The sequence below is a fragment of the Schistocerca piceifrons genome, chromosome 1 (genome assembly GCF_021461385.2).
Source record: "Schistocerca piceifrons isolate TAMUIC-IGC-003096 chromosome 1, iqSchPice1.1, whole genome shotgun sequence".
Taxonomy (NCBI): domain Eukaryota; kingdom Metazoa; phylum Arthropoda; class Insecta; order Orthoptera; family Acrididae; genus Schistocerca; species Schistocerca piceifrons.
Window position 1 is genome coordinate 1,215,820,298 of NC_060138.1, and position 72,089 is coordinate 1,215,892,386.

Here is a 72,089-nt window from a genome sequence, read left to right on the forward strand (position 1 = left end):
ACTCTGCCGGGCACTTTATTGTGAGTAGCACAGTAATCACGTAGATGAAGATGTAGATATCGTATTTCCCTTTGTCACAGTCACTGGATCTCAACATTATTGAACTTTTGTGATCTACTATCGAGAGAAGGTTGCGTGATCACTATCCAATTTCATCCTCGCATCTGAACGTACTACTATTTTGCAGGAAGAATGTTACAAGATTTCCTTGACAACCGTACAGACCCTGTATTTATCCATTCCGAGACGACTGAACACTGTTTAGATTACCATCTGGTTTCCTACACCTTATAAGTGATGGTAATGTACTGCGCTTTTGGTGTTTCCGCCCCCTGTTAATAACTTTAAGTTTTATGTAAAAGCACTCCGTCTTCAGGCCACGAGTGGTCTACCGGGACCATCCGACCGCCGTGTCATCCTCCGAGGAGGATGCGGATAGGAGGGGCGTGGGGTCAGCACACCGCTCTCCCGGTCGTTATGATGGTATTTTTGACCGAAGCCGCTACTATTCGGTCGAGTAGCTCCTCAATTGGCATCACGAGGCTGAGTGCACCCCGAAAAATGGCAACAGCGCATGGCGGCTGGATGGTCACCATCCAAATGCCGGCCACGACCAACAGCTCTTAACTTCGGTGATTTAAAAAAAGGTGAGGAAATTTGTAATTTTTAATTCGCATTTCCCTTAAAACTATGATTACGGTATAGTGAGGACCATGCGTGTATTAACTGGTGAGTCTTTTCCGGGACCCACAAACGGATGGATGGAAGCTGAAGAGAAAGACATTCCCACAGAATGATGAGCAGTCCTTGTGTCCTGATATCGTGCCGCTTATTTATTTTTATGTGCGGTCGTCATGGACAATGAAGTGTCAGCTCGGCTGTAAAAGAAAACTTCCGCTAACGGCACATTTTGCAGACGTCATAAAATGTATAAAAAATACAATGTACACGAAACGGGTTGTCCTCGACAGCAGCTGTTGAACAGCGTCCAACTTTCACTAGGCAGGAGACTGTCTCGCACTTGAAGTTGTGCGTCTGACTAAATACAGCAATTACAAAATAAGAAGGATTTTCAAACTTCAAATATAAGGGTTAAAAAAAGGTTTTAGATTCACTACAAAAATTTTTTTGTTGCTTCTAGTCCAAAAAAAATTATTATTGCACAAGTTCGAAGACTGGCTTTATGCAGTTCTCCACGCTAGTCTACTCTCTGAAATCCTCCTCTTCTCTAGTTACACTACTGGAACGTACATCCATTTGAACCCGCTTAATGTATTCAAGCCTCCCACTACAAATTCTACACCTCAATTTGCCATCCGTCACCAAACAAATTTTTCCCCGATGTCAATCCAGTCTTTTACTCAAGCTGTGTCCTTAAGTCGCCCTTTTTCTCAATTCGATTCCGCACCTTTTCGTTAGTTACTTGATCCACTCATCTGATCATCAGCATACTTCCGTATCTCCGCAGTTAGAAATCTGTTCTTTTCGAACCTTTGTTGTTTATCTTCCACGTATCACTTCCGTGTAGCTAATACTAGGCTCCAAACACGTACCTTCAGGAAAAACATCCCAACACTCAATATAACATTCAGTTTTCAGATATTTCTTTTACTCGTTTTCAGAAAAGCTTGTCCTGCTATTACTATTCTACACGTTTCACTGATGGCAGAAAACATTCTGACAGTTGTTTAACAGCGTGTAGGTCCATCTTTGGAAAGTGTTGCAGCGGCGATTCCGCGTGGCTCGGATTCGATAATTCCTTAGTTGGTTTCATTGAGTATGTGGCACCAGATGTCTACAGACAGGTTATGCGATCCTCGTGAATTACGGGCCGCTGGTTTGTGTGCGCGGAGATGACGCCAGTAGCTTCACAAGATGTATTCCACTTGATTCAAGTCGGGCGAATTCGGTGGTCGTCAACGTGAGTTCATTGTAATGCTCCTTAAACCACTCTAGCATGATTCTGGCCTTGTGACACGGACGTTATTCTCCCGGAAGATCCCACCGCCGTCGTGGAAAACATCAAACATGAAGGGATGCAGTGATCCACAATGTTCATATAGTCCAGAGCTGTCATGCTACCTTCTGTATTACTGCCACAGATTCTACGGAATGTGAGATGAATGTCCTCCCCCCCTCCCCCCCTTAGCATACTACATCCCCCACTGGCCTGGGTACGCGGCGCTTATCGATATGTAGTTTTGCTGCCCTATCTTTGGGGCGACCTCTTTCCTTTTCCAATCTCCACAAAATCACAGACCGTATTAGTCCCAATTCATTACAATCCCCTCTCTCTTAATATGAACGTGTAACACCCTTTTCACAACACATCGCGCGAAGGTGACGTCATTTTGATGTCACGCACAACATTGACGACTGCAACAACTGCTATCGACTTTATGATAAGGAAGAATGTGAATGTTAAATTCACTCGCAGCAATTTAAGCTGCCCTTTTACGTTTCTGCATAACCATACACTCTGAAATCGCCTCATATTCGGAAATAAAGAACGAAATAGTTATGAATACGAACAATATGGATTTTATTGCCGCTCGCTTCAGTCGCAGAAATTTAAGCCGTTCTCCTAGGTTCATGTATAACGACACATTCGGAAGTCGGTAAATATTTATTTCTTCCTTCTTGCTCTAATACGACAGAAACGTAAATAACATCGAATATTGCTGAACGCATTTGTATTACATTCATAACAAAGTCCCAGAATGTGTTGATAACACTAACACGAAAAAAAAAAAATTGCCTCTGGCGAGATGCGAACCTACAACTTCCAACTACAGACACTACGACGTTATCCATTACGCTAGCACCTCGTCATACGAAATTTGCTTCCTGTCTTGCTTACTGTAATATCTTTTGAAGGCTTATATGGTTGATGCATTATTAACTGACGTTTATTTATAATGGCGAGGCGTTTGTAATAAATTTTCAATCTCCTTTACCTTGGAATGAAATCCTACAAATTATAATAGAAGGGTTTCTCATGCTTAATATGTAAAGCATTGACTATAACAATTCACTCCTGAGAAAGCACTCTTATATGAAGCATTAACCATCGATAAGATATTATGTGACGTCTAGTAATGACAATAATTATAATAATAATTCCACGAATGACGTGCTTTTATAAATATCCGATAGGCGTGCGTTAAGTCCTGTGAGGCTCCCGTACCGAACGCTAACAAAAGTCGATCAGCATCCGCTGCTGGCGTCAGTATTGCGCGTGACATGAAAATGACGTCATGTACGAGGGGAGTGTTACCCAATATATGAAAAAATTACACAAAGTAAGCCTTCTCCATTTCCCACAGAGCACAGCGCTCTGTGATGTAGAATGAGGTATGTTATCTCTGGTGGCTCGCTGTCAGGCAGCGTATCGTTACGTAAAGCTAAGTATGTTCTCGTTTTGAACAGAATTCGTAGTTTCTTTGTACACAGAATAAACGTGAAATTGAAAACAGGTTACAGAAAATGTGATAGCATTTGGTAAACTTCGTGGTGCCAGGGCCCAAGAAAAACTGGATGCTCATTACATGTCCCTTGCCACGTCGTTGTTCTTATCCACGTTAAAGTGCCTCAATTTGGAAGCTTAATCTTCTGAAACTGGTGGTATGTAGCAGAGGACATTGTAACAAGGGTGGAGTATTACTTACTGTAATATCTGCCTCCGGAAATTCACGAATTGGTAAGCTTTCACACTGACGGTAGCTCCCCTCCCGCTTTCCTGTCGGTGCCTGGGAGTCACACACGGTTCGCCCAGTAGCGCAGACGTGGAGGCAGTTGGCGAGCGCCCGGTATGCGCGCCCGCCTGTATACAAAGTACTGCGCGCGGCCGCCTGCAACAACGGGGCAGCAGTAAAAGTGCAGGCATAAAGCGCCGGGCGGGGCCCTTTATGGCAGTTGGCAGTACGCTTAACGGCGCAGACGTGGTCCCCGCCAGAGCACGCCGACGGCATCCAGAGAGCTGAGCGGGCTTAGGCGGTTCTGCGTCTGCTGCTTACAATACACTATCTGACAGCTCTGTCTACTAACCAAACTGTGCACGCCCGACAGGTAACGCAGCTGGCGTCACACATCGACAAATGTAGCGCGACGTCTCTGTTTCGAATGGAACTGACCACCTCTGTGTTGCCTAAACTACTGGACAAGGATTGCTCAGCGACATCACTGATCAATGATGACGATGGTGAGGTCCCATACTCCGAGGAGCGTAGGGGACGATGCGGGAGACCCGCATCGCTGTACTAGGCAAGGTCCTAGTGCAGTTGGTTTGCCATTGCCTTCCTCCCACCGTCATCGGGATGAATAATGATGATGAAGACGACAGAACAACACCCAGTCATCTCGAGGCAGGAAAAATCCCTGATCCCGCTGGGAATCTATCCCGGGACCCCGTGCGCAGGAAGCGAGAACGCTACCGCAAGAACACGAGCTGATCAAAAGGAACGAAAAATGTTAGTTACAAAACGGACGAAAGATCTGAGTTTAGCACATTCGAGACGGGCCTGTCACCGCGACTGAAGCAACTTGACGGCTGCCGTTCACACATTTTCCGACGATCATCTACATCTACATCTACATGATTACTCTGAAATTCACATTTAAGTGCTTGGCAGAGGGATCATCGAACCACTGTCATACTATCTCTCTACCATTCCACTCCCGAACAGCGCGAGGGAAAAACGAACACCTAAACCTTTCTGTTCGAGCTCTGATTTCTCTTATTTTATTTTGATGATCCTTCCTACCTATGTAGGTTGGGCTCAACTAAATATTTTCGCATTCGGAAGAGAAAGTTGGTGACTGAAATTTCGTAAATAGATCTCGCCGCGACGAAAAACGTTTTTGCTTTAATGACTTCCATCCCAACTTGCGTATCATATCTGCCACACTCTCTCCCCTATTACGTGATAATACAAAACGAGCTGCCTTTCTTTGCACCCTATCGATATCCTCCGTCAATCCCACCTGGTAAGGATCCCACACCGCGCAGCAACATTCTTACAGAGGACGAACGAGTGTAGTGTAAGCTGTCTCTTTAGTGGCTTTGTTGCATCTTCTAAGTGTCCTGCCAATGAAACGCAACCTTTGGCTCGCCTTCCCCACAATATTATCTATGTGGTCTTTCTATTTGAAGTTGTTCGTAATTTTAACACCCAGGTACTTAGTTGAATTGACAGCCTTGAGAACTGTACTATTTATCGAGTAATCGAATTACAACGGATTTCTTTTGTAACTCATTGGATGACTTCACACTTTTCGTTATTTAGCGTCAACTGCCACCTGCCACACCATACAGCAATCTTTTCTAATTCGCTTTGCAACTGATACTGGTCTTCGGATTACCTTACTAGACGGTAAATTACAGCATCATCTGCGAACAACCTAAGAGAACTCCTCCGATTGTCACCCAGGTCATTTATATAGATGAGGAACAGCAGAGGTCCAAGGACGCTTCCATGGGGAACATCTGATATCACTTCAGTTTTACTCGATGATTTGCCGTCTATTACTACGAACTGCGACTTTCCTGACAGGAAATCACGAATCCAGTCGCACAACTGAGACGATACCCCTTAGACCCGCAGCTTGATTAGAAGTCGATTGTGAGGAACGGTGTCAAATGCTTTCCGGAAATCTAGAAATACGGAATCAACTTGAGATCCCCTGTCGATAGCGGCCATTACTTCGTGCGAATAAAGAGCTAGCTGCGTTGCACAAGAACGATGTTTTCTGAAACCATGCTGATTACGTATCAATAGATCGTTCCCTTCGAGGTGATTCATAATGTTTCAGCTACAAATGCAGTAATATTAAAACAGAAAACCACTTCCTAATGTTCAGAAAATATATATTTATTTGTTGATAAACTGTAGTGGAGGGTGCAGAAAAGAAAGGAAAGTGATTACTGATGTCAGCTGCATCGGGCCATTACGCGGAATCAGTGGCAACGAGTCAAAACGTGTGCCGGACTGGGATTCAAACCCGGGATCTTCTGCTTACTAGGCAAGTGCATTAACCAGTGCGCCATTTCTTTTTTTTTCTTTTGTTTCATTTGTTGGTGGCAGGCGTCCCATGACACCCGTTCAAGTTCACCGTTGCCTCAGTCAGTCAATTTTTTTTTTTTTTTGTTGCAGACCGAACATGCTGAGGTATCGTGCCGGCTACATCCAGACACAGTGGCCATTGAAACTGCCTCACGGCTGACCCACAGTGCCACCGAGCGCCACTTATCCCCCGTCCTTCTCCATTTCCTCCACGCTCGCTAGTGTGCATCTGCACTGAATAAGGCGGATCCGCCGGCCGAAGTGGCTGTGCGGTTAAAGGCGCTGCAGTCTGGAACCGCAAGACCGCTACGGTCGCAGGTTCGAATCCTGCCTCGGGCATGGATGTTTGTGATGTCCTTAGGTTAGTTAGGTTTAATTAGTTCTAAGTTCTAGGGGACTAATGACCTCAGCAGTTGAGTCCCATAGTGCTCAGAGCCATTTTAAGGTGGATCCATTGCCCATCTAGGAGGATCAGTTATATGAACACGTGGTGTCTGTTTTTGAGACATGTGCGGAAGGAACAGACACCACTTTTTCATATACCGGGTGATCAAAAAGTGAGTATAAATTTGAAAACTGAATAAATCACGAAATAATGTAGATAGAGAGGTACAAATTGACACACGTGCTTGGAGTGACATGGGGTTTTATTAGAAGAAAACAAAAATACAAAAGTTCCAAAAATTTCCGACAGATGGCGCTTCATCTGATCAGAATAGCAACAATTAGCATAACAAAGTAAGACAAAGCAAAGATGATGTTGTTTACAGGAAATGCTCAATATGTCCACCATCATTCCTCAACAATAGCTGTAGTCGAGGAATAATGTTGTGAACAGCACTGTAAAGCATGTCCGGAGTTATGGAGAGGCATTGGCGTCGGATGTTGTCTTTCAGCATCCCTAGAGATGTCGGTCGATCACGATACACTTGCCACTTCTGGTAACCCCAAAGCCAATAATCGCACGGACTGATTGTGGGGACCTGGGAGACCAAGCATGACGAAAGTGGCGGCTGAGCACACGATCATTACCAAACGACGCGCGCAAGAGGTCTTTCACGCGTCTAGCAGTATGGGGTGGTTCTAATAAAACCCCATGTCATTCCAAGCATGTGTGTCAATTTTTACCTCTCTATCTACATTATTCCGTGGTTTATTAAGTTTCCAAATTTATACTGACGTTTTGATCACCCGGTATTTATTTGGTCACGAATTGGATTTCGGCTTCTCAGGCCATCTTCAGGTGACAAATGAATATCGGAAACACAGCTACAAAAAATGACAAAGTGTTTACATAGGAAATCATTACAATATTTACATAAACTAAAAAACGGGACTAAATAAAGTTTTTATGTCTAGATGCATTTAACAGATGGTGAGAAATAAGATCGTTTTACAATTTGAATCCAGTATTTGTAACAAAAACTTAATTTAACAAAAGGTACAATGGAAACGGAGTCTGATCATTTAATACTACGCTTTCATTCTGTGTCATGTGTTACTTGAATTACAGTATTTCCAATCCCTGTCTTATTTTCTTGACAGAATATGAAACTTCACATTGCACATCACGTGAATGGCTTTCTGCTAAAAGATGATTAGGAAAGGTCGAATCTTTCTTCGTTAATCGTCAGCTTCTCTCATGTTAAAAAAGAAAAATACTGTGAAAGCGAAACAATAACCACATTAAAGACAGCCTTTTCAAAGTGCACCTCTTCGCAAATCTGTGTAATCAAAATCTGCTGCTATGCAACATTCAGTACCGTGTTGCTCCACCCCATACACACTAACACGCTTGCATTCTCATGTCATCCAAGAAATTGGCGAGACGTCGTTGCCCGAACTTGTGGCACTCTTGATCATCCCCCCTCCTCCCCCAAACCGTCGCCCACCGCCCCCTCCCACGTCCCTGAGGCCATCCAGTGCGACGATACACTACACGTTTCAATGGATTCCTAGCAAGCTCAACGGGATCAGTGTCAGAAGATACCGCAGGTTGTTCCATCCAAATTATTATTCTTACCTCGTGGAGGAAGAGATTCAGAAAGTGAGAGCGATATGCTCGTGCATTATCCTCTTGAAAGATGAATCTGTCCCTAAATGTTGCCTGCAGCATCGGGAAGGGTTGGAGATCATGTCGCGATACTGTACAGTGGTGTTTTCTTTTTTGAACTGCAATTTCCTTAACCTTTAATATAAAAGTAGTGGAAGGACTTGACCCATACAGTGGCCACTTCATTTCAACATATTTATTTGCACCATAGATAAATCATGAATAGAATTACAGTCGTAAGTCAGATAATTTCCATTGCCATTCAGGCAAACTTTACAAACTGCTTGTTATATAAATCCACAAATGAATTATTCCCTTTGTAAACATTTTAAAAAAAACCGCCACGCGGGCCAAGTAAATCTTTTAATATAAACTTTACATGAAATAACCAGGATATCAATTATTATTTCCACATAGATTGAAAACGCCTCTCCCGGGCGAGATATTACCAAACAACTTTGCAAGGTTATAGACAGTTTGATCAATAATAACCCAGTTACTTCCCCATCAAAATTTACATACGCCACTAAGGCTGAATTGCACCACAATTGCTGGCCGCGGTGGCCGTGCGGTTCTGGCGCTGCAGTCCGGAACCGCGGGACTGCTACGGTCGCAGGTTCGAATCCTGCCTCGGGCATGGATGTGTGTGATGTCCTTAGGTTAGTTAGGTGTAAGTAGTTCTGAGTTCTAGGGGACTTATGACCTAAGATGTTGAGTCCCATAGTGCTCAGAGTCATTTGAACCATTTTTGCACCACAATTTTAGAAAACGGTTTCAATTAAGACACATTCTTCTAGAAATCCTCAAAATTCTTAAGACAAATATTTAAAACATTAACCCGGGCTACCTTGCAGAGCCACCACAAGTTTTAGAAAACTGCAGCTTGTACAATAACTGAGGCCCGCGATTGTGAGGCCGCGACTTGGCCACGAACGGTGCAGGCGACTGAGTACTTATCTTGTGTGGACTCCGTTTGTACCTCCACCCCGTTCAGAACACCGAAATGGGAACCAAACAGCACACGCGAGCTCAGGCGAAGTCCACCGCCCGTACGCCCGCTAGTAATTTGATAGGGGAGGTTATGCACTTCGGTGGCCCACTGCTTCCGATCTCTGAATCATCAATCAGAAGCGACAACAGGGAACCAAACAACGCTTCCTTCACCTTAATACTCAAACTTATACAGAAAACTACTTCGATTAAATTGACAATAATAAAACTGATTTCATTCCTTTAAGCAGAACCACGCAAACGAATGATGCAAACGGAACTGGCTCATTAAAACCCAAGCACCACATGGAGCACCTTACGTGGGCCTGTAAGGTACCACACGGCAATCTTTAGACACGGAATATAGATCGTTCGGTAAGGCTGCGTACACATATCAATATTTTAGACACTTGCCAGCTGAAGTAAGAACAATACTATTAAGGAGCGAAGCACACACTTAATAAGAGGCATGAAATATCACATCACAGTTTTTGCAACACTTTTCTGCCTCAAGAGCAATCATCATTGTATTTCACTAATCGTTGGTAGGACTTGAATTACTTAACTTGATGCCAGCTGCTGGATCGATGTGGCGAAGACGCCAGACGTTGCTTAGTCCGATAGTAACAGCGTGCTCCTTCACGGAAGCGAGCACATGCATAGCTTCACGAGGTTACCGAGAAGCCACAGCGCCGGCCCGCCGTTACTGACCCCAGTACGATCAAGCGCCAACTGCCGCCCGCACTCAGCCACACCGTGCTCGCTGCCGTCTCTCCGACGTCTCGCTAATACGCGCACTTCCGCGTGCCGTGCCCAACGTCGTTGTCCCCTTTCCACTAGGTACTGCCCGCTGTATACTGAGCCGGCCCAGGCTCCAAAGACAGACTTTTGCCAGAGGGAATCGGTAGTGCCTAAGCCAAAGATATCCTTGGCGTCAGTCCCTCCTCGTCTCATACGGCCTTCAAATTAAGTTCAGTAGTGACGAGTGTAAGGATGTGGAAGGAGTATATAGAGGGTCTATACAAGGGCGATGTACTTGAGGACAATATTATGGAAATGGAAGAGGATGTAGATGAAGATGAAATTGGAGATTCGATACTGCGTGAAGAGTATGACAGAGCACTGAAAGACCTGAGTCGAAACAAGGCCCCCGGAGTAGACAACATTCCATTAGCACTACTCACGGCCTTGGGAGAGCCAGTCCCGACAAAACTATACCATCTGGTGAGCAAGCTGTATGAAACAGGCGAAATTCCCTCAGATATAATAATTCCAATCCCAAAGAAAGCAGGTGTTGACAGATGTGAAAATTACCGAACTATCAGTTTAATAAGTCACAGCTGCAAAATACTAACGCGAATTCTTTACAGACGAATGGAAAAACTAGTAGAAGCCGACCTCGGGGAAGATCAGTTTGGACTCCGTAGAAATGTTGGAACACGTGAGGCAATACTGACCCTACGACTTATCTTAGAAGCTAGATTAAGGAAGGGCAAACCTACGTTTCTAGCATTTGTAGACTTAGAGAAAGCTTTTGAAAATGTTGACTGGAATACTCTCTTTCAAATTCTGAAGGTGGCAGGGGTAAAATACAGGGAGCGAAAGGCTATTTACAATTTGTACAGAAACCAGATGGCAGTTATAAGAGTCGAGGAACATGAAAGGGAAGCAGTGGTTGGGAAGGGAGTGAGATAGGTTTGTAGTCTCTCCCCGATGTTATTCAATCTGTATATTGAGCAATCAGTGAAGGAAACAAAAGAAAAATTCGGTGTAGGTAATAAAATCAATGTCGAAGAAATAAAAACTTTGAGGTTCGCCGATGACATTGTAATTGTGTCAGAGACAGCAAAGGTCTTGGAAGAGCAGTTGAACGGAATGGATAGTGTCTTGAAAGGAGGATATAAGATGAGCATCAACAAAAGCAAAACGAGGATGATGGAATGTAGTCAAATTAAGTCGGGTGATGCTGAGGGAATTAGATTAGGAAATGAGACACTTAAAGTAGTAAAGGAGTTTTGCTATTTGGGGAGCAAAATAACTGATGATGGTCGAAGTAGAGTGGATATAAAATGTAGACTGGCAATGGCAAGGAAATCGTTTCTGAAGAAGAGAAATTTGTTAACATCGAGTATAGATTTAAGTGTCAGGAAGTCATTTCTGAAAGTATTTGTATGGAGTGTAGTCATGAATGGAATGAAACATGGACGATAAATAGTTTGGACAAGAAGAGATTAGAATCTTTTGAAGTGTGGTGCTACAGACGAATGTTGAAGATTAGATGGGTAGATCACATTACTAATGAGGATGTCTTGAATAGGATTGGGGAGAAGAGAAGTTTGTGGCACAACTTGACTAGAAGAAGGGATCGGTTGGTAGGACATATTCTAAGGCATCAAGGGATCACCAATTTAGTATTGGAGGGCAGCGTGGAGGGTAAAAATCGTAGAGGGAGACCAAGAGATGAATACGCTAAGCAGATTCAGAAGGATGTAGGTTGCGGTAGGTACTGGGAGATGAAGAAGCTTGCACGGGATAGAGTAGCATGGAGAGCTGCATCAAACCAGTCTCAGGACTGAAGACCACAACAACAACAACAGTGACGAGTGGATGCCAACGTGATTCTGCGGCAAAACATGATGTACCCTGTTGTGACTGCAGTGCAAGGCGGTAAATACGACGTAGATACTTGTACTACAAAAACAAAGACATGCAGTTGCATGAATAAAATTCACACTTTGTTATTATTATAACCCTGAAAAAGACAAATACACTGAGATGATGAGAGTCGTGGGATAGTGATACGCAGATCGCTGTAGTACCACGTACACAAGATATAAAAGGGCAGTGCATTGGCGGAGACGTCATCTGTACTCAGGGGATTCGTGTGAAACAATTTCCGACGTCATTATGGCCGCAGGACGGGAATCAACAGACTTTGGACGCGGAATGGTAGTTTGAGCTAGACGCATGGGACATTACATTTCGGAAATCGTCAGGGGATTCAGTATTCCGAGACCCATAGCGCCAAGAGTGGGTCGACAATACCACTACGGACAAAACTTTATCCGACGGCCTTTACTTAACTATCGCGAGCAGCGGCGCTTCGGTAGAGTTGTCAGTGTTAAGAGACTAGCAACGCTGCATGAAATAATCGCAGAAATCAGCGTGGGACGAACATATCCATTACGACACTGTGGCGGAATTTGGTGTTAATAGCCGGCCGGAGTGGCCGTGCGGTTCTAGGCGCTACAGTCTGGAGCCGAGCGACCGCTACGGTCGCAGGTTCGAATCCTGCCTCGGGCATGGATGTGTGTTGTCCTTAGGTTAGTTAGGTTTTATTAGTTCTAAGTTCTAGGCGACTGATGACTTCAGAAGTTAAGTCGCATAGTGCTCAGAGCCATTTGAACCATTTGGTGTTAATAGGCTACGGCAGCAGACGACGGACGCGAGAGCCTTTGCTAACAGACCGATCCCTTCTTCTAGTCAAGTTGTGCCACAAACTTCTCTTCTCCCCAATCCTATTCAATTCATCCTTATTAGTTATGTGATCTATCCATCTAATCTTCAGCATTCTTCTGTAGCACCACATTTCAAATGATTCTATTCTCTTCTTGTCCAAACTATTTATCGTCCATGTTTCACTTCCATTCATGACCACACTCCATACAAATACTTTCAGAAATGACTTCCTGACACTTAAATCTATACTCGATGTCAACAAATTTCTCTTCTTCAGAAACGCTTTCCTTGCCATTGCCAGTCTACATTTTATATCCGCTCTACTTCGACCATCATCAGTTATTTTGCTGCAGCGCCTGTCCTGGGCTCGTCATCGTATCGGTTGGATCCTAGACGATTGGTAAACAGTGACCTGGCCGACCTCGGTTGGTAATAGCTGACGGTAGGGTTCGAAAAGGATAGTTCAGATGTACATGCCGAAGTCGCAAGCTGAAGAAGAAGAGATAGAGAAAGTATATGAGGATATTGAAAGGGTAATACAGTACGTAAAGAGAGCCGGAAATCTAATAGTCATGTGAGAGTTGAATGCAGTCGTAAGGGAAGGAGTAAAAGGAAAGATTACAGGAGAATATGGGCTTGGGACAAGTAATGTGGGAGGAGAAAGACTAATTGAGTTCTGTAATAAATTTCAGCTAGTAATAGCGAAGACTCCGTTCAAGAATACTTGGAATACTTTGAAAAGGCCGTGTGATACGGGACGATTTCAGTCAGATTACATCATGGTCAGGCAGAGATTCCAAAATCTGATACTGGATTGTAAGGCGCACCCAAAGGCAGACAGAAACTCAGATCACAATATAGTAGTGATGAAGAGTAGGCTGAAGCTTAAGACATTAGTGAGGAAGAGTCAATACGCAAAGAAGTGGGATACGAAAGTACTAAGGGATGACGAGATACGCTTGAAGTTCTCTAAGGTTATAGATGGACCAATAAGGAATAGCTCAGTAGGCAGTACAGTTGAAGAGGAGTGGACATCTCTAAAAAGGGGAATTACAAAAGCTGGAGAGAAAAACATTGAAACAAGATAGCTGCGAAGAAATCATGGATAACATAAATTCTTCAATTGATCGATGAAAGGAGAAAGTGCAAAACTGTTCAGGGAAATTCAGGAACCCAGCCATACAAATCGCTCAGAAATGAAATAAATAGGAAGTGCAGGGAAGCTAAGACGAAAAGGCTGCATGAAAAATGTAAAGAAATCGAAAAAGAAATGATTATCGGTAGGACTGACTCAGGATGGAGGAAAGTCAAAACAACCTTTGGTTAAATTAAAAACAAGGATGGTAACATTAAGAATTCAATGGGAAAACCACTGTTAATTACTGAGGAGTGAGCGGATAGGTGGAAAGGGTACATTGAAAGCCTCTGTGAGGGGTGAGATTTGTCTGATGTGACAGAAGAAGAGACTGGAGTCGATTTAGAAGAGATAATGGATCCAGTTCTAGAAATAGAATTTGAGAGAGCTTTGGAGGTCTTATGATCAAATAAAGAAGAAGGGATTGATAACATTCCATTAGAACTAAAATCACTGTGGGAAGTGATAACAAAACGACTATTCACGTTGCTGTGTAGACATTGAGAGTCTGGCGACATACCATCTGACTTCCGAAAAAATATCATTCACACAATTCAGAAGGCTGCTAGAGCTGACAAGTGCGAGAATTAACGCACAATCAGCTTAACAGCTCATGCATCCAAGTTGCCGACAAGAATAATATACAGAAGAAAATTGAGGACGTGTTGTATGACGATCACTTTTTGTTTTAGGAATGGTAAAGGCACCAGAGAGGCAATTCTGATGTTGCGGTTGATAATGGAAGCAAGACTAAAGAAAAATCAAGACACGTTGATAGGATTTGTCGACATGGATAAAGTGTTCGACTATGTAAAATGGAGCAAGGTGTTCGGAATTCTGATGAAAATAGGATTAAGCTATAGGGAGAGACGCATAATATACAATATGTAAAGAGTCAGGAGTAAATAATAAGAATGGACGACCAAGAACGATGTGCGCGGATCAAAATGGTGTAAGACAGGGATGCAGTCTTTCGCCCCTGCTGTTTAACCTTTACATTGAAGAATCCCATGGCTTTTGTCGCCTCAGTGTACTTAACTCCTTTTGTTCGATTGACAGTGGTTTTTCTTACTGAATAACGTCCTTGGTTCTGAGTAGTAGCTTCTAGCCACTGACGATTGTGACACAGATCTCGATGGCAGGCTTCCAAGGTTCGTCGTGTCTTCTGCGGCATCTCTGCGTGTGCCGACTTATAAAGAGGCTCGGGAGGACGCAATTTGTTCCGACGTGGGCGTGGCCATTTGCGACGACCATTGTCTTTGGATGTAGTGCCTCCCGTCGGTCTTGCAGCGAATGAGGGACCCGTTCGTGACACGCAAAAGTGACGGGAAAATGGTATGTTCCGTAAGCCGAGCGTCCGTTCGAGAACTACGGAGATGCCGCATTGATTTCATCGTATTTTGTTGTTTTTGTATTATAACGTGCGTGATGCGGTGGTATGCAGTTTTATGTGTACAGAGCATTGAAGATCAATAACAAACACGTCACGTTCGGCACGAATACTTATAATTTAGTCTCAGTTAATAATTAATTGACGATAAAAGCCTCCAGAAGATCTGGAGAGATAAAAAAATTCGTCTGCTCATTTAAATCCTCTGGATATAGAGCCATTAACAAATCCAAGAGCATGTTTATTAAATCTGATATTAATTAATCAAATAATAAAATAAAAACTATTTGGAAGTTAGTCAATAAAATTATTGAGATATCTTAGCATGCTTTTTTTAAATTTCAAAACGGTACTTACTTTAAAAAAACCACGCCTCGTATATACTCAAATTTCGCGCCAGTCGCATAAGAGTTGCGCTATCTCCTTGGGCCGTACATTGTTTCTAATTTTTCTTTTTTTTTTTTTTTCTTCACAGTCCAGTACACCTTCTTCCTGTTTTCATGCTAGATATTTATTCAGTTTTTGACAGGCTGTCCATTAAGTCCTTTTTCTTTGAGGATGCATTAAAGACGTTGTCTATCGCGATATCCCAACAACTCCAGAGCACCTTCAGGAACCTATCGTCCTTGCTTGTAATTATCTTCAGCAGCCAACACTGGAAGCAGTAAATAATTCTTTCAATCAACGAGTGCACCAGTGCATCGGTGTCCAGGGTCACCACTCTGAGCACATTGGAATGTTATCTTCCTGGGCAATCGTACAGGAGAGTCAAAGTCAGTGAATGGTACACTGTGATACATTTTTGAATAGGTCTGTAGGAGAGGAAATGAATTACCAAATAAAAAATACAGGGTGCCATTTAAAAAAGTCATACCGCTTTTCATGTATTTGTGAAAAACAAAGCTACAACGAAGGCAATCATGCTGATTGATGTCCCTTTGACAGCTAAAGAACATTTGCTTGAAACATTTTGTAATTTGCATCTGGAAAACAATTATTTATGGTGGTCAAGATAAATGGGACACCCTGTATAAGATTCCGGAATCAGAATGACATTCGTACTCCTACTTCTCACAAATACGTGCCCTGTTTCCCCGAATACGTTGTAAGCTAACCTGTTTCTACGGGTTATTACGTTAAGAGTGGGAATGGAAATGCTTATTGATCGTGAAATTAACGTGAGAAGATTAGGGTCGCCACCGACTCTAACCATACAACTAATCAAAGGTTTGGCCGAGTCGGAAAATAAATTAATTTGATCACAGACCAAAAACTCATAAAAATACGTACGTCGTGATATCGCTCATAGGGGATGCGATGTAATTAATAGTATTTCCCGTGCACTGTCCACAATAATCAACCATTTAAAATAAAATAGTACATGCATGAACACCGTGCAGAAGATCAGCTCCCAGCAACATACCTGAAAATAAGACTTAATCTAAAGCATTTGTTTTAAAATAAGAGGGGAAACTAATCACTGGACCTGTGCGTAATGAAACGCGTTGGATGTGCTAACAGGAAAGCTACGAGGTGAGTGGCTTAGGTGCATAAACGTAACCTCGGAATGCAAGAGAAAATTGTGTATAAAATCATTTATTCCTAAGATATGGATGTGAGGCATGTACATACACCGTTATAATCTACACCTAAAATCATTGGTGTGAATCATTCATACAACTGCTGTTGCCTGATAACTGGTCGCAATAACTCGTGAAACGGTACACGTTTCGCAGTACACCCGCATGCCCACGTGGTTTGTGGAGACGCAGTTTCTAGGTATCGTGCTCAAGTTGTAACAATATCACATCACACAATCATGAACAGTTAACATTCTTTAAGACAAACATGAGACCGGACAGTTAGTGATGACGGTAGCCCAACAAACTCTAATGTTCAACCACGTGGTCGGCTCCCCACGGACGAAAGATACATTAAGCAAGGAAAATTTACGAGAAGAGAAAGCTATTAATATTTAGAAAAATGAAAGCTTATACAGGCACAGCTGAAGGCAAACAGACATTCATACAGAAGCGAGTGCTCACTTCTTATCGACACCTTTGTGTGGCGCTCTTCCGGCGGATCCAAGTCTGCTACAGAAATTTACTAACAGAAAAATCTGCCAAAGTTTTGCATTCCTTGCTGCGACAAGCAAAGCAATCTTTCAGAGCTGAAAAGCGAGACCAAAAGCTAACAGCTCTCCCCTCGCCAAGTAACAACGCGCCACGCGGTCAGTCTAACTCACAATTCTTCGACCGGAGCACAGCTGTGGACGCTTCCCGTACCGGCGGCAGACTGCCTCCCTTTTTCATCTCCAGCCTCCCCGACGCTCCGCGTGGCCCGGAAAACCCAAAGATGCCATTTCCGCCACCAACCTAACGCAGGCGGATTTCTCACAAGTAGCGCAAACCTCTTTGCCTACTTCACCACTACGAGAGTTGGCTATTCCGTACAACTGCTGCTGAATCTGTACGACTATCGCAGACTTTCTGCAGCAGACTACGCCACCGTCTAGCAACGTGACACACAACCGCATTCATTCAATCACACCACTATGAGAGTTATGAGAAAAGATAAACAAGGAAAAGAAAGGGAAATGCTAGTGAAAATGGGCTACCGGACTAATGAAAGGTGGCTACAGGACCCTTTCAACGTCTCAGTTTCCGAGAGAGTGGTTAGTCAGGAACTTAAAAGGACAGCTTGTAATACCATAGATCTAATGCTGTACTGATTTATTTTGCTTTTGTTTCATTTACTGTTACATCGCTGAGCTTCTGTAAATGTGTGTGATTGAATCGATAGCATAAAACTGTATATTTCTTTCTTTGTACAAACTTTGAGTCATGGTGTGATTCTATGCGGTGTTGTATATTGTCGTTTAAATGCTTTGTCCCATTTGGAGGGAACAAATCTTACTGTATATGATTGTAATTTTGTGTGAATAATTTTTGGTAGAAATGTCAATATGTGCAAATGTTCTGTTTTATTTAATGTATTTGGTTGCTGTTATGTAAACCGCTGATCCTCACTTAAGGTTCTTAGTTAGTTTGTATGTAAAAGGTGTTCTGGTTTCCCTCGGGAACGGAACTGTGTAGCGCGCGCAAATTGTGGTTGGCCTACGTAGAAAAGGTGGAACTGATAGTCAGTCGGGGACGAGCTACGAGTCGGGGACGAGCTACCAAACTGTGCACTGTCATGTAAATGTTGCATATCGTGCTGGTTCCGAGAGAGGCTTTTCCTGCCGCTTTCCAATGCCTCGGATGGATGGATAAATAGCTGGAACTATTCTGGAATTTGTATCTATCATCGCCACCAAGAAATGACAGAGTCCAGCAAAACTACCTGCAATTCCGCCTAACAACATGCAATCGCCACCTTATTGCGCAATCATTACATCGGAATGCTACAATGATGTACAGTGAAGGATCAGCTTAATGGATGTGTTAGTGTGCTCAAATATAAGGTAATTTATATCTGAATCTATGTACCACCTTGATTTTTTCCTTATCATAACACCTCTCAGGTTCCTCTCCGTTTGAGCTAAAGTGATATCCGAGTGTCCTTACTAAAAGAACATTAAAGCCCAGTATTTTGCTCATTAATGCCTCTTCAACATAGTAAAGAGAAAGTTAAAGTTAATGTGGCAAGAGAGTGAGTTAAAGTAAATGTTGTCTGCTGAAAATATTCCTATTAAAACTGCTTATTAAAGTGCTGTTGCCAACTTCAAAATTAAAATTTCCCAAGACTGAGGCTTCTAAAGTTTTGCTTAGCAAATGATCACCTTGATATCTATAGTAAATTCAAAAAGGTGAGTCAGTTTTTTGCAATTTTGTCAACATTGTGTTTCGCTATAGTAAAAGTGGAAAACTGCAGTTGTGAAACGTTATATACTCATGTTTGTTAAGTGTATGTCTCTCTAGTGTATAGGAAGTGCATATTAATAATATAACAGGATCCACAGTTTGTCTATTGTATTAATGCTGGGTAACAAGTAATGGGAAGACCACTAATTATAAAAACCATAATTTCTTTAAAGTCTCAAAGTAATAGGGTGTTTCGGTATCTCTTATAATTTTGCAAATAGTTTGTGCTGCTCCAGTTGTTAGCTTCAATCCGAAAACATATGTATGTGTCAGAGTTCATTGCACTCGCGTGTGGCCAACTATAGGTTGTGTTTATCCATTAGAGTTACTAATAACTATTTTCTTGAACGAGAATGTTAACCTTTCTCTTGCCTAGTTAGGCTGGCGACCGTTTTCTTTATCAGTTGAACAGTGCAGATAGGCAAAATTTTGTTCATACCGTTCAAATATTTACGTAATTCTGACTTTCACTTCCGATAAGCCACCTCCGTTAGGTACAATACGGTCAATATAATATAATTCCTCTCAGAGGGTAACACTGCTCTCTGTTGCGTTATACCATAATTACTCTAACAAAATAATTCTGTTTTGCAAACTGCCTCCAGCTTCGAGGTTATGGTATAGCAGTAGAGACGGGAGTGTTATAAGCTCACGCTGCTATCGCTCTCAGTGCAACGAGCAGCAATAACACTCATATTCTCCGGAATATGTTGCGATTTGCGAAGCTCTAGTCACAGAAGGGAGAAGCTGCTTCCAGTGTCATGCTCGGCTTGCTCGAAATGTGCTGCTGGACACGTGTACGTCGTTCTGACGTAACTTCCGAGTGAGGCGTGCGTGACACGGACGAGTCCCTGGAGCAGCCGTGGAACCCGGAGCGAGGGCCGCAGTCTCTGCCTGCAGTTTACATAAGCAGCTGCCTTTGGAGCGCCGTGTGGGGTCGACACGTACTCCCCCTCACAATAGGGCCGACTGCCTGAGACACGCGTTAGCACCTGGCCGCCCCTATCCTCTTCCACACCGGTCATCAGGCGTCAGACAGATCTTCCACTCGTCGGTAAAGAGAACCTGGCGCCACTGATCCAGATTCCACCCCAGTCGTTGCCTTGCCCACCATCTCTGCACACCAAGTTGTTGAGTGGTTTCCACGGGACAAAATGATAATGGTAACGCAATTATCTACACCGTACTGTAGCTTCCTGAGCATAGATGTAAGCTTAACAAGGGACCTTTTGATCCCCACTCCCTGTAGCGTCTGCCCAGCACCCGTCCCCCCCCCCCTTTCCCTTTCTTATGGGCCCTCGTCCTCCAGCAGCTCCTCCTCCCCCTCTTCGTTTCTCCTCTCTTTCCCCCCTTTTTATTTCCCATCGTCTGTCCAGGTTCCCCCCATCTGCCCTCGGCTGTGGTATGTCGTATTTGCCAACTTTTTAGTGCATTGTTCAATTGAATGTTCAGTGTTGTTCGTCTTTCCAAAGTGTTTCGAACCGAAACCATGCTGTCGCGGGGTGTGAATTTTATGTCTGTTGGGAACAGAAACCAGGCTTTCGCAGTGTTTTTTAATTGCCTGTCTATTATTTTACCTGTCTGTTTCATACGTATTTTATTAGCATCATCATCTCTTTGTTCTGTGTTTGAAGTTCCACGATTTTCCCGCCGTTTTACCATTTAAGTCTCCGATTTTATCGCCTGTTTTTATTATTTATTATCTTCATCTTTTTAAAACAAATTCTGTAGGCTGAAGAGCGCCATACTAAGCTGCTGCCAGCCCGCCCGCCCCCTTCGGGGGGGGAGGGGGGGGGGGGGAATCGAAACTCAATAAAGAAAAAAAAGGACCCTTTGACAGTGTGGTCTCAAGTTCATTCTTTAGTACGGATAATTTGAAACTATTGTATTAACAATTATGTAAGAAAAAATAATATTATCTGTTAATGGCTCTCCACGTGCATTAGAAGGATGACGGAAAAGGAGTGCCCGTTAGACGCAAAGATCAACCTTCTATGGAATGGATGTAATACACTTCCCAAAACTGATATCGTCGCCATTCAAGAAATGTTCAAAACAAACTATTAACTTGCGCCATGAACACCGAATGGAAACTGGCGCATCACAGTGTCCACAAAGGCGAACTCATTGGGAGCTACAGACTGTGCAGGAGATTCAGGTACGTATCCATTCTTAAGGAATGTTCATACAATCATATTGGTGTAACAGGGCGCTGAGATCTAATGCAGTGTGATGGCATGCAACCGAATGCGAAACATTTTGTCGTGAAGCTTATCATTAAACTGGCTATCCTTTAAGGCGTAGCTGCAGATAGTGCGATAATGTGTTTTATAGGCACGGAAAAACAAACATTCCGAGGATGAATTTGTCCAGTGGTTTCAGGTGGTATGAATCGCAATGTCACACGCTTTTCAGGAGGGATAGTTTGCTCTAAAGGAGTATGATTTTTACCAGGAATCAGGCAAGAACGAGTTAGACTACTTATCTTGGCCGGCTATTGGCCAAAAGCAGTGCTTATACCATAGTTGTGGTTCTCTTACGCCCATTTTCCCTCTCTTGCCTGCAGTGACGTAAGTATTCCCTACTGTTCTTGAAAGAACTTCCACTCGAGAAAGAATCTAGGGGACAAAGCACCTCCTCCAACTTCTCGCAGCACAATAAATATCTTCACAGCCAATTTACCATCCACATTAACAATCAGTATAATTTGTATGCAAATGCGTTAAGGCACTGATGTTAGTTGATCGTGATACAACTCTCTTGTTACCTCTAATTTTCAGGGTTCCTTTCATATGCATTTCCCGAGCTGTCAGAGTTGAAAATTCCTTACTGTATGGCAGGACAAATTTATCTACAAATTTTATGGCCTATTTCGAGGTTTGCTGTGCATCGTCAAGTTGACGCTTTGTTTAAAACTTCTTTGTCTTACGTCTTCCAATACTGAAACACTCTTTGAAGTTTTGAAACCATCAACTGCTTGCCTTGAAATCGCTCTAGTCTATGTCACCCGTAAGTTCATATATATAACGTTGAAGGTCACCTGTAAATTTTATCGAGCATCTTTGAAACGTGCAAACACCAGTTTTTGCAACAAGGGCACCTTGTCCCCCCCTGAATATCCGTAGTTTTTCTTGTGCACTTCACGTCCATTTTGCTGCGGACTTATTCGAAATCTGTTCATAATTTACTTTTTATTTTTTTTACTATGCTGCGGGTGATCTTCCACGTACGTAATTATGTTTAGTACCCATACCTTACCATACTTTAGACAAGAAGAGAATAGAAGCTTTCGAAATGCTGAAGATTAGATGAGTAGATCACATAACTAATGAGGAGGTATTGAACAGAATTGAGGAGAAGAGGAGCTTGAGGCACAACTTGACTAGAAGAAGGGATTGGTTGGTAGGACATGTTCAGAGGCATCAAGGGATCACCAATTTAGTATTGGAGGGCAGCGTAGAGAGTAAAAATCGAATAGGGAGACCAAGAGATGAATACACTAAGCAGATTCAGAAGGATGTAGGTTGCAGTAGGTCCTGGGAGATGAAGAAGCTTGCACAGGATAGAGTAGCATGGAGAGTTGCATCAAACCAGTCTGAGGACTGAAGACCACAACAACATCAACCCACACCTTGGACAATGACTGTCCTTTACTAAGTGTCACTGCAGACGGGATTTGTGCTCCATGTCGGACAAAGATGATGAGCTACATATCTCGACACCTGTTTCAGTATCGCTTTAACTTGTTAAGCACGTATCCTCATCATTGTACTCCTCATATACATTCTCCGCACAGTCAAGCGTATATGACACAACACGTTCCATTGACTCATCTTGTAGGAAAGCCTGTATTTCATCTGCCACTTCTTTCTCACTCTGATAAATTGCTTGGGTTCCCTTCTGACGAAAAGTCAATTCCAGCCACTGTTGTTGTAGATATAATGCAATGTTTATCGTTGCCATTGCTCTGCTTTGTACCAACATCATTAGCACTGTGGCACCGTTGTGAGTTACTCGTCGCTTAAGCAGTTCAACCAGGCTCCATAGCCTCATGCTGTGCTCACAATTGGATACCTTCATTTAATATCATCCATTATGGAGTCGAGGTAGCAGTTGTCGTTATACTAGTTATCACTGTTAGCATTCAACCGCGATTCTTATACACATATTTTAACAACGCGTTTCAAGAGACAATGCTCTCATCATCAGGTTGTAAAGTCTATGCCATGAAATTAAACGGACTAAAAAGACAAAATACCATCACAAATAGTTGGGAAGTCCATAGAGTAAAACAGAATTAAAAGTATATTGGACTGTGGGTCCTCGTCTTACATTGAAGTTGTTGACACAAGTCGATGGCCGTCCCATTGCTACCAAGTATGCTGTCGCACTGTGCCGGCTCGGGAGCTGTTGTGGACTGACGTGCCTAGGTGTTGTGGCGTGGTTACAGCCGTGTGCTTGACGGTAACGCTATGCTATTCGGCGCCTTATTGCATTGGTCTGCCATCGTTAGTCTCTAGCAACTCCGTCAGTGACATGCTACCAACTTAAAGTCGCATACCTACCCTAAAATAATTCTAGAAACCCGCTAAAAAATCTCATTTCTTTAAAATTATCTTGTGCATTTAGAATATTGCTTTGTTTCTTTTCATGGATACCTCCAGTTGCCATTAGCAGCCAGTATTGTGGTTACGTGGTAGACAATACGTGGGGCGTCGCATGCCGTAAACATATTAGCCTTCTGCGATCTCAAACTGCAGGGGTTCCTTGTTAGAGACATTCGACCTCATATGCAGTCATGCCGGCAGTCGTTCTCACGCACCTTTCGCCCAACAGCAGAGTGGGGAACAGCACAAAGGTGACCAGCTCCGCACAGCGTAACGTGGCCCGTGAAATGTAGACGTAGATGTTGAGGCGTGGGTCATGTGAAGGTTCAGTCCAGCAGACTGCCAGTGAAAGCAGCAGAGGGGCAGCGCCGTTACGCCAGCGACTGCGCCAATTACACAGCTGTCAGTTCACCTGCTGGCAGTGACGTCACGGGCGTGGCTGCCGTACCCCGTGGGCCACCCACGTGGCCAGTCCCTCACATCGTACCACTCTCTGCAGCCACCACACCCTGGCGCGCAGTGCACGACCGACAATTACTGCACGCGTTACTCGCTTTTCGCCAGAGTTCGCCTGTACAGTTCACTTTTTGTTCCTCTTAAGTGTGGAGGCGTGCCCTATCTGAGAATATCTTTAAAAAATTGTGCTCACGGAAGCGTACCCAGAGTCTCCCGTGGGTGGGCGAGATCGGGAGAGCCCGTTTCGCTGAAGCGGTGGAGGAACCAAATGTCAATTTTTTTAATTATTTAATCAATAACAAAATGTATGTACGTTAGGGTTACGCAAGATGCCGACTTGGCGTCCAGTTAAATAACTGGCACCAGGCCCTTGAGCTAAGGCCGGTATTACACTGCCGGCCGCAGTGGCCTAGCGGTTCTAGGCGCTCAGTCCGGAACCGTGCGGCTGCTACGGTCGCAGGTTCGAATCCTGCCTCGGGCATGGATGTGTGTGATGTCCTTAGGTTAGTTAGGTTTAAATAGTTCTACGTTCTAGGGGACTGATGACCACAGATGTTAAGTCCCATAGTGCTCAGAGCCATTTGAACCATTTTTTTTTGGTATCAGACTATCAAATTTCTTTGTCAAAGATTTGATCAAAGATGTGATCAAATTTTCCGTCAAATATATTTGACAAAGATCTTTGACGTAGCGCTAGAAGGGGTATTACACTGTCATTACATTTTTCGTCGGAGTTCAAGATGGCTGACAACAACAACTTGTTATTAACCGCAGCAGTTGCATGTACCACAATTGCACTGTGAGCACATGCGGAAGAGAAGTGGGGGGAAAAAAGGAAACATACCTGGGTGAAGCCGTGGGGCTTACGACGACAGGATAAAAGCATTCAACAAAACTTGTTACGTGAGCTTACAGTGGAGGACGTCAAGTCGTACATCAATTACTTGAGAATGGATGAGCATACATTTCTGAATGTGTTCAATGAAGTGTATTCTCACATCAAAAAGCACAGTATTCACTTAAGAACTGCTACATATGCTGAAGACAGGCTCACTGTAACACTCCGATTCCTTGCTACAAGAGACGGTTAGGTTACGTTAGGTTAGGTTAGGTCAGGTCAGCTCAGGTCTGCAATCTTCTTAATCTATTTTTGTATTCAGGGTGCCTCACGTTATAAAGCACCTCATCAGCTTCATACACCCCTATTAATTTTGTAGCTGTCGGCATACATCAATCGTATTTACCGGCAATGGTTATAAAAACACTACAGACGACAGAACGCTGCAGCGATGCTAGCGCTCTATGTGGTAACATGTCACACTGCAGTGAACAGAAGACAAGCGACTTCTTTGATCAAATCTACAGCGAGGCCCTACATTTGATCAAATATTGGACGACATTTGACAAAGTTCCCTATTATACCATCAAATGTCTTTGACAAAGATTTTTGGCAAAGATATTTGACAAAGATATTAGATAGTGTAATACCGGCCTAAACGAAATTATTATACACAGTGCACGCAAGCCGTGTACAGGTTGGAGCAAGGGGCCCCATAGCTAACAAGAATCACTTCCTGACGACTCTCACCTGTTTAGAACGTTACTGCAAAATATGCTCTTCCAATAGAGCAAATAATTTGATGTACGTCATTTCAAAATTGTCCTGCTGTTTTACTGTACATTTAGGAAAAAAATATTTATGTTCAGATATTGCTATGTAGGTAGTTCCAAATACTATCGTTTGGAGTATTTATCAAGCAGGTATTGTTTCAGAAATCGAACGCACTGCTAGGTTCGTAGTGGGTTGTAAGCCCACACAGAAATGTAACGGAGGTACTCGGGGGCCGCAAATGATAATCTTTGGAGTAAAGATATTGTTGGTCTCGAAAAAGCTTGTCAGATAAATTTAAGGGACCAGCGTTTGACTCAGACGGTGCGAATGTCCTGCTGTCACAACATTGTATCTCTTGTAGGAACCTAAGACAAGAGAGGTTAAGGTGCATACGGTGGCATGCAGACAGCATAAGCAAATTACAAGGAGACACGTGAAACCTACAGTATGAGCGCTAGCACCAAAGGACATGAGATAATGAATGCATGAGAGAGATGGTATAACAATTAATGGAGCAGGGTAAAGATAATGGCGTGAGAAAGAAGTCTAACTGGGAGAAGATGAGAGCGTTTATTTTAGGGTTTGACGGGGGAACAACTGGCCATGTACGAGGCAGTGCTGGTAAGTCTTTGGTTTCGTAAAGAAAAAATACTGCTATGTCTGCGAAAAATTCATTTCCTCAAAATGTTCCCTCTGCGCTCAATACATTTATAATACCTCTGTTCGAACTTCCTTAATAAAAAACATATCGTCAGCATTTGTGGCTTCCTCGGTGTTCAGAAATCGTCTTTCCTTGAGATTTTTCTTCAGGTTTGAGAACAAATAGTAGTGTATAGAGGCAAAGTCGGTTGAAAAGAGAAGATGTTTGAAGATTTCAAAATGAAATCCATTTTTTTCTGCGTGATGGTGCGACGGGGCGGGGTTGGCGGACCTCGTTTTGCGGTTTAATTAATGTCCACCTACCTCAGTATAGTGTCCGTTCACCAGCCGATGCTCTGCATTAATAGGTACCATGTAGACGATGAGAAAAGCAGCGTTGAAGAAAACCGCCGTCCATACTTACGATTACAAAGTCCGCGTAACTCCAGTAACAAGATAAACCTGTAAATCTCTGTTAATAACGGGCAAAGTGGGTGCTTCCTCGCTTCATTGAAAATGTTTGTTTGTAGATACTGATATTTTATTAAGGTTCTTCTCATTCATGGTGTCACCAAACCCAAATTTACTTTGGTAGCACATCTACTACTAGTTCATGCACCTTATATCACACGTAAGACAGCCCGATATGTGCTAAGTTCAACCCGAAATATTACGAGATTCACACAGGCAATACACTGTTACAAAACGAGGTCTTATTCGGTCCTTTTCAGTGGATTCTTCGGAAGAAGATGCTCGCAAAAATGTTCTGTACATGCATACGGAACACGCCACGCAGAATATTCACAAAGGCCGATAGTTTCACACGCGTTTTATTTTGCAACCAACATTCCAAAAACTCTCAAAACTTCACCGAAATGTCCGTAATTGTATCTGCTTTTTTTTTTTTTTTTGGTCATCAGTCTACTGACTGGTTTGATGCGGCCCGCCACGATTTTCTTTCCTGTGCTAACCTCTTCATCTCAAAGTAGCACTTGCAACCTACGTCCTCAATTATTTGCTTGACGTATTCCAATCTCTGTCTTCCTCTACAGTTTTTGCCCTCTACAGCTCCCTCTAGTACCATGGAAGTCATTCCCTCATGTCTTAGCAGATGTCCTATCATCCTGTCCCTTCTCCTTATCAGTGTTTTCCACATATTCCTTTCCTCTCCGATTCTGCGTAGAACCTCCTCATTCCTTACCTTATCAGTCCACCTAATTTTCAACATTCGTCTGTAGCACCACATCTCAAATGCTTCGATTCTCTTCTATTCCGGTTTTCCCACAGTCCATGTTTCACTACCATACAATGCTGTACTCCAGGCGTACATCCTCAGAAATTTCTTCCTCAAATTAAGGCCGGTATTTGATATTAGTAGACTTCTCTTGGCCAGAAATGCCTTTTTTGCCATAGCGAGTCTGCTTTTGATCTCCTCCTTGCTCCGTCCGTCATTGGTTATTTTACTGCCTAGGTAGCAGAATTCCTTAACTTCACTGACCTCGTGACCATCAATCCTGATCTTAAGTTTCTCGCTGTTCTCATTTCTACTACTTCTCATTACCTTCGTCTTTCTCCGATTTACTCTCAAACCATACTGTGTACTCATTAGACTGTTCATTCCGTTCAGCAGATCATTTAATTCTTCTTCACTTTCACTCAGGATAGCAATGTCATCAGCGAATCGTATCATTGATATCCTTTCACCTTGTATTTTAATTCCACTCCTGAACCTTTCTTTTATTTCCATCATTGCTTCCTCGATGTACAGATTGAAGAGCAGGGGCGAATGGCTACAGCCTTGTCTTACACCCTTCTTAATACGAGCACTTCGTTCTTGATCGTCCACTCTTATTATTCCCTCTTGGTTGTTGTACATGTTGTATATGACCCGTCTCTCCCTATAGCTTACCCCTACTTTTTTCAGAATCTCGAACAGCTTGCACCATTTTATATTGTCGAACGCTTTTTCGAGGTCGACAAAACCTATGAAAGTGTGTTGATTTTTCTTTAGCCTTGCTTCCATTATTAGCCGTAACGTCAGAATTGCCTCTCTCGACCCTTTACTTTTCCTAAAGCCAAACTGATCGTCACCTAGCGCATTCTCAATTTTCTTTTCCGTTCTTCTGTATATTATTCTTGTAAGCAGCTTCGATGCATGAGCTGCTAAGCTGATTGTGCGAGAGTTCTCGCACTTGTCAGCTCTTGCCGTCTTCGGAATTGTGTGGATGATGCTTTTCCGCAAGTCAGATGGTATATCGCCAGACTCATATATTCTACACACCAACGTGAATAGTCGTTTTGTTGCCACTTCCCCCAATGATTTTAGAAATTCTGATGGAATGTTATCTATCCCTTCTGCCTTATTTGACCGTAAGTCCTCCAAAGCTCTTTTAAATTCCGATTCTAATACTGGATCCCCTATCTCTTCTAAATCGACTCCTGTTTCTTCTTCTATCACACCAGACAAATCTTCACCCTCAGAGGCTTTCAATGTATTCTTTCCACCTATCTGCTCTCTCCTCTGCATTTAACAGTGGAATTCCCGTTGCACTCTTAATGTTACCACCGTTGCTTTTAATGTCACCAAAGGTTGTTTTGACTTTCCTGTATGCTGAGTCTGTCCTTCCGACAATCATATCTTTTTCGATGTTTTCACATTTTTCCTGCAGCCATTTCGTCTTAGCTTCCCTGCACTTCCTATTTATTTCATTCCTCAGCGACTTGTATTTCTGTATTCCTGATTTTCCCGGAACATGTTTGTACTTCCTCCTGTCATCAATCAACTGAAGTATTTCTTCCGTTACCCATGGTTTCTTCGCAGCTACCTTCTTTGTACCTATGTTTGTTTACCTTCCCAACTTCTGTGATGGCCCTTTTTAGAGATGTCCATTCCTCATCAACTGTACTGCCTACTGCGCTATTCCTTATTTTTGTATCTATAGCGTTAGAGAACTTCAAACGTATCTCGTCATTCCTTAGTACTTTTGTATCCCACTTCTTTGCGTATTGATTCTTCCTGACTAATGTCTTGAACTTCAGCCTACTCTTCATCACTACTATATTGTGATCTGAGTCTATATCTGGTCCTGGGTACGCCTTACAATCCAGTATCTGATTTCGGAATCTCTGTCTGACCATGATGTAATCTAATTGAAATCTTCCCGTATCTCCCGGCCTTTTCCAAGTATACCTCCTCCTCTTGTGATTCTTGAACAGGGTATTCGCTATTACTAGCTGAAACTTGTTACAGAACTCAATTAGTCTTTCTCCTCTTTCATTCCTTGTCCCAAGCCCATATTCTCCTGTAACATTTTCTTCTACTCCTTCCCCTACAGCTGCATTCCAGTCGCCCATGACTATTAGATTTTCGTCCCCCTTTACATACTGCTTTACCCTTTCAATATCTTCATACACTTTCTCTATCTGTTCATCTTCAGCTTGCGACATCGGCATGTATACCTGAACTATCGTTGTCGGTGTTGGTCTGCTGTCGATTCTGATTAGAACAACCCGGTCACTGAACTGTTCACAGTAACACACCCTCTGCCCTACCTTCCTATTCATAACGAATCCTACACCTGTTATACCATTGTCTGCTGCTGTTGATATTACCCGATACTCATCTGACCAGAAATCCTTGTATTCCTTCCACTTCACTTCACTGACCCCTACTATATCTATATTGAGCCTTTGCATTTCCCTTTTCAGATTTTCTAGTTTCCCTACCACGTTCAAGCTTCTGACATTCCACGCTCCAACTCGTAGAACGTTATCCTTTCGTTGATTATTCAATCTTCTCCTCACGGTAACCTCCCCCTTGGCAGTCCCCTCCCGGAGATCCGAATGGGGGACTATTCCGGAATCTTTTGCCAATGTAGAGATCATCATGACACTTCTTCAATTACAGGCCACAAGTCCTGTGGAAACACGTTACGTGTCTTTAATGCAGTGGTTTCCATTGCCTTCTGCATCCTCATGTCGTTGATCATTGCTGATTCTTCCACCTTTAGGAGCAATTTCCCACCCCTAGGACAAGAGAGCGCCCTGAACCTCTATCCGCTCCTCCGCCCTCTTTGACAAGGCCGTTGGCAGAATGAGGCTGACTTCTTATGCCGGAAGTCTTCGGCCGCCAATGCTGATTATTTTTCAAAATTTAGGCAGTGGCGGGGATCGAACCCAGGACCGAAGACATTTCGATCAAGAGTGAAAAACGCTACTCCTAGACCACTGATTTCACATTGCTAGCGCGGGGATATAAACCGAGGGTGATTTAACCGTCATTTCTTCATCTTACAGATAATTTTTTCGGACACATTTAACATGACCTTCCGTCCGACGAGTCCACGACTGACTGAATGCCGTCGCTCACAGGGCATATAACTCATTCAATTACGCGGGAAAGACTTTTCTCCCATTGGTTGATCAAAACGATCATCCAATCAAATTAATCTTTCATGATCAATTTCGCGGGCAAACCGCTTTACTCCAATCAGCAATCGCGGAAGCATCTAAGTCATTTCATATTGCAAAAATTCACAAAATGTTCCACAAAACCGAACTAAACGAAAATTAAAAAAAAACTATGCTTGAAATATACTTTAGAACTAAGTCTCCTCTTACTATCTTTCTGGCTGCCTTATTACAAAAGCAAACGCTCCTAGACATACGTCATCCACCTGTTACGGGGATTCGCCGCTTTCAGGACATCCTGGTTACGTAACACTTGCTAGTTACGGATGGTGTAATGCATTATGAAATTGAAATTTGACGTTTGTCCCCACATACACACTCACATTCACTCTCATTTACTCCCACCATAACACAAAATATAAATATCAGATTTTAAACTATTACTTTCATTACGAAAGCAAAATTATGACAAGTTTAGAATCAAAATTTCTTAAAAATAACTTGTGCGCGCTGAGAGTGCTGTTAGTATTTCCAAAGGACAAAGAAACTGAAACTGTTGTGATTCCTATCTGAATTTACTAAGTGTCGGTGAAAAATTTTACACACATGTTCTTATAAATTATAAAAGTTCCTATACCAAATCTGAAAACAGACAGATCATATTTATTTTAGTTATTTAGTTTCTTAGTTCGCTCCACACAGCGCATTTCTCACGGTCTGCACACCACGACAGATGGCATTATGACACCTACAGCGGACTACACAACGGCCAGGGCTGGATGCTTCATTGCCAGCCTCCAATACAGCTTGACCTAACGGAATAAAACTTACTGCAGAACTCTGCAGCCGTGTAAATAACTGTGACGTTACAATGGACATCTTGTGAAGAGGAGTATTGTCTTGCAGAAACGAGATTGCTTCTCTTATCTTGCCTATACGTTTGAAGCCCAGTTTGCCTCAATTCGTCGAGGACTTCAACATAGTAATTTGTCTTTATGGTCTGCAATGTCAAAAGTAGTCAATAAGTAGGAGTCCACCCTTACCGCAAAATATGGATGCGAACAACTTGCCTGCTGATCTTTCGGTTTTGAACATTTTTGACCTGAAGAACCACTGAACTATTCTTAAGTCTCTGGATCAAAAGTGTGTATCCATGTTTCATCCATGGCGACGAAACGATCAAAAAATCATACAGGATCCCGGCGAAACTGAATCGAAATGGACTGTGAAGCAACAACTCGTTCGCGCTTTTGGTCTGCATTAAGACATTTGGGAACTAATTTGACTGAGAACTTTCTTATGTCTAGTGAACAATGGCCGTCACCGTATTGGGGTATGCCAGGGTCTATGCTAGAAGTTATCCGATCATCCAGGATCACACTCGTAGAGTGACCACCATCCACGGTTGCCGGACTTGAGTTGGCCTTCTTCAGTACTGAAATGCCCTGTTTTAAACGCGGCAGCCCAATCCATGGTAATGAAGAAGGAAGGCCAATTAACACCCAGTGTACCAGACATATCTCCATAAATTTGTTTGGCCGTGTTCCCTTTAAAAAAAAAAAGATACTTAATCACAGTACGACTCTCTTTCACAGCGAATGCCCTATTTTCTTATCCCATGTTCGCTTCAAACCTACACAGAAAAATAAAAACCAATGTTTCTGCTATGCAGTTACTATCACAACCTAAAGAACAACAAAATTAATCTACGTCATTTTTAACTAGGAAATGCCAAGGACTCACCAGAATCCCTTCGTACGTTAATTTTTATGGAAACGTTACGAGAGCGGCAGGAAGAAGTGATTCAACTTCTTCATGAAATCAAGAAGATATTGGATTGTGCGCAAAGTGTAGGGCAGCTTGCTCCAGTGGCAGACAATAGCCATAGAGAAGGCCCAGCTTGGATACTGAATAAGTGAGAGCGCGCGTTTTAATCTCTGATACGTGGTACAGCAGTGCACGCACGCTGGGGAGACGCAATCAGCCGTGACCAGCCTAAATGGGTGTATGAAGCAGTGACAGGCTGGAACAGACGCAGGCTGTGGATGTAGCGCTCACAGGCATTCATAGGTTATCTAGCGTTCTCACTAATAGTGGAGTGATGGAGTACATCGCTTGGTGGAACGAGTGATTGCAAAAGCTTACGTTTCACATCCTGTGGAAATATATTATGAAACTTTTTGAGAGCTTAGAGAATCGCAGTAGACTTTCTGTATGCGGCAACAATATTTTCTGCACAATTGAGTTGTCCCAAATTCTTCACTGTGTTTCGATGAGGTATCGAAGTAGCGTCGAGAACATTAGATGCAGTCGTTAGCGGAATTCAGGACTTATTAATTTCTTGTGGAGTACTAAAATTACTTGGGACATTCTCGAATTCCAATAGGCCACTTTGCTTGTTGGGTGCGCCATAAATCATACCGCAAAAAAGTTGCTAGACGCTGGATGGTTGTGATGATGATTCTTTCATCCATTTACATGAACTGCATTAATTTATTGATGTTCAACTGACAATCTCTTCACTAGGTTATTGATACATAACCAACACGGATTCAGGAAATATTGTTCTTGTGCAACACAGCTAGCTCTTTATTCCCAAGAAGTAATGAGTGCTGTCGACAAGGGATATCAGATCGATTCCATATTCCTAGATTTGCAGAAGGCTTTTGATACTGTTCCCCACAAGCGACAATTAATCAAATTGTGTGCATATGGAGTACCGTCTCAGTTGTGTGACTGGATTCGTGATTTCGTCTCAGAGAGATCACAGTTCTTAGTGACAGACGGTAAATCATCAAGTAGAACAGAAGTGATATCTGGCGTTCCGCAAGGTAGTGTCATAGGCCCTCTGCTGTTCGTGATTTATATAAATGATCTAGGTGATAATCTGAGCAGCCCCCTTAGATAGTTTGCAGATGACGCTGTAATTTACCGTCTAGTAAAATCATCAGACGATCAATTCCAATTACAAAATTTTCTAGAGAGAATTTCTGTATGGTGCGAAAAGTGGCAGTTGACACTAAACAAAGAAAAGTGGGGGATCATCCACATGGGTAGTAAAAGAAATCCTATAAATTTTGGATATACGAAAAGTCGCACAAATCTAAGGGCTGTCATTTCGATTAAATACCTAGGAATTACAATTACGAGCAACTTCAATTGGAAAGACCACATAGATAATATTGTGGGGAAGGCGAAACAAAGACTCCGCTTTGTTGGCGAAACTACTTAGAAGATGCGACAAACCCACTAAAGAGACAGCCTACACCACACTTGCTGGAATACTGCTGCGCGGTGTGGGATCCTTACCAGGTAGGATTGACGGGGGACATCGAAAAAGTGCAAAGAAGGGCAGCTCGTTTCGTGTTATCTTTTCATTGCGGCGAGATATATTCACGAAATTTCAATCACCAGCTTTCTCTTCCAAATGCGAAAATATTTTGTTGACACCCACCTTCGTAGGGAGAAATGATCATCATAATAAAATATGAGAAATCAGAGCACGAACGGAAGGATGTAGGCGTTCCTTTTTCCGACGCACCATTCAAGAGTGGAATTGTAGAGAAGTAGTATGAAAATGGTTCGATGAACCCTCTGCCAGGCACTTAAGCGTGAATTGCAGAGTAACCATGTACATGTAGATGTAGCAGATGTAGATGGAGGTGCTAAGTATCTCGAAGTCTCTGCTCATTTCGTAACAAGTTTCTAACGACGTCGTCTCCCTTTACGCCACTGCGTCGTCTGCGAACAGGTTCACAATACTACAGACGTTGGCCGCCACGCCATTTTTTACATCGCGAACAGCAGCAGTCCAGTCAGATAGTCTTGATGGACGGCGGACGCTGCCTTCGCTACTGGCGATGTGTGATCTTCAGAAGGGCTCCTGTTCTCTAGCAAGTCTTCAATTCAGTCATATACAGGGAGTGAAAAAAATGGAAGCACTACACATTACCATGCCTAATATGGCGTAACCAAACCGTTGGCATTCAAAATAGCTTCCAGTTATCTCGGATTGGACAAGCAAAGGTCCTGTATGGTTTTCAAGGAAATATTACACCACTCATCCTGTAAAACACTTGCGAGTTGAGGTAACGATTGTAAGGTGTCAGGTAAATCCAACACCTTCCATGAAAACCCTGACATGATAAGCAAATCCAGTAGTATGTCACATAGCTCCGAATAAATCGTGACATTAAATTAACCAAAGTAATACGAGTAACGAGTGAGCAAATGGAATACCACAGAGTAACACAAGAATGCCTAAATGCATGTCATACCGTCCCACCGTGAGACTGACGCAGTTCCGAGGGGAGAAACGAGAACAGAAGCCGAAAGCAGAACCGTGTTAAGCTAGAAGGCCCTACAATAAGGGACGGACACCCACGTCGCGAGCTAACCGCCAGGACCACCCAACAGCCCATGTTAAAAGATAGATCCCTCCAGAAGAACAGTATAGATCTTACGATAACACTAAAAGGGCCACGCCGGCTGCAAGTTTTGGCGTGAGACTTTTTCGCGTCTCTGTTACGTTGAAAACTTTAAAAACATTGCCCCACCACGAAAAGTACAACGTTTCTCATTGGATAGACAGAATGTTTGTAGGCGGAGCTTAAGTTTAACATTGAGACCCTGACTGGTCAGATGAAAACACAGCCAGATAGTTTTTTTTAAACCAACTTCGGAAAATTGTATTAAGGAGAAGTTAGGAGAGAGTTGCTTCCGAGACGGCGAGCTGTATGGAGCTGCGCCGCCCCCTGACGAACACCGACAAGGTAATTAACGCACGCGATGCCGCATAACAGCGCATAAAGCTTCACTCAGAACTGCAGAAGTCTCATATATTACACCCCCTTTTTGCGTAATACTAGTGTCGATCGTTAATTAAATCTCATGGTGTTCACATTTGCCACTTGAAGTAAAAATCTGAAACGTGATGATTTTTCTGTTATGTAGTTATTGAGAAGCCACATCAGCCACTGTAATTTACGACAAGTTAGATAAGTAATTACAGATAATTGAGGGTCACTGTAGACCATTTTGATAATTTGCTTTTTGTGAAACTTAATTTAAACCTAGACTATAGATGTGATATGGCATAGGTCATCCTTCGATCCATTGTAGAACTTGGAAACCCACTCAGGGAGTATTCGTTCACATTTTTGTTGGACACAGTTAGTTTTTATCATCCTGTATTAAAATATTTCCTTTTATCAATAGTGCAATATATAAACGATGTTTTGTGAGTAGAATAAAATTTCCAGTGGTAAACTTAACTGCTTTTTCGACGTTACTTTACTAGCTAACTAAAAATAGGAAAGCCTTGAACCACTTCCACTAAATTTAGTTAGTATTAAGATTCTTTTACAGGGAGTGCAGTGGAGCTGACGCCGAAATCATTAAGTATTTGGTTATATCATCGCTAGTGTCACTGAACTCTTCTGAACTCTACATGTCATGTGTGGTCTGGCGTCTCCTTCCCACCAACAGGTTCCAGGTTCAGACTAGTCAATTCCCTAAAAAACACACTCAGAGCGTCGTTGCGCAAAAGTGGTAGGGAGACACGACTTAGAACAAACAGACACCACGCAGATGTTTGACGATGACGGATGTGGAGAGTGATCACTCACCGCTCTCTCCAAAGTAGACCACAAAGGCTCAATAATATTGAGATGTGGTGATTGTGTTGGCCAGGGGAGAAGCTACATTTCATCGTCATGCTTTCAGAACCCACCTTGGAAGAGCTGTAGGAACAAGGTCCTGCTGTCTTGTGACTCAGCATCTCCACCGGAGAACAAGCATTGTACCATGGGATGGATCCGATCAGCCAAAATGGTCACATAGGCCTTGGCAGTAACGCGATCTTGCAGTGCCACCGTGGGGTACTACGATATGGCTGCACGAATCGTCACCGTACTCCCGTCAAGTTTCACTCTTTCGACCTTCCAAACGGGCAGGTAGGTTAGAAAATTTAAAAAGGGAAATGGATAGGTTAAAGTTAGATATAGTGGGAATTAGTGAAGTTCGGTGGCAGGAGGAACAAGACTTTTGGTCAGGTGATTACAGGGTTATAAATACAAAATCAAATAGGGGTAATGCAGGAGTAGGTTTAATAATTAATAAAAAAAATAGGAGTGCGGGTAAGCTACTACAAACAGGATAGTGAACGCATTATTATGGCCAAGATAGACACAAAGCCCATGCCTACTACAGTAGTACAAGTTTATATGCCAACTAGCTCTGCAGATGATGAAGAAATTGATGATATGTATGACGAGATAAAAGAAATTATTCAGGTAGTGAAGGGAGACGAAAATTTAATAGTCATGGGTGACTGGAATTCGTCAGTAGGAAAAGGAAGAGAGGGAAACATACTAGGTGAATATGGATTGGGGGGGAAGAAATGAAAGAGGAGGCCGCCTTGTAGAATTTTGCACAGAGCATAACTTAATCATAGCTAACACTTGGTTCAAGAATCATGAAAGAAGGTTGTATACCTGGAAGAAACCTGGAGATACTAAAAGGTATCAGATAGATTACATAATGGTAAGACAGAGATTTAGGAACCAGGTTTTAAATTGTAAGACATTTCCAGGGGCAGATGTGGATTCTGACCACAATCTATTGGTTATGAACTGCAGATTGAAACTGAAGAAACTGCAAAAAGGCGGGAATTTAAGGAGATGGGACCTGGATAAACTGAAAGAACCAGAGGTTGTACAGAGTTTCAGGGAGAGCATAAGGGAACAATTGACAGGAATGGGGGAAAGAAATACAGTAGAAGAAGAATGGGTAGCTCTGAGGGATGAAGTAGTGAAGGCAGCAGAGGATCAAGTAGGTAAAAAGACGAGGGCTAATAGAAATCCTTGGGTAACAGAAGAAATATTGAATTTAATTGATGAAAGGAGAAAATATAAAAATGCGGTAAATAAAGCAGGCAAAAAGGAATACAAACGTCTCAAAAATGAGATCGACAGGAAGTGCAAACTGGCTAAGCAGGGATGGCTAGAGGACAAATGTAAGCATGTAGAGGCTTGTCTCACTAGGGGTAAGATAGATACTGCCTACAGGAAAATTAAAGAAACCTTTGGAGGGAAGAGAACCACTTGTATGAATATCAAGAGCTCAGATGGCAACCCAGTTCTAAGCAAAGAAGGGAAGGCAGAAAGGTGGAAGGAGTATATAGAGGGTTTATACAAGGGCGATGTACTTGAGGACAATATTATGGAAATGGAAGAGGATGTAGATGAAGACGAAATGGGAGATAAGATACTGCGTGAAGAGTTTGACAGAGCACTGAAAGACCTGAGTCGAAACAAGGCCCCAGGAGTAGACAACATTCCATTAGAACTACTGATGGCCTTGGGAGAGCCAGTCATGACAAAACTCTACCATCTGGTGAGCAAGATGTATGATACAGGCGAAATACCCACAGACTTCAAGAAGAATATAATAATTCCAATCCCAAAGAAAGCAGGTGTTGACAGATGTGAAAATTACCGAACTATCAGTTTAATAAGTCACAGCTGCAAAATCCTAACGCGAATTCTTTACAGACGAATGGAAAAACTGGTAGAAGCGGACCTCGGGGAAGATCAGTTTGGATTCCGTAGAAATGTTGGAACACGTGAGGCAATACTAACCTTACGACTTATCTTAGAAGAAAGATTAAGAAAAGGCAAACCTACGTTTCTAGCATTTGTAGACTTAAAGAAAGCTTTTGACAACGTTAACTGGAATACTCTCTTTCAAATTCTGAAGGTGGCAGGGGTAAAATACAGGGAGCGAAAGGCTATTTACAATTTGTACAGAAACCAGATGGCAGTTATAAGAGTCGAGGGGCATGAAAGGGAAGCAGTGGTTGGGAAAGGAGTGAGACAGGGTTGTAGCCTCTCCCCGATGTTATTCAATCTGTATATTGAGCAAGCAGTAAAGGAAACAAAAGAAAAATTCGGAGTAGGTATTAAAATCCATGGAGAAGAAATAAAAACTTTGAGGTTCGCCGATGACATTGTAATTGTGTCATAGACAGCAAAGGACTTGGAAGAGCAGTTGAACGGAATGGACAGTGTCTTGAAAGGAGGATATAAGATGAACATCAACAAAAGCAAAACGACGATAAAGGAATGTAGTCAAATTAAATCGGGTGATGCTGAGGGGATTAGATTAGGAAATGAGACACTTAAAGTAGTAAACGAGTTTTGCTATTTAGGGAGTAAAATAACTGATGATGGTCGAAGTAGAGAGGATATAAAATGTAGACTGGCAATGGCAAGGAAATCGTTTCTGAAGAAGAGAAATTTGTTAACATCGAGTATAGATTTAAGTGTCAGGAAGGCGTTTCTGAAAGTATTTGTATGGAGTGTAGCCATGTATGGAAGTGAAACATGGACGATAACCAGTTTGGACAAGAAGAGAATAGAAGCTTTCGAAATGTGGTGCTACAGAAGAATGCTGAAGATAAGGTGGGTAGATCACGTAACTAATGAGGAGGTATTGAATAGGATTGGGGAGAAGAGAAGTTTGTGGCACAATTTGACTAGAAGAAGGGATCGGTTGGTAGGACATGTTTTGAGGCATCAAGGGATCACAAATTTAGCATTGGAGGGCAGCGTGGAGGGTAAAAATCGTAGAGGGAGACCAAGAGATGAATACACTAAGCAGATTCAGAAGGATGTAGGTTGCAGTAGGTACTGGGAGATGAAGAAGCTTGCACAGGATAGAGTAGCATGGAGGGCTGCATCGGACCAGTCTCAGGACTGAAGACCACAACAACAACAACGTGGAAACAGTAGGTAATAGGACTTATTCGACAACATGCCTGTCTTCCATTGGTCCACAGTCCACATTTTGTGGCTTCAACTCCGCATTTACTTCTTACAGCATCTGCAGCACTGACGAGTGGTAACACAGTCAGTTCCACAATGAAGTGTACACCGCAATTTTAAATGTAACGTCCGCAACGACATCTCTGGCAGTGGTCTCGAATCTGTAATCAATGCACTTTTGCACAGTGTATAGATAAAGAGTGTTAGAGTTCAGTGTTCCGTTTTGTCGGTTGCAGTTTGAAATCAGTGCAAAATATCTCAAGCGTCGCTTATTTAATTGTTATATTTGTCAAAATCTTCTTCTGAGGTCCGTTGAAAAGCTATTTGGTTCGAGCGAGGCAAACTGGGTGTTTCAAGGGGATAATGATCGGGAATATCGCACCGGGTCTCTGTACAGCGTGGAAACAAGACAAAGGGGTGTTCACGATGGATTGGCCTGCAATGCCCCCGGATGCAAATCCGATCGCAAATGTTTGGTCGTATATTAAGATGAAGCTTAAAAGTAAGCCAATATACAGGGTGAGTCACCTAACATTACCGATGGATATATTTCGTAAACCACATCAAATACTGGCGAATCGATTCCACAGACCGAACGTGAGGAGAGGGGCTAGTGTAATTAGTTAATACAAACTATAAAAAAATGCACGGAAGTATGTTTTTCAAACCTACGTTTTTTTTAAATGGAACCCCGTTAGTTTTGTTAGCAGATCTGAACATATAAACAAATACGTAATCAGTGGCGTTTGTTGCATTGTAAAATGTTAATTACATCCGGAGATATTGTAACCTAAAGTTGACGCTTGAGTACCACTCCTCCGCTGTTCGATCGTGTGTATCGGAGAGCACCGAGTTACGTAGGGATCCAAAGAGAACGGTGATGGACCTTAGGTACAGAAGAGACTGGTACAGCACATTACGTCCACATGCTAACACCTTTTTATTGGTCTTTTTCACTGACGCTCATGTACATTACCATGGGGGGTGAGGTACACGTTCGACGGGCGTTTCATAGGACGTGGAGGACGCATAAATTGGCCAGCCCGTTCTCCTGATCTTACACCTCTGGACTTCTTTCTGTGGCGTACGTTAAAGGAGAATGTGTACCGTGATGTGCCTACAATCCCAGAGGATATGAAACAACGTATTGTGGCTGCCTGCGGCGAAATTACACGAGATGTACTGCAGCGTGTGCGACATTCATTACGCCAGAGATTGCAATTGCGTGCAGCAAATGATGGCCACCACATTGAACATCTATTGGCCTGACATGTCGGGACACACTCTATTCCACTCCGTAATTGAAAACGGAAACCACGTGTGTACGTGTACCTCACCACTCATGGTAATGTACATGTGCGTCAGTGAAAAAGACCAATAAAAAGGTGTTAGCATGTGGACGTAATGTGCTGTACCAGTCTCTTCTGTACCTAAGGTCCATCACCGTTCTCTTTGGATCCCTACGTAACTCGGTGCTCTCCGATACACACGATCGAACAGCGGAGGAGTTGTACTCAAGCGTCAACTTTAGGTTACAATATCTCCGGATGTAATTAACATTTTACAATGCAACAAACGGCACTGACTACGTATTTGTTTATATGTTCAGATGTGATAACAAAACTAACGGGGTTCCATTAAAAAAAAAACGTAGGTTTGTGTTAAAAAACATACTTCCGTGCATTTTTTTATGGTTTGTATTAACCAATTACACTAGCCCCTCTCCTCACGTTCGGTCTGTGGACTCGATTCGTCAGTATTTGATGTGGTTTACGAAATATATCCAGCGGTAACGTTAGGTGACTCACCCTGTATACTTCGAAGCAACCGTCATATCACATCAGGACGACATGGAGATCGCTATCGAGATAATACACAGAAAACCTAGTGGAAAGCATGTGAAAAAGATGCCAAGCTACAATGGATAACACACTGAAGAGCCAAAGAAACTGGTACAACTGCCTAATATCGTGTAGGGCCCCCGCGAGCACGCAGAAGTGCCGCAACACGACCTGGCAAGGACTCGACTAATATCTGAAGTAGTTCTGGAACTGACACCATGAATCCTGCAGGGCCATCCGGAAATCCGTAGGGGTACGAATGGGCGGAGATCTCTTCTGAACAGCACGTTGCAAGGTATCCCAGATATGCTCAATAATGTTCATGCCTGGGGAGTTTGGTGGCCAGCGGAAGTGATTAAACTCAGAAGAGTGTTCCTGGAGCTATTCTGCAGCCATTCTGGACGTTTGGGGAATCGCATTGTCCTGCTGGAAACGCCCAATGGATGCAGGTGGTCACACAGGATGCTTACGTACGTGTCACCTGTCAGAGCCGTACCCAGACGTAGCAGGGGTCCCATATCACTCCAAATGCATACGCGCCACGCCATTACAGAGCTTCCGCCAGCTTGAACAGTCCCCTGCTGACATGCAGGGTCCATGGGTTCATGAGGTTGTCGCCGTGCCCGTACACGTCCGTCTTTTCGATACAATTTGAAATGAGACTCTCGTCCGAGCAGGCAACGTGTTTCCAGTCATCAACAGTCCTATGTCGGTGTTGACGGGCCCAGGCGAGGTGTAAAGCTTTGTGTCGCGCAATCATCAATGGTACACGAGTGACCTTCGGCTCCCAAAGCCAATATCGATGATGTTTCGTTGAATGATTCGCACGCTGACATTTTTTGATAGCCCAGTATTGAAATCTGCAGCAACTTGAGGAAGTGTTGCACTTCTGTCAAGTTGAAAGATTCTCTTCAGTCCTTGTTGGTCACTTTCTCGCAGGATCTTTCTCCGGCCATAGTGACGTCGGAGATTTGATGTTTCACCGAATTCCTGATATTCACGGTACAATCGTGAAATGTGACATAGGAAAATCCCCACTTCATCGCTACCTCGGAGACGCTGTGTCCCATCGCTCGCGCGCCGACTATAACACCACGTTCAGACTCACTTAAATCTTGATAACCTGTCATTGTAGCAACTGTAACCGATCTAACAACTGCGCCAGACACTTGTTGTCTTATATAGGCGTTGCCGACTGCAGCTCCGTATTCTACCTGTTTACATGTCTCTGTATTTGAGTACTCATCCTATACTAGTTTGCCGGCCGGTGTGGCCGTGCGGTTCTAGGCACTTCAGTCTGGAAGCGCGTGACCGCTACGGTCGCAGGTTCGAATCCTGCCTCGGGCATGGATGCGTGTGTTGTCCTTAGGTTAGTTAGGTTTAAGTAGTTCTAAGTTCTAGGGGACTGATGACCACAGATGTTAAGTCCCATAGTGCTCAGAGCCATTTGAACCTATACTAGTTTTTTTGGCGGTTCAATGTATATTTTTAAACTGTCTTGTATTTCATGCATATAACGGCGTATACTTTCTTGTGAAACTGTCTGTAGAATTCCAGGGCGTCCTGCAGGTTTTGCGAGTTCGACATTCAGTTCTGCTGTCAGTTTTGCAACTATTGTTCCCTTATTTTTCGTCACACGCATCTTCAATGATCGTTCGTCACAGTCAGTCAACGCAGACTTTCGACTGCGTTGTGACTTCGCGAATGATGTTTTCATGCTTTTCCTGTATGCGGTATAACACCCAAGAATTCGTCGACCCTTGTAGTGGAAGCACCATACGATCACGAACAATTTTCTCACGTTCAAATTCAGTCAGCTCCAGCATAATGCACTCACAACTAAACAGAACACTGTTCTGACCTCGATTGACACTTGGAACGTATTGAGGAAATTGCACAGAGCCGTTCGTGATCAGATACATTAGTGCAGCTTCTAGGGTTCGCTAATACCTGTATTTATGTTAAAGCAAACATTTCTCACAGAGTTCTAGCCGCAGTATCTGTTGACACATCCCGTGTGCACCCATTTTGTGGACCAGGCGACGGTGCGGAGCTGTACTTTTCAAGAACTCCTTTCCCGGAATAACGTCTGTGAAGACGCTGTTTGATTAGCACTTTTTACCGTGGAGGAAATTTCGGAATTACGGCCCGAGCGCCGTGTTTAGATGCGGTGATGCTCTGTCGACTACAGACTCAGACCGCCGGCCGAAATTGTCTTCCCAGGGAGCCGGAGGATAATTTTTTCCCTGCTCCAGTAGCTTCTTCTGGTAGCGGAGGCTGCTCTCGTTCCGAAAAGATGTTTTCCTTGAGTGGGCACTGATTCTATCTGCGTGTAACGCGCCGTCCGATATCGCCCGACAGCCGCCGACGCGCCGTAAAAAAGCGTGAGGAAGGCGGCTCCGACCAAACTAAAATAGACCGGCCCGGACTGGCGTATCGCAGACAAGGGCAAACACCTGTCGCCGCTGCGCTGTGATTGTCGTAGGCGCTGGAGCGGCGGAAAGCGGGGCCGGCAAAAAGCTGCCGCCGGCTAAATATAGCCGCACCTGCCGGCGCTGGAGCCCGGAGCTGGAAGCTTACCGGTTACCGACCCAATGAGGCTCTGATTACTGACCACTGGGCGGCGCGGCTGGCCGTCAAGCGAGACAGCTCCCAGCTGCCTGGCCACTTGTCGTCGCTCTGGACGTCGTGTACCAACTAGAAGGTCAATTATAAAGGCTTATAAACCCTGCCAAGTGGCATCAAGGAAGTCCAGGGCATGTTTTTGTCGTGGTCTTCAGTCCGAAGAATGATTTGATGCAGCGCTCCAAACTGCTCGGTCCTGTGCGTGTCTCTTCATCTCTGCATAACTACTGCAACCTACGTCCGTTTAAAAACCGCTTGCTCTAATCGAACCTTCGTCTCCCTCCACAAGTTTTACTTCTCAAACTTCCCCGCGTTACGAATTACATTATTTGAAGCTTACAGGGTAGTCAGAAACAGACTGCAAAGCTTGTAAGGGAGTTGTAGTGTATGCTGTGTTGAGAAATAATTGTTAAGAAGAAATTCGATACATTGCACCATTTACGAGTTAATTGGGAATGAAGTTATCCAAATCAGGCCACTGCGAGCGCAAATTCGAAGAGCCCCGCCAAATAACATTAGTGATAGCTGTTCTCATAGCGTAGATGATAGCACACGGGACTCCTCAACGTTTGGCTCTGGTTCGAGCCTTACTACCGCCCCCTGTCCAATTGTTGTATAGCTCTCTTATTCGGATTTGGGAAGCCAAACGAAGAACAAGTTTTTCGCAACGTCTCTGGTAGGCCACTTGAATTTGCACGCTCAGCAGCCTGATTAACTTCAAAGTTAACCAACTCGGAAGCGGCGCAAAGCTTGGAATTTTTTTCTTAACTGTTACTTATACTTATCAACACCAATCACCCTGCAACACCCTTACAAGCTTTTCAGACTACTTCTAACCATCCTGTGGAATTAAAAACTGCAACAGCCAAGATATATTTTTTTTTGCATAAGATCTGGTGACGCAACTTAGATTTACCGAAACCGGTCATCAAAAATAAGATAGTAACTGGAGATCTTGTCTGTCGACGTTTTTACTTCCATATTTCATATTACTCTGTATCGCTCCCATACTTGCGTGGTATCAAGCATTTATAAACTGACCATTCCTTTATGACTCATGATGTGACCTATCAGCAGATCCCTTCTTTCAATCAAGTTGTGCCATACATTTCTTTGTTCTCCAAATTCGGCTGAGGAACTCATGATTATTTTTTGATCTACCCACTCAATCTTCAGCATTCTTTGGTAGCTCTACATTTCAAAAGCTTAAATTTTCTTCTGAACTGTTTATTCTTCAGGATTCACTTCCGTACAAGCAACAAGCCATACAATTACCTTCAGACAAGACTTCCCAACATTTAAACTGATGTTCGATGTCAAAAAATTTCTGTTCTCTAGAAACACCTTTCCTGTTATTGCCAGACCGCATGCTTTGGCCATCATCAGTATGTTTCTGGTCTCACCTACTACTTTCAGTGTACGTCAAAGTTCTTTTTGCTGTCTGAACTCAAATTTCTTCATAAAATTTGTCCCTGATTTCCTTCGCAACTTGCTCAGTGTACAGACTGAACAAGAATGGGGACTGGCTACAATCGTCTCTCATTCCCTTCCATACTATGCTTCCCTTTTATGTACTCCGACTCTTAAAACTGCAATCTGGTTTCTGTCCAAGTGGTGATTAACATTTCGCTTCCTGTATGTTACCTCCGCTATCTTCAGAATTTGAAAGAATGTGATTTATTCAAAAGCTTTTTCTGTATCTACAGTTGCTATAACCGTAGGTTGGCCTTTCTTTAACCTATCTTCTAAGGTAAGTCATAGCGTCGGTATCATCTCATGTGTTCCTATATTCTCTGGAGCCCAAAATGATTTCCCTTACCAGGTTTCCCATTTCATTATAAGTCACGTCAGTATTTTGCAACCATGATTTACTAAAATTACAGTTCGCTAACATTCATACTAGTCATCACCGGCCTTTTTGAAACTGTAGTTGTATACCTACATATAGGAAGCTGAGAGATAAGTAAAGAGATTGACTACACTGTGAGCGATCTGGCTACGCTGTGTTGTTCTACTTGTGTAGACCCGAGTGTTAGTCCCTTCCACACGCTCAGTCCGAGTTCCAATCCCGTACAGCCATTATGTGATTTTTGCGAGCGCTATCAGTGAAGTTGTGTTTTCGCTGTGTGTTACGAAAATGGAACAGAGGAATTTAGAACAACGTTATGTCATCAAGTTGTGCGTCAAACTTGGGGAATTCGCGAGGTTGACCTCTGAAATGTTGAAACAGGTCAATGAAACATTACTTGTCAACAAGACAAGCTTTTCGCTCCAACAAATCTTTTTGGAACACCAAGAACACGTTGAAGATGAACATCGCTCAGGAACACTTTCAGTTCACAAACCGACGAAAACATCGAACATATACGTGCTCATGCGAGATGAGACCGAAGTTGAACAACAAGGATGATGAGTGCCCTGTTTAACTTTAACACTTTCACCATACAGAAAATTTTGGAAGAAGTTTTGGACAAGCGAAAGATTTGTGGCAAAACGCGGAAGGACAATAGAAGAAACGTGTGTGTTGATGTTCTTGAGAAGACTGCCAATAACCACGTATGGTTCAGCCATGTGATCACAGGTGCGAATCCTGGATGAGACAAAGAGGCGAAGTGAGGAGTGGTACACTGAGACATCTGCTCGACCGAGCAAATGTCGAAAAACAACGCTGAATTGCTTTTGTGACAGAACGGGTATTGTGCTTAAAGGATTTACTCCTCCAGGACAAACTTTCGATCACGTGTTTTAAAATAAGTCCTTGAAAGGCTGAGGAAAATGGTGAACCGAATGAGATCGGGCAGCGCAGACAGGTGAGTGCTGTATCACGACAACGCTCCACGTCAGAGGACCACTTCCATCAACGAATTTTTTATCTCAAAGGCATTCCTTTTGTCCCACTTTTTGCTTTTCCCAGAATTGAAAAATGTCTTAGAAGGACGTCATTTTGGAAATCTAGACAAATTCAAAAGAACGTGACCAACATGTTAAAGGCCCTCCCAGCTGAACCCTTTCAGCGTTTCCACCAAGACGGAGAAGAACGTGTCCACCGGTATGTAGTGCCGAAGAGAACTACACTATGTGACAAAAGTATCCGGACACCTCCAAAAACATACGTTTTTCATATTAGGTGCATTGTGCTGCCACCTACTGCCAGGTACTCCACATCAGCTACCTCTGTTGTCATTAGACATCGTGAGAGAGCAGAATGGGGCCATCCGCGGAACTCACGGACTTCGAACGTGGTCAGGTGATTGGGTGTCACTTGTGTCATAAATCTGTAGGCGAGATTTCCACTCTTCGAAACATCCCTAGGTCCACTGTTTCCGATGCGATAGTGAAGTGGAAACGTGAAGGGACACATACAGCACGAAATCGTACAGGCCGACCTCGTCTGTTGACTGACAGAGACTGCCGACAGATGAAGAGGGTCGTAGTGTGTAATAGGCAGACATCTATCCAGACCATCACACAGGAATTCCAAATTGCATCAGGATCCACTGCAAGTACTATGACAGTAAGGCAGGAGGTGAGAAAACGTGGATTTCGTGGTCGAGAGGCTGTTAATGAGCCACATGTCACGCTGATAAATGCCAAACGGCTCCTCGTTTGGTGCAAGGAGAGTAAACATTGGACGACTGAACAGTGAAAAAACATTGTGTGGAGTGACGAATCACGGTTCATAATGTGGTGATCCGATGGCAGGGTGTGGATATGGCGAATGTCCGGTGAACTTCTTGTGCCAGCGTAGGTAGTGCCAACATAGAATTCGGAGGCGGTGCTGTTATGGTGTGGTCCTGTTTTTCATGGAGGGGGCTGACACCCCTTGTTGTTTTGCGTGGCACTAACACAGCACACCCCCCCCATGAACCATGGACCTTGCCGTTGGTGGGGAGGCTTGCGTGCCTCAGCGATACAGATAGCCGTACCGTAGGTGCAACCACAACGGAGGGGTATATGTTGAGAGGCCAGACAAACGTGTGGTTCCTGAAGAGGGGCAGCAGCCTTTTCAGTAGTTGCAAGGGCAACAGTCTGGATGATTGACTGATCTGGCCTTGTAACAATAACCAGAACGGCCTTGCTGTGCTGGTACTGCGAACGGCTGAAAGCAAGGGGAAACTACAGCCGTAATTTTTCCCGAGGGCATGCAGCTTTACTGTATGATTACATGATGATGACGTCCTCTTGGGTAAAATATTCCGGAGGTAAAATAGTCCCCCATTCGGATCTCCGGGCGGGGACTACTCAAGAGGATGTCGTTATCAGGAGAAAGAAAACTGGCGTTCTACGGATCGGAGCGTGGAATGTCAGATCCCTTAATCGGGCAGGTAGGTTAGAAAATTTAAAAAGGGAAATGGATAGGTTGAAGTTAGATATAGTGGGAATTAGTGAAGTTCGGTGGCAGGAGGAACAAGACTTTTGGTCAGGTGACTACAGGGTTATAAACACAAAATCAAATAGGGGTAATGCAGGAGTAGGTTTAATAATGAATAGGAAAATAGGAATGCGGGTAAGCTACTACAAACAGCATAGTGAACGCATTATTGTGGCCAAGATAGATACGAAGCCCACGCCTACTACAGTAGTACAAGTTTATATGCCAACTAGCTCTGCGGATGACGAAGAAATTGAAGAAATGTATGATGAAATAAAAGAAATTATTCAGATTGTGAAGGGAGACGAAAATTTAATAGTCATGGGTGACTGGAATTCGAGTGTAGGAAAAGGGAGAGAAGGAAACATAGTAGGTGAATATGGATTGGGGGACAGAAATGAAAGAGGAAGCCGCCTGGTCGAATTTTGCACAGAGCACAACATAATCATAACTAACACTTGGTTTAAGAATCATGAAAGAAGGTTGTATACATGGAAGAACCCTGGAGATACTAAAAGGTATCACATAGATTATATAATGGTAAGACAGAGATTTAGGAACCAGGTTTTAAATTGTAAGACATTTCCAGGGGCAGATGTGGACTCTGACCACAATCTATTGGTTATGACCTGTAGATTAAAACTGAAGAAACTGCAAAAAGGTGGGAATTTAAGGAGATGGGACCTGGATAAACTAAAAGAACCAGAGGTTGTACAGAGATTCAGGGAGAGCATAAGGGAGCAATTGACAGGAATGGGGGAAATAAATACAGCAGAAGAAGAATGGGTAGCTTTGAGGGATGAAGTAGTGAAGGCAGCAGAGGATCAAGTAGGTAAAAAGACGAGGGCTAGTAGAAATCCTTGGGTAACAGAAGAAATATTGAATTTAATTGATGAAAGGAGAAAATATAAAAATGCAGTAAGTGAAACAGGCAAAAAGGAATACAAACGTCTCAAAAATGAGATCGACAGGAAGTGCAAAATGGCTAAGCAGGGATGGCTAGAGGACAAATGTAAGGATGTAGAGGCCTATCTCACTAGGGGTAAGATAGATACCGCCTACAGGAAAATTAAAGAGACCTTTGGAGATAAGAGAACGACTTGTATAAATATCAAGAGCTCAGATGGAAACCCAGTTCTAAGCAAAGAAGGGAAAGCAGAAAGGTGGAAGGAGTATATAGAGGGTCTATACAAGGGCGATGTACTTGAGGACAATATTATGGAAATGGAAGAGGATGTAGATGAAGATGAAATGGGAGATATGATACTGCGTGAAGAGTTTGACAGAGCACTGAAAGACCTGAGTCGAAACAAGGCCCCAGGAGTAGACAATATTCCATTGGAACTACTGACGGCCGTGGGAGAGCCAGTCCTGACAAAACTCTACCATCTGGTGAGCAAGATGTATGAAACAGGCGAAATACCCTCAGACTTCAAGAAGAATATAATAATTCCAATCCCAAAGAAAGCAGGTGTTGACAGATGTGAAAATTACCGAACTATCAGCTTAATAAGTCACAGCTGCAAAATACTAACACGAATTTTTTACAGACGAATGGAAAAACTGGTAGAAGCCGACCTCGGGGAAGATCAGTTTGGATTCCGTAGAAACACTGGAACACACGAGGCAATACTGACCTTATGACTTATCTTAGAAGAAAGATTAAGGAAAGGCAAACCTACGTTTCTAGCATTTGTAGACTTAGAGAAAGCTTTTGACAATGTTGACTGGAATACTCTCTTGCAAATTCTAAAGGTGGCAGGGGTAAAATATAGGGAGCGAAAGGCTATTTACAATTTGTACAGAAACCAAATGGCAGTTATAAGAGTCGAGGGACATGTAGCCTCTCCCCGATGTTGTTCAATCTGTATATTAAGCAAGCAGTAAAGGAAACAAAAGAAAAATTCGGAGTAGGTATTAAAATTCATGGAGAAGAAATAAAAACTTTGAGGTTCGCCGATGACATTGTAATTCTGTCAGAGTCAGCAAAGGACTTGGAAGAACAGTTGAATGGAATGGACAGTGTCTTGAAAGGAGGATATAAGATGAACATCAACAAAAGCAAAACAAGGATAATGGAATGTAGTCTAATTAAGTCTGGTGATGCTGAGGGAATTAGATTAGGAAATGAGGCTCTTAAAGTAGTAAAGGAGTTTTGCTATTTGGGGAGCAAAATAACTGATGATGGTCGAAGTAGAGAGGATATAAAATGCAGGCTGGCAATGGCAAGGAAAGCGTTTCTGAAGAAGAGAAATTTGTTAACATCCAGTATTGATTTAAGTGTCAGGAAGTCATTTCTGAAAGTATTCGTATGGAGTGTAGCCATGTATGGAAGTGAAACATGGACGATAAATAGTTTGGACAAGAAGAGAATAGAAGCTTTCGAAATGTGGTGCTACAGAAGAATGCTGAAGATTAGATGGGTAGATCACATAAGTAATGAGGAAGTATTGAATAGGATTGGGGAGAAGAGAAGTTTGTGGCACAACTTGACCAGAAGAAGGGATCGGTTGGTAGGACATGTTCTGAGGCATCAAGGGATCACCAATTTAGTATTGGAGGGCAGCGTGGAGGGTAAAAATCGTAGAGGGAGACCAAGAGATGAATACACTAAGCAGATTCAGAAGGATGTAGGTTGCAGTAGGTACTGGGAGATGAAAAAGCTTGCACAGGATAGAGTCGCATGGAGAGCTGCATCAAACCAGTCTCAGGACTGAAGACCACAACAACAACAAACATCACAGCACAGGTCTACATTGATGTTTTAAGCACTTTCTTGTTTCCCAGTGTTGAAGAGCAATTCGGGGATGGCGATTGCATCTTTCAACACGATCGAGCACCTATTCATAATGCACGGCCTGTGGTGGAGTGGTTACACGACAAGAACATTCCTGTAATGCACTGGCCTGCACAGAGTCCTGACGGGATGTTTTCGGACGCCGACTTAGTGCCAGGCCTCACCGACCGCCATCGATACCTCTCCTCAGTGCAGTACTCCGTAAAGAATGGGCTGGCGTTCCCCAAGAAACCTTTCAGCACCTGATTGAATGTATGCCTGCGAGATTGGAAGCTGTCATCTAGGCTAAGGGTGGGCTGTCACCGTCCCCAGATTGCACAGAGTGTCAGGAAAACCATCATATCTCACGAAAAAATTGTTGTATTTATATAAACAAATACTGTTTCACGTAGGAAGGACCAGGCATTTCAGATACGCTAAAATCTAAAAATCGAACTTTTGAAGCCCAGTTTCCTTCCGTCTCCCCTTAAGGAACTTCCTTTCCGGATGAAAAGGCGCTCCTAACATGGCTCGACGAGTTCTCCGCCTCAAAACTACGTGATTTTTACAGTCGCGGAATCGAAAAGTTACGCCAGCGTTGGCTGAGTACAGTAAATAGTGAAGGAGAATATATTATTGATGACTAAATTGTTTGTTGTGTGTACCTATTGTGTTTATTAAACTTACGGAAAAAATGCTACGAACTTAAGCGCAACCAAACATACCTCTTATCCAAGCGGTATCTTTAATGATCGAATATTTCGTGTCTCCCACACCTCAGAGAAAGGCCAAGTCCAACACGTTGCGCGACACGGGTATCTTTCCATTCAAACTGCGGCTTATTTTGTGGTTTCCCCAGAGGCGTGTCCATTTTCTAAGCTTCTAGAACAATCAAAAAGCCACTTTTGCCCTTCTCCACGACACATTTTCCGTCCGCTTCAGTGTCTTCGCTGCTCTCACGGCCGTTCCCCCTCTCGCCTTTCAGAACAGTAACAAACATGTTTGCTTTGACTGCTTGAATTCTGCTGCTCCGCTAAATTAATAACAATCAAACCAAATCTACATTCAGAATGCGTCAATAAATTCCACACTTTCTACGACAAAGCTTTCTGCCTACTGCACACTTTCCTTCAACTTAAGTCGTAATACACTATTATGTTCCTACATCAGCGCTAGCGGGAAAGTGAAATATCTCTGCGTCGTCTCAGAGTGACCTGGCTCTACTTGTCCTGCTCAGCCCCATTTCATTTTCGTTTTCGTATAGTTACGTCATTGACTCCAGTCTATCCGCTGAACCATTTGTTTATTCTGTTACGCCTCCTAATAACAACCAAAATAGTTTTCCTCACTGCCCGCTGAGCAACACTGATTTTTGCAAACCAAAAATGCATGTCACATTGCGATGTCAATACTAAAAATATATATATAGTGATTATAAATCTTGCTTTTGAAATTTATAAAAGCTTACATTTGAAAGCTTTGTTGAGTGTAACAATGGTATTCCAGAACAATCCTTAATCCTGTTACTGTTGGTGAAAAAAAAAAATTACTGGTTCTATGAGATCGTTGTTAATTTGCGGAATTTCATTTAAGTTGTCTTGTGTGTATTATTTTAGTAGTCGTTTGTTAGTTCTTTTGTCTGTTGACAGATTCGGAATCATAATGCTTATCGCACATTTGATGTACGGAACAAGTAACCTGTAAATAATCAAAGTGCAGTCATATACATATATTTTCATCTTGTATAGATAAATAACTTATCGCTTATTTCTGCGTAAATGTGTAGTAATTTCTATTCAAAAATTTCTCTGTGGAGCAGTAGTTGTTAGTACTAGAACTACCGAATTTTTCGAAACCCCTAGACCGCCATCGGGACAAAAATGTCCCACTTGTAGTGGCGCGTTTAAAACTTGTTCTCAGTCTTTTCTATTTTAGGGAATGAGTTTTTGTGTATCGTATAGTCGCCCTAAAGCTCTATTATTTTATTTTATTTCTAAATATTAACTACTTACGTATTTTTTATCCAAAACCACTTAAATATGCAAATACTTCAAAACAGTTCGAATTTTATTGAAACAGCCAAGTCAGAAAGTTTTCAGTACAAAATGATATCTTCTAAAAGCAAGCAGGAATATATAATAGAGAATTAATATGTTACCACAACTAAATAGAGGTCTACACTTCGATACACGTTATCTAAATGTAAACATTACACCAAATTTTTTTTGTCAGGTAACTATCACTAGCATGGATATACCTTGAGAAATGCGTGATACACACCGCACTGTCTTACAGCATATTTGTTCACTGCCGGTGGACCATCTTTAGAGTGGAAAAACACCTATTACGACAATTACACATGGCATACATGCTATTTGACCAGGAGCCTGAGCAATGCTGCCGTGAACTTACTGTTCTTGCATGTTTTTCATGTTATCAACGTTGTTCTCTGCTTGGCTAAGCCTATATTACGGCGTTTAGTACAAGTTTTCTTACGTTTTAAACTCAGCAATGGCGTATATTTTCCTGGCCAAATAGCATAGATGCCATGTGAAGTTGTCGCAGTAGACATTTCTTCACTGTGAAAATGGACCATGATCGAAACTGGTAGTGAATAAATGTATTGTAAAACAGCGTAGAGTGTACCACGCATTCCTCCAAGTAAACGTTACAGTCTGTGTGAGTAAATACGTTCCATTTTGATACCTACAGATCATCTTCGTCTTTATACTAAGCTTTGTAATCTGTACAGACACAGAAAAGTGTAACAAAACATTTCTTGCAAACTGAGCCAAAGTTCTGTGTAATGTTTGGCAAGTCTGACCGTGAGGTTGAGAAGGAAATCTCATCTTGTTATTTTCATCATTCTTGCATATCTATAGATTACCCAAGCATTGATGTCTGCTAAATCGAGAATATTCTAAAAATATGAACAGGCGACGTTCTTCCACAAGCCTTCACTGAGTACTTGCGAGCCATCTGGTCAGCAACAGGTACTCTGCATGTAGTTTCAATGTTACATGTTTCTTTCTGATTTGGAGTTCGTGTCAGTTACAATTAGTACATTTGGATGCGAGGAACTGAGAATTATTAGACTCATTCCTGACTTTCTTTGACGCCCATTGATGACCATATCATCATTTTTGAAAGCTACAATTTCACATAGTTTCTCGGGAGTTTTCTATCAGACACTTCCCTTCTAATTTTGTTTATTGCATCAGCCACGTGACAGGGAGTGAAAATGTTATCATATGTAAATCTTCATCCTCCATTTAGGTATGGGCGTATTAGTCTCTTGGCGACAAAGTCCTTAAGATGTTCACCACCAAAACACGTTTCGTCTTTACCAAGACATGGGAAAGCATTTAACACATATTTGCAATCTTCAACAATAGTCATCCAGTATTTCTGCTAATACTTGTTAGGTTTTGATATGACTGAGCCGACATCTAAACTTGGACGGGAACTACTGGTCATCAACACAAATGTATGGACCAGGAATGTACATGGTTAGACATATTACTATGACTCTCTTTCATACGTCTGGCATTAGAATTTGTTATTTTTTAGTCGTGCCGAACATCTCGACCACTAATCAATTCTGAGTAAACCCGTCGTTTCCCTGAAGCGATTATGTTACATCAAAGACTTGCAAAACTGTATTCCCCGTTTCTCTGACCAAAGTAATTGCACCTCTGTTCCTTCGAACTCAGTGGCATCCCACCATTCAGAACAGCAAGAAATGCATCAACTCTCTAACGCTGTAAGTCTCCCAACGCTGTAAGCACCTCTGTTCCATTGCATTTTTGAATATGTTTGAGAACAGATACACCTATAAAACAAAAATATTTGATCGCAGAAATGTATTATTTCTTACATATTACGCTACTACGTACACATGGAGATTCATCAGAATCTTGATCGCTGCCCTCTCACTCATCCGAGCTCGCTGCAGTACTTTGTTCTGTATCACAATGAAAATCATGTGAAATACCGTCAACATCTTCTCCTTCGTATTAAACTTCTTCAGCATTAATCAAAGACAACACCTGGTCATCCACGAGACCACGAGGACGAGCCATCTTGCTCTGCTTCGCACTATTATTTGTATAAGTAGACCATGCACTTAGCTCCATAGCGACACTGCAGCAGCAGGCACAATAAAGGCTACCAACGATATGCAACAATCGGCAGCGACTTGTTTATTTAACAGGACAAAAATTTCACGTTGGGGATTCTAGGTATGTTTCAATTTTTTCTCAAAAACTATGGGATCGACAGCATAGACCTTTATTTGAAAATGGTCAAGGCCAAGAAATATTAGAAGACATGGACTTTCACCGACCTTTACATTACACATTTTGCGTAACGTAATATCTTGTATAGACACCTTTTATTAACCTGACACGTTCCATATCATTACGAAGTGTCGTATTCATGATCTATGGAACAAGTACTAATTTAATCTAATCTAACCTCCTAAGGCAATTAGAAGAAGGAGAAAGACTACAATTTTGTCATGAGACAAACACGTCCCATCGGGGTTCCTAGTATAAATAACAAACAACTTTAACATACATTTTAGAACACTTGTGCTGTCTGTAAGGCATTTGGTATTCATGGGTGCACCGACAAAGGTTTTTATAGCTGCATATGTTGGCCTTTCCTGTGCCAATGTTAGATGCCTTAAAGCGTAATGCAGTTTATTTTTCCTTCTAGTGTTGTGAGTATCTCTGTCGCTCTCAAAGTCGGATAGATTGTGTATAATAAATTTCATAAATAAGTAAGAGGACTGTGAGACGGTTGGTTAATATTCCCAACTGCAAGAAGATGGTTCAAAAGGCTCTGAACACTATGGGACTCAACTGCTGAGGTCATAAGTCCCCTAGAACGTAGAACTACTTAAACCTAACTAACCTAAGGACAACACACACATCCATGCCCGAGGCAGGATTCGAACCTGCGACCGTAGCGATCGCGCGGTTCCAGACTGTAGCGCCAGAACCGCTCGGCCACCAGCGGCCGGCCAACTGCAAGAAGAAATGGTCATAAGATGTACGTGTGTGAACCTCACATATAATTCTAGTTACTTTGATTTGTTCCATGAGTACTGTTCTCGTACGGAATTCACTGTCAAGACTACATTCGAAGGTGTTGTATTAGGTTCTTCCATTCGCTGTGGAGGTTTCCCTGCTCTAGGGGTAAAGTACAGTCATCAACCAATGGACATGTTTCAGGTCATTTACATTAACATTTAACCCATTCGTGTTTTCCGACTTGATTATTCTGAAAACTTCTTTTACCACAGTTGAGAATTATTTAGATGCTGAGGAATTTTCTTGTCTGCCTGTCCTTACAACTGAGAACTTAGTATCTTCATGAGGTCTAATAGGAACTCTAAAACTGATTGTGTACATGCAGTAGACTATCACAAAGATGGCTTGTTCCTTTGCCTCATTAAAACATAATGGTTTCTCATTGCATGTGGTGCTGTTCGTAGCGGAAAGGCAGCTGACAGATTTGCAGTTTTGTTCGATGTCAGGCAACTCAGATTTTCTGGTTTGCACAATGGATAGGTGACGACAGTGGAGTGGCGAGTGAGTTTAGATGGCTTCTACAGCGTGCATGGCTGTGAATACGAGTGAGCCGTTGCCGCGAACCCCTAGGATACTGGAGCGGTTTGCCTGTGACTGGAGTCATAGGACTCGGTTCCCCCTCTGCGCTCACTGTTATTCCCCCCGTCCAGCACGCACAGAAAGATACTCAAATATCGCACTTTATAAGATCCTTACCAAACTTCAGGGTCACAATGGTTGTAGCTTGCTGAAACTAGAAAAGGGACCTTCAAAACAAACGCACGATATCTGTTATACGTTTATTCCGGGCTGCGAAAAAGTTACTTTAGAAAAATCATAGTTACGTTTTTCTGGATGTTTGAAAAATTCTGTAACTTGAGATTTCCACTTCCTATGTATGCGCCGATAACATACAAAAATTTCAGTAATATCAGCAAATACATTTCAAGCTATATAGTTTTGACGTGTGCAGTTCGAACCGAAGATGCTGGAAAACGAACAATTCTTACTACCATGTAAAATAAATATATATATATATATATATATATTTAGCTTTAAAACCAAATTTATCCATATAGCCTAACGCAGAATAACATGAGATGAATGTTGATGTAACTCATTTTGCGAGGGACCTATTGGTTTGTTTGTAATTAAAACTTAAACTCGAGTCTCTATAATAAAGAAAATCCGATAGTACCATCTTAAAAAGTTTTGTATCACCTCGGTTTCCAGAACTCCTGAAGATACACGTTGACTGTGGATATTATATCACAGACACAGTCCCTTTCACTGTTCAGAGACGTTACTAAACCCGGCCAGAGATGTAAAAAACCATGTATGAGCAGCTCCTATTAGACGGCGGGGGTCCGACGGCCGATCAGTTCCAGTCATTCCACGAGGAAGGAGGTACACGGCTCGAGTTGTCTGTAGTTCAACCATGCCTAGACGGTCAATACCGCGGTTAGATCGCGTCCGCATTGTTACTTTGTGCCAGGAAGGGCTCTCAACAAGGGAAGTGTCCAGGCGTCTTGGAGTGGACCAAAGCGATACTGTTCCGACATGGAGGAGATACAGAGAGACAGGAAATTTCGATGACATACCTCGCTCAGGCCGCCCAAGGGCTACTACTGCAGTGAATGATCGATACCTACGGAGGAACCCTGACAGCAGCGCCAGCATGTTGAATACTACTTTTTGTGGAGCCACAGGAAGTAGTGTTAAGAGTCAATCTGTGCGCAATAGACTGCATGATGAGGAACTTCACTCCCGACGCCCATGCAGCGCGATACAGATGGGCTCAACAACATACCGAATGGACCGGTCAGGATTGGCATCATTCTTTTCACCGATGGGTGTCGCATATGCCTTCAAGCGGACAATCGTCGGAGACGTGTTTGGAGGCACCCCGGTCAGGCTGAACACTTTAGACACACTGCCCAGCGAGTGCAGCAAGGTGGAAGTACCTTGCTGTTTTGGGGAGGCATTATGTGGAGCCGACGTACGCCACTGGTGGTCACGGAAGGCGCAGTAACGGCGGTACGACACGTGGATGCCATCCTCCGAGCGATAGTGCAACCATATCGTCAGCATAATGGCGAGGCATTTGTCTTCATGAACGACAATTCGCGCCCCCAATCGCGCACATCTGGTGAATGACTTCCTTCAGGATAACGACATCGTTCGACTAGAGTGGCCAGCATGTTCTTCAGACATGAACACCGTCGAACATGCCTGGGATGGATTATGGACGACGTGACCCACCAACTACAAGAGGACGTGGTACTGGGTATTAGAGGTACCGGTGTGTACAGCTATCTGGACCACCACATCTGAAGGTCTCGCTGTATAGTGGTAAAACATGCAATGTGTGGTTTTCATGAGCAATGAAAAGGGCGGAACTGATGTTTATGTTGATTTCAATTCCAATTTTCTGTAGAGGTTCCGGAACTCTCAGAACCGAGGTGATGCAAAACTTTTTTTGATGTGAGTATATGTAACGGGAGGCGTACCCGCCAGCATAAAGGACACGGGGAATATTGTGTTGTGAGCAGCGAAGCAGTAACTGCGGAAAAAGTCAGTAACTTCGTACGTGGACTAGTCACTGGATGTCATCTGAGTAACAAATCCAACAGGGATGTTTCAGTCCTAAAACTGTCCAAGTCGGCTGTTGGTGATGCGGTTGTGAAGTGGGAACGCGAAGGAACATCCACAACTGAACAAAGACCAGGCAGACTGGACCGTCGAGCATTACGGAGGATGGCCGCGAAGAAATGCCGTGATGGAATCGCTCGTGGAGTCTAAAGTGCTGCCAGCAGTCCATTTAGCACAATAATTATGAGTAGGGAGTTGAATAATAATCTCTTGAACTGGACGCCACATCGGCGACTTGCGTGTCCTCGACCTACCCTAGTGATCCAAGCGGGGAGAGGGAACCAACAGTTTGATGTGTAATCCTATCCACGTGTCATTTCCGGCGACTCTTCACATCATTGAGAGATGAAGGCCAGGTTAAAACGAAGACCGAAATATCCAAGGTCCGACAGCGATTCGATCCCACGACCTCGTGGTTTCCAGACACGCGCTTACAATATTATTTTCTCTTTGTTTCGTTTGTTTTTGTTCGTTGCATTTGGTCTGGGCGGACATCACATGACACTCTTTCAAGTTCATCGCTGACTTCTTTACGCAGTTTATTTACTTATTTTTATTGCAGGGGCAGCCAGCCTTCCGGGCGAACACGCTGAGCTGCCGCGCCAGCACCACGAAACCACCAGGCCCTAAAGAGAGTTGAAAGGAATTGGTTACAATGTTCCAATAGCTCCTCGTAAGCCACATAGTTTTGTGATCAACGCTAAACTACAGTTGAGATGGTGTAAAGAGCAACGCCCGTGGGCAACGATGAATCATGGTATACCCCACGACAATCCGATGGATGGGTTTAGTTTCGGGTAGTGGCTGGAGAAAGCTACCTACCACGATATAGAGAACTAACAGTGAAGTACGGTGGAGGTGGTGTTATTGTATGAGGGTGTTTTACGTGGTTTGAGCGTGGCCCCTCTTACTTTGCTTGACAAAAAGCTAAATGCGGAAGGATATGCACAACTTCACAGCATTTTGTTCTGCGTGCGGTGGAGGGACAGTTCGGAGACAATCCACCCTGTCATAAAGCAGCTTCTATGAAAGAATAGTTTATGAATAATGTTGTTGTTGTAGTCTTCAGTCCAGAGAGTGGTTTAATGCAACTCTCCACGCTACTCTATCCTGTGCAAGCTTCTTCCTCTCCCAGTACCTACTGCAACCTACATCCTTCTGAATCTGCTTAGTGTATTCATCTCTTGGTCTCCCTCTAAGATTTTTACCCTCCACGCTGCCCTCCAGTACCAAACTGGTGATCCCTTGATGCCTCAGAACATGTCCTACCAACCGATCCCTCCTTCTAGTCAAGTTGTGCCACAAACGTCTCTTCTCCCCAATCCTACTCAATACCTCCTCATTAGCTATGTGATCTACCCACCTAATCTTCAGCATTCTTCTGTAGCAACACATATCGAAAGCTTCTATTCTCTTCTTGTCCAAACTATTTATCGTCCACGTTTCACTTCCATACATGGCTACACTCCATACAAATACTTTCAGAAACGACTTCCTGACATTAAAATCTATACTCGATGTTAACAAACTTTTCTTCTTCACAAATGCTTTCCTTGCCATTGCCATTCTACATTTTATATCCTCTCTACTTCGACCATCATCAGTTATTTTGCTCCCCAAATAGCAAAACTCCTTTTCTACTTTAAGAGTCTCATTTCCTAATCTATTTCCCTCAGCATCACCCGACTTAATTCGACTACATTCCATTATCCTCGTTTTGCTTTTGTTGATGTTCATCTTATACCCTCCTTTCAAGACACTTTCCATTCCGTTCAACTGCTCTTCCAAGTCCTTTGCTGTCTCTGAGAGAATTACAACATCATCAGCGAACCTCAAAGTTTTTATTTCTTCTCCATGGATTTTAATACCTACTCCGAACTTTTCTTTTGTTTCATTTATTTCTTGCTCAGTAATAACAGTCCTGAAATGGACTGGCCTGGCCAGTGTGGCGACCTGAACTCTACGACTGGGATGAGCTAGAACTTCGACTTCACTCCAGAACCAAGCGTCCAACATGACTACCTTCTCTAGTTTCGGCTCTTAAGGAAGAACGGGCTGCCATTGCTCCACCTGCATTCACGTCAGCAGTTAAGTGTCCCCAGCAAAGTTCAAGGAGTCATAAAGGCGAATCGTGGATGCACACTGTGCTGATGGCCACTGATAGGTATCCGGATGCTTTCTCGATCAGACAGCACGCACAAGCCATGCATCACGACATTGCGGGTACTACTTGTTGGGTCCTGGCAGGCAGAAGACGCAGCAAGTGGCGGCGCCCCTGCGTTGCGCAACCCACGGCTTGAGAAACAGCCGGGGTCCCGGCGCTGGGCCCCGCCCCGCCCCTGTGTCCCTGTGGCTTGGGTGGTCGCTGTCGCGCCGGTCCATTTGTCTGGCGGCGGATTTGCCGCTGCTGGCTGCTCGCGCACCGCCCTCCCACGCACCGTTATGCCCGCGCCGCGTGTCGCCACAAATTTATCGCCGAGGCCGAGGTTGAGGTTGGGACACAGCTGGACGCGCTCTCCGTGAGCCCGGCCTCCAGAGCCAACGGTTAACAACGGCGCTCAGCTGGAGAACTGACCAAGCCGTGCCTGGGGCACAGGGCGCTGGCGACAAAAGGAATTTCCTTCACTAGGGTTCTTACGTCTCTACATATACGAGGAGGCATCAAAAACTAACGGGAATTCTTGCTCTTATTGAAGAATCTTTATTTATTCATCAACATCAACTACATCAATTTCGTCCACTTCAAAGCAATTTTTTGATGAAAACTGTATCATAAATGGTAGACAGTTTGGGTTCCAGAAGGAAAAATCTACAGTGTCAGCTGCATTTGAACTTACTACTATAAACTCAGCAGGCGTAGATCAAGACAAAATCCCGGTCGGTGTTTTTTGTGACTTATCTAAGGCTTCTGATCTTGTCAATCACCACATATTAATAATGAAGCTACACCACTACGGAATTAGAGGAACTGCTATTGACATCATAAAGTCATTTCTGCAGAACAGAAAACAAGCAGTGGAAGTGTCACACAATCAAGGGAAACAGCTATCAGAACTACAAGATATAAAACATGGGGTGCCACAGGGTAGTATTCTAGGACCCCTCCTTTTCCTTATATACGTAAATGATTTACCTTGTAATGTAGACAGTGAATTGATACTCTTCGCAGATGACAAAACAAGCATAACTGTGAGATCGAGCTTACAGGAGGCCATAAGCAAAAGTAATCAAACAGTTGAAATGATCACCCACTGGCTTGAAGTGAATTATGAAAAAAATAATGCAATCCTATTTAGGAACAACAAATGAAAAACAAGTGAACTTACAAATTTGTAAGAGCTAGATGTAAGAGTACTTGAAAGTGCTAAATTTTTAGGGATCACCGTGGACAGTTGTTTAGGATGGTAAGATCGTATTGCCAATATAACCAAGAAACTTAGCAGTGCTGTTTTTGCTCTGAGACAAATTAAGCCACTAACAACTGAAGATCAAGTGCGCATGGTGCATTTTTCATACTTCAATCCTATAATGGGCTATGGTATAGAAATCTGCGGCCATTCGACTGAGGCAGTTAAAATATTCAAATTACAAAAGAGAGCAATTAGAATAATAGGAAGCAAAAGAACGAGAGATAGTTGCAAGCCTCTTTTCAAAAAATATAAGATTCTAACCTTCTACAGCTTTTACATATATAAAATTCTGTTCCTTGCTTGGGATCATTAAGATAAATTCAACAAAAATGAAGATGTACACCACCACCATACCAGAAACACCATGAAATTAAGAATTGCATAGTATAACACAACTCAATATGAGAGAAGCAGTGGTTACATGGCAGTAACGTTGTACAGCTCTTTACCACCAAACGTCACTAATGCCAAATCGAAGGATAAGTTTAAACAGTCAATCAAACAACTGCTATTAGAAACCCCTTTATATTCAATCAGAGAATTTCTTTCAAACGAAAATAACTGAAGCAAACGGGCATCGTACACTAAAAAAATGTACACAGGTATAGAGAAAAAAGAAAAATTAAAATGTGTTAACTTCTTAAGAGCATTGTTTTATCTAAATATTTTTATACAGTATTATTGCTGTAAAATTTTTTCATAAATGTAAGCAAAACGGGATCTAGAATATGTATGTACCATATGACTGTTATACCGTATATATAAAGTGATGGACACGTAGTATAGAATTATTGCAATTAAATGTTCTGTAATTTAGGTATATAGATTATGTATGCCTCATAAAATCCGTTCAGTTTACAGTATCTAAAATTATGTAACTATGATGTAAATTTTCAGAAATGTTCTGGCTAAAATTTATTAGTTACGTTAGCAAAACTGTACTTAGACTCAGTAAAAGTAATGTATTTTATTAGAAAACTGACAAAGCAAATATTTACTTTGACTTACTCCATAGATGTACATCATAAGCTGCTAAGTAAATAAATAAATCCATCTCAGATATAATATACTTCTGCCAGCTGTTTTTCCAAACTTGAAAACGTTTCTGGAACTCACTTTTCGATATGTTCAGCTCCTTCAGTGTGATTTTGTCTCATCAATGGTGACAAAACGACGTTCTTTCACGGTTCCCTTCAGTCTCGGAAATAGAAAGAATACTCAGGGGGCTCTGTCGACGAATACAGTGGCTGCGGCAACATAGCGGGTTTGTTTTTTGCCAAAAAATCACGAACAAGCATTGAGGTGTGAACGAAAGCATTATCGTGATGCGATTTCCACGAGTGATTTTGCCACAATTCTGGTCGTTTTCTTAGAATTTCTTCGCGCAAACGGCGCGTAACTTTCAGTTAGTATTCCTTACTGACCATAAGGCCATAAGGCATGGACTCATGATTCACTATCCCATTGAAATCGATGAAAACAGAAGAGATTCCATATGTGATCGAACTTCCCGTCTTAGCTCTTCAGGCAGTTTCCAAAGGGACGATTGGACCTTAGTTTCCACTGTTCGACGTCATACGCGTATACCAAGGTTCCATCATATTTTTTAGAAGTTCTGGATCGGTGTCGACTTTATTCAGCAGTTCCTGAAAAAAAGCCTACGCGACATTGCGTTTCGTCGAAATTCAAATATTTGGGACAAACTTTGCTTCTAGATTTTCATGGCCAAAATATCAGAAAAAAATTGCTTCGCTTGAGCCAAAGGTAATTCCGACATCATCAATAACCTGTATGATGGTGATTCGGCGATTTTCCAACACCATTTTCTTTTACTTCTTCCAATTTGTCAACAGTAATTGATGTACGAGGGCGTCCTGGGCTCTCGTCGTCTTCAACGTCTTTTCGACCCTGTCAGAAACGTTTATACCATTCTTAAACTCTTGTCTTACTCATAGCAGATTCGCCAAAAGGCACTGTCAACATTTAGAATGCAGTGCTGCACTTCATTTCTTTATTCAGGAAAAACGTAATGCAAACTTTTTGATTCATCCTTTTCGAAAGTAAAAATTCGCCCTGCAGTCGAAAACCTTTTCGGCTATCAACAAAAAACTAAATATTCAAAACAGATGAAAATGCAAACATGAAACAGGAACATGTGTACCGAAGATATAAAAAAAATTTTGAAAATCGGATGTATAAAGTAAGCAAATTTAAAAAATTTCCGTTACTTCTTTGATCACACCTCGTACATATGTACTGTGCAAGTCAATGTACAGCGCATGGCGGAGGGTACATATCACTAATTGCATATCATTAATTTTCTTTCCCTCTGCATTCTCATATAGAGCTAGGGAAAAATGAGAGCGTAGCGGTCTCTGTAGGCCCCCCCATCCGTTTTGTCTTTTCCTCACAGCCCCTAAGCGAAATATTCTTTGCGTTCGAGTTTCCAGAGCTTTCCTTAGTTACGCTTTTATAAGAGGTGAACGGATCTGTGACGACCCCTGTAGCACGTCTCTCAATTCATTCGATCACGCCTACATCTACATCTACATCTACATCTACATGACTACTCTGCAATTCACATTTAAGTGCTTGGCAGAGGGTTCGTCGAACCACAATCATACTATCTCTCTACCATTCCACTCCCGAACAGCGCGCGGGAAAAACGAACACGTAAACCTTTCTGTTCGAGCTCTGATTTCTCTTATTTCATTTTGATGATCATTCCTACCTATGTAAGTTTGGCTCAACAAAATATTTTCCCATTCGGAAGAGAAAGTTGGTGACTGAAATTTCGTAAATAGATCTCGCCGCGACGAAAAAGGTCTTTGCTTTAATGACTTCCATCCCAACTCGCGTATCATTTCTGCCACACTCTCTCCCCTATTACGTGATAATACAAAACGAGCTGCCCTTTTTTGCACCCTTTCGATGTCCTCCGTCAATCCTACCTGGTAAGGATCCCACACCGTGCAGCAATATTCTAACAGAGGACGAACGAGTGTAGTGTAAGATGTCTCTTTAGTGGCCTTGTTGCCTCTTCTAAGTGTCCTGCCAATGAAACGCAACCTTTGGCTCGCCTTCCCCACAATATTATCTATGTGGTCTTTCCAACTCAAGTTGTTCGTAATTTTAACACCCAAGTACTTAGTTGAATTGACAGCCTTGAGAATTGTACTATTTATCGAGTAATCGAATTCCAACGGATTTCTTTTGGAACTCAGGTGGATCACCTCACACTTTTCGTTATTTAGCGTCAACTGCCACCTGCCACACCATACAGCAATCTTTTCTAAATCGCTTTGCAACTGATACTGGTCTTCGGATGACCTTACTAGACGGTAAATTACAGCATCATCTGCGAACAACCTAAGAGAACTGCTCAGATTGTCAACCAGGTCATTTACATACATCAGGGGAACACCTGATATCACTTCAGTTTTACTCGATGATTTGCCGTCTATTACTACGAACTGCGACCTTCCTGACAGGAAATCACGCATCCAGTCGCACACCTGAGACGATACCCCATAGGCCCGCAGCTTGATTAGAAGTCGCTTGTGAGGAACGGTGTCAAAAGCTTTCCGGAAATCTAGAAATACGGAATCAACTTGAGATCCCCTGTCGATAGCTGCCATTACTTCGTGCGAATAAAGAGCTAGCTGAGTTCCACAAGAACGATGTTTTCTGAAAACATGCTGATTACGTATCAATAGATCGTTCCCTTCGAGGTGATTCATAATGTTTGAATACAGCATATGCTCCAAAACCCTACTGCAAACCGACGTCAATGATATAGGTCTGTAGTTAGATGGATCACTCCTACTACCCTTCTTAAACACTGGTGCGACCTGCGCAATTTTCCAATCTGTCGGTGCAGATCTATCGGTGAGCGAGCGGTTGTATATGAGTGCTAAATAGGGAGCTATTGTATCAGCGTAATCTGAAAGGAACGTAATCGGTATACTATCTGGACCTGAAGACTTGCCCGTATCAAGCGATTTGAGTTGCTTCGCAACCCCTAAGGTATCTACTTCTAAGAAACTCATGCTAGCAGCTGTTCGTGTTTCAAATTCTGGAATATTCCATTCGTCTTCCGTGGTGAAGGAATTTCGGAAAACTGCGTTCAATAACTCCGCTTTAGCGGCACAGTCGTCGGTAACAGTACCATCGGCACTGCGCAGCGAAGGTATTGACTGCGTCTTGCCGCCTGTGTACTTTGCATACAACCAGAATTTCTTCGGATTTTCTACCAAATTTCGAGACAATGTTTCGTTGTGTAACCTATTAAAGGCATCTCGCATTGAAGTCCGTGCCAAATTTCGCGCGTCTGTAAATTTTAGCCAATCTTCGGGATTTCGCGTTCTTCTGAACTTCGCATGCTTTTTCCGTTGCCTCTGCAACAGAGTTCGGACCTGTTTTGTGTACCACGGGGGATCAGTTCCATCTCTTACCAATTTATGAGGTTTGAATCTCTCAACTGCTGTTGCTACTATATCTTTGAATTTGAGCCACATCTCGTCTACATTTGCATAGTCAGTTCGGAAGGAATGGAGATTGTCTCTTAGGAAGACTTCTAGTGACACTTTATCCGGTTTTTTAAATAAAATTATTTTGCGTTTGTTTCTGGTGGATTTGGAAGAAACGGTTTTGAGCCTAGCTACAACGACCTTGTGATCACTAATCCCTGTATCAGTCATGATGTTCTCTATCAGCTCTGGACTGTTTGTGGCTAAGAAGTCAAGTGTGTTTTCGCAAACATTTACAATTCGCGTGGGTTCGTGGACTAACTGTTCGAAATAATTTTCGGAGAAAGCATTTAGGCCAATCTCGGAAGATGCTTTCTGCCTACCACCGGTTTTAAACAAGCATTTTTGCCAACATATCGAGGGAAGGTTGAAGTCCCCACCAACTATAACCTACTGGATAAGAATCCAAACACTGCAACACTATACTAGCAATGGTCGCAGTAGCGTCTTCTTTGCGATTTTCTTTACAGATGCACCACATTTTCCCAGAAGCCTTCCAACAAACCTGTCATCCATTCACTTTCCCTATAACTGATTTACGAGATCGTCCAGTGATCTTCCATCTTCATATCACGTTATTTTGCATATCTAAGTCCTGGACACGACACGTTTCTGTACATCGTCAGCACACAATCTTATATTGCTACTGTACACACTGAAAACATTATAGGTCATGTTACGCTTTCTTTGGATACACCCGAAGTCATCTTCGTTTCTGTGGGACATTCGCCGTCCAGAAAAATCACTTTTTTCTTCTTGTTCGTCTTTCTTCTGACTGACGTGGTGTGACCCATCACGAAATCCTCTCCTGCAACAAGTTCTTCACCTTAGAGTAGCGCTTGCAACCTCAGCCCTCAGTTATTTGCTGGATGTATTACAATCTCTGTCTTCCCTACAGTTTACGTCATCTACAGCTCCCGTGGTTTTTAACTTTAAATCCGAACATTTTAGGTTAGGCTTTACCGTGACTGTTACTGACGTTAAATGAAACAACAAGTTTACTGTTACCAGTCACTGTTTATTTACCTCCACGGCGCGTTTCAAAGGTTTAAACCTCCATTATCAGGTGGATTTACGTTTGGTAGTATCGCATTTGTGTGTGTGTTGTGTTACGATTTTTTGGAGGAACTTGTGAAGTGTCTTCAGTGGTCACAGGTTCCTTTCACTGTCGTAACACGTCAAATGTATACTGTCATATTTTGTAAACAAATATGACCAAATATTTATTTTAATTTCTACAATAATGAGTGAGATCACCCATAAGTCTAATTTTGCTACAATTATCAGCTCATTTGACCCACAGTGAAACTGATACGGATTCATTTATTTTTCGATGATTTCTGGTCCGCAGAACCAAAGGCATCGTTGACAGGTAATAAGATCTACCAATGTCTCTGTTGTAGACCTTGCAAATCTGAAATGTCCAGTAGACGATGACGTAACGGCTGTTGAACGATTTGAGTCCTGCCACTTTATCTACCTTTGGTCCACGTACATAGAGCTACGGTAACTCTGCCATTTCCGTGCAGTGCGGCATCATTGTTAGCAATGGTAGCATTTAGAACTCCACCACAGAACACTGACGGCCATGGAGAACAACTTGGGCACCTACATAGTTAGAGGTTGTAATGGAAATGTTATCAGTAGCTCTATATACTGTGGGGCGGGTACGCCTTCTCTTCCTATAGTAACGTGGCATCTTATGTGTGAGCGGTCCATGGCCATATTTGTTTACAAAGTATGACAGTATACATTTGATGTGTTACGACACTGAAAGGAACCTGTGACCACTGGAGACAGTGCCACAAATTCCTCCAAAAAATCGTAACACAACGCACACTCAAATGTCATAATAATAAATGTAAATCCATCTGATGATGGAGGTTTAAACATTTGAAACGCGTCGTGGAGGTGAATAAACAGTGACTGGTAACAGTAAACGTGTTATTTCATTTAATTATCCGTTGATGTCTTATCAGATGTCGTATCATCCTGTCCTTTCCTCTTCGCAGTATTTTTCATGTTGGTTCTTCGGCGATTCTTTGGAGAACCTCCTCATTAATTATCTTACCATACGACCTAATTTTCAACATTCTTCCGTCATGTCAGGTCTCAGTCGCATCGGTTCTCTTCTGTTCCGGTTTTCCCATAAAACGCTGTGCCCCAAACTTACATTTTTAGAAATTTCCTCATACAATTAAGGCCTATGTTTGACACTAGTAGACCTCTATTGGCTAAGAAAGTCATCTTTGCTTATGCCAGTCTGTGTTTTACATCCTCCTTGCTTTGTCTGTAGGTTATTTGGCTCCGAAGAGAGCCAGAAATCCGTAACTTTGTCTACTTTGTGCTCACCAATATTAATGTTAAGTTTCTCGTTGTTCTCATTTCTGCCACTTGTGACTACTTTTGTCTTTTTCTGTTTTACTCTCAGTCCATATCCTCTACTCTGTATAGCATGCTGAGTTTTATTATTCCACCTGTTCATCTAGATATATTGTTTCCAAGATCATAAACAAACTGTGTTCCAGATGTGCCCTTGTTTTTTCAATCTGTGCCAAGTGTTTGAGAGAAGTTCGTTTTCCCTCACGAACGTTATAATGTTAGAGGTTATGATATGTTCCAGGATTCTACAGCAGATGGACATTCGGTACATTGACCTGTTGTTTCTTCCATCCCATATATTATCCCCTTTTACAGGGAGGAGTAGTTAGTAAGGCGGCAACATGTTGAATAATTTTGACAATTTATTTTTCATTTAATTGGTATGAGATCCTATTTTTTAGGTTGGACTATCAAATTATTAATCCAGTATTGATTGATACTGTGTAGCCTTATACTACCATTTCTGTAGGGATGCGTGGTTTGAGTGTAAGTTCTCGCTGGCTGTGACAACAGGACGAAGGTGGACCTTCGCAGTCCCCATAATCACGGGTTAAGGGCTGCAGGGAGAGCAGTTTTATGGTTGTGAAAAGAGCACGCCGAGCGTGTACTGCCTAAGACCGCCGCCCCGTCGTGCGGCTGGTAGAAAGGGGCTTTTCGCTGCAACCGTACACTTTGTGTGGGAATGTGCATGTGGTGTGGATGAAAAAAAAATACACTCTTTCTCATCAACTCGCCGAAAATCAAAGGTCTAAACTATTCAGAAGTTCTATATCAGCACGGAGCCCCGATGTACTACTGCTCGAAAATACACTCCTGGAAATTGAAATAAGAACACCGTGAATTCATTGTCCCAGGAAGTCGAAACTTTATTGACACATTCCTGGGGTCAGATACATCACATGATCACACTGACAGAACCACAGGCACATAGACACAGGCAACAGAGCATGCACAATGTCGGCACTAGTACAGTGTATATCCACCTTTCGCAGCAATGCAGGCTGCTATTCTCCCATGGAGACGATCGTAGAGATGCTGGATGTAGTCCTGTGGAACGGCTTGCCATGCCATTTCCACCTGGCGCCTCAGTTGGACCAGCGTTCGTGCTGGACGTGCAGACCGCGTGAGACGACGCTTCATCCAGTCCCAAACATGCTCAATGGGGGACAGATCCGGAGATCTTGCTGGCCAGGGTAGTTGACTTACACCTTCTAGAGCACGTTGGGTGGCACGGGATACATGCGGACGTGCATTGTCCTGTTGGAACAGCAAGTTCCCTTGCCGGTCTAGGAATGGTAGAACGATGGGTTCGATGACGGTTTGGATGTACCGTGCACTATTCAGTGTCCCCTCGACGATCACCAGTGGTGTACGGCCAGTGTAGGAGATCGCTCCCCACACCATGATGCCGGGTGTTGGCCCTGTGTGCCTCGGTCGTATGCAGTCCTGATTGTGGCGCTCACCTGCACGGCGCCAAACACGCATACGACCATCATTGGCACCAAGGCAGAAGCGACTCTCATCGCTGAAGACGACACGTCTCCATTCGTCCCTCCATTCACGCCTGTCGCGACACCACTGGAGGCGGGCTGCACGATGTTGGGGCGTGAGCTGAAGACGGCCTAAGGGTGTGCGGGACCGTAGCCCAGATTCATGGAGACGGTTGCGAATGGTCCTCGCCGATACCCCAGGAGCAACAGTGTCCCTAATTTGCTGGGAAGTGGCGGTGCGGTCCCCTACGGCACTGCGTAGGATCCTACGGTCTTGGCGTGCATCCGTGCGTCGCTGCGGTCCGGTCCCAGGTCGACGGGCACGTGCACCTTCCGCCGACCACTGGCGACAACATCGATGTACTGTGGAGACCTCACGCCCCACGTGTTGAGCAATTCGGCGGTACGTCCACCCGGCCTCCCGCATGCCCACTATACGCCCTCGCTCAAAGTCCGTCAACTGCACATACGGTTCACGTCCACGCTGTCGCGGCATGCTACCAGTGTTAAAGACTGCGATGGAGCTCCGTATGCCACGGCAAACTGGCTGACACTGACGGCGGCGGTGCACAAATGCTGCGGAGCTAGCGCCATTCGACGGCCAAAACCGCGGTTCCTGGTGTGTCCGCTGTGCCGTGCGTGTGATCATTGCTTGTACAGCCCTCTCGCAGTGTCCGGAGCAAGTATGGTGGGTCTGACACACCCGTGTCAATGTGTTCTTTTTTCCATTTCCAGGAGTGTATTTACAGACACATTAGGCAGCACAAGCACTTCAATAGATCCCAGTAAATGGACTTGCACGTTTGGCTACGTTTTGTCTATGGGCCAAGTCACACCCATCGCAATTTACCCAATGTTCCACAAGAGTAGATAATATAAATGTAGGTAGAATTCTCTATGCAGAAATCATGTTCGCTCTGGCGTATTTGTTTAAAGTTTCACAAATTCGATTTTATTTCCAATAAGAACACAGTAAAAATTGAAAGTCACAGCTCACAATAAATTAATCTCAGAGCCTGACCTAGTTTATTAAGAACGTGGAGGCGGTCGAATAAACCATGATTAATTGCTCGAGTTATCTTTAAAAACCGTTGAAGTTCTATAGTGTCTCAAACTATGAAGTCCCAGTTCTAAGCAAAGAAGGGAAGGCAGAAAGGTGGAAGGAGTATATAGAGGGTTTATACAAGGGCGATGTACTTGAGGACAATATTATGGAAATGGAAGAGGATGTAGATGAAGATGAAATGGGAGATAAGATACTGCGTGAAGAGTTTGACAGAGCACTGAAAGACCTGAGTCGAAACAAGGCCCCGGGAGTAGACAACATTCCATTAGAACTACTGATCGCCTTGGGAGAGCCAGTCATGACAAAACTCTTCCATCTGGTGAGCAAGATGTATGAGACAGGCGAAATACCCACAGACTTCAAGAAGAAT